Genomic DNA, 72,089 nt, shown 5'->3' on the forward strand with positions numbered 1-72,089 from the left:
CCCCTTGATTGTTTTTCTGTCATTCAACTGTTGCAAAAAAATCTTGGACGCTCGGTTTTCTGCAGCTGGGTGACCGAGTGGATTAACCCAGGGAGGTAAGCTCAGCGTCCATTGCCAAGTGCTGCTATTGGTCTTGGGTAATAGCATGAGCCAAGAGCAGATTGAAACGTGCTGCCCATTGGCCATTCTACGCTGGACAATTCATTTGAGGCCTCCTCGGAGTTTTATGATAAGTTAATCTCCCATTTCCGTATCCCCCCCCTTCCTCCTTCCCTGCTTTAAGGGTCCTTGTGTCAGCTACTTCGTCCAAGGGGCTGTGGGGGAGGCAGGGAGGTGGGGGTGGCGAGTTTAGACCACAAGAAAGTGGCCAGCTATTGAACTGTGGGAGCATCACCACTGAAAGGGCAGAAACTGCTGCACTGTAAGTGACCTCTGTGCTTCTGGGCCACAGGGAAGGGCAGATAACTGGAATCAGGATCCCTGACCACAGCCAGTTTACACAAACACTATGCTCTCACTCTCATGCCCACATATCCGTCCCTGGCCTATTTCAATATTCCGGAGAAGCCCATCACTGTCAGCACTTCCAGGATAATGGAAAGAATCCTAAACTGGAGGAACAGCGTCTCATCTTCAGAGGAGGTACTTTGCTGCCTTGTGGACTCAACACTCAGTTCAACCACTCTACACTGTGACCTTTCTCCTCCATACTAACCCTTTTCTCCAAATCTCAAAAAAATTTTTTATCCCAATGCAAAATGCCCCCCTTCCGCCACTGGGCCATCTATCACTTGTTCCTTAGTTTTACTTTCACTGAGCACCGATCTCTGTTCTCCCATCAGCACATCCTGATTTTTAAAAATAATTTTCGCAAAGTTACAAAAGCCAGTGTTCAGAATGGACCTCGGGGTCCTTGTGCATGATTCGCAAAAACCCAGCCTGCAGGTGCAGCAGGTGGTCAGGAAGGCGAATGGGATGCTGGCCTTCATAGCGAGGGGGATTGAATATAAAAGTAGGGAGGTCTTGCTGCAGCTGTATAGGGCACTGGTGAGGCCGCAGCTGGAGTACTGTGTGCAGTTTTGGGCGCCGCACCTGCGCAAGGATATTTTGGCCTTGGAGGGAGTGCAGAGGAGGTTTACTAGGCTGATACCGGAGTTGAGGGGGTTGAGCTATGAGGAGAGGCTGAATAAACTAGGCTTGTACTCGTTAGAGTTTAGAAGAATGAGGGGAGATCTCATTGAGACGTATAAGATGATGAATGGGATGGATAGGATAGAGGTGGAAAGACTCTTCCCGCTCAAAAAAGACAGTAGGACTAGGGGGCACAGCCTCAAGATAAAGGGGGGGCGGTTCAGAACGGAGTTGAGGAGGAACTTCTTCACTCAAAGGGTGGTGAATCTCTGGAATTCTCTGCCCGTTGAAGTGGTGGAGGCTGCCTCGCTAAATATTTTTAAGAAGCGGGTTGATGGGTTTTTGATAAGAGAGGGGATTAAGGGTTATGGGGAGAGGGCGGGAAAGTGGAACTGAGCCACGACAGATCAGCCATGATCTTATTGAATGGCGGGGCAGGCTCGAAGGGCCAGATGGCCTACTCCTGCTCCTATTTCTTATGTTCTTATGTTCTTATGAAACGGGCAAATCCATTCCTTACTTCCTCCAAAAATCAAACTCAAATTCCGATTCAATCTAATCCATGGTCCCCACAGGACAGACAGACAAGATCCAAGCTGACAGGATCCCATATATATATCCCATATTTGATTTAATCCGACGCTTGGCCTTAGCGCAAAGGATGAGAAGGGGTCTTGTCTTTATGCCACTCCTTCTCCAGCCTCTCACACTCCCATGATCACTTCCTCTGTGTTGTGACCTACACATCTTTATTACAATCTCCCACCAGTCACTGACCTACTTGGCTCCAGTTGCTCCACCCTCTTTTACACAGTATAAAATCCATCACATTTCTCCCTCTCTTTAACTCCCATGAAGAGTCATCCAGACTCAAAACATTAACTCTGTTTCTCTCTCCACAGTTGCTGCCAGAACTGCTGAGTTTTCCCAGCACTTTCTCCTTGTGTTCCACCTATGGTTTGGCCAGGCTCTGGCCAGGAGCCCAGACCCCAATGTGTGGATGAGGTACACAACCCTCCATCTCCCCCAAACAATTGACCCGCTTTTGACCACACATAAAGACAGGGGCAGGAGGAGGCCATTTGGCCCTTCGAGCTTACTCCACCATTCATTATGATCATGGCTGATCATCACATTCGAACCCTAATCCCGCCTCCCCCTTGCCCCCATATCCCTCGATCCCTTTAGCCTCAAGAGCTCTATCCAATTTCTTCTTGAAATCACACAACATTTTGGCCTCAACTACTTTCTGTGGGAGTGAATTCCACACATTGGCCACCCTCTGGGTGAAGAAATTTCTCCTCACCTCAGTTCTAAAAGGTTGCCCCTTATCCTCAAACGATGACCCCTAGTTCTGGGCTTCCCCCACCATTGGGAATATTCTTTCTGAATCTACCCAGTCTAACCCTGTTAGAATTTTATAAGTTCCTATGAGATCCCCTCTCACTCTTCCAAACTCCAGTGAATATAATCCTAACCGACTTAATCTCTCCTCATATGACAGACCTGCCACCCCAGGAATCAGCCTGGTAAACCTTCGCTGTGCTCCCTCTATAGCAAGGACATCCTTCCTCAGATAAGGACACCAAAACTGCACACAATACTCCAGGTGTGGTCTCACCAATGCCCTGTACAATTGCAGTAAAACATCCCTATTCCGATACTCAAATCCTCTCGCTATGAAGGCCAACATACCATTTGCCTTCTTTACTGCCTGCTGTATCTGTGCGCTTATTTTCAATGACTATTGCACGAGGGCCCCAAGGTCTTGTTTTGTATCCACCTCTCTCAATTTATACCCATTCAATTAATAGTCTGCCTTCCTATTATTGTTACTGAAGTGGATAACCTCATATTTATCCACATTATGCAGCATCTGCCATGCATATGCCCACTCATAGAATCATAGAATCCCTACAGTGCAGAAGGAGGCCACTCAGCTCATCGAGTCTGCACCGACCACAATCCCATCCAGACCCCATTCCCAAAACCCCACTGATTTACCCTGTTAACCCCCTGACACTAGAGTCAATTTAGCATGGCCAATCTACATAACCTGCATATCTTTGGAGCGTGGGAGGAAACTGGAGCGCCTGGAGAAAACCCACGCAGACATGAGAGAATGCATAAACTCCACATAGACTCTTCACTCAGCCTGTCCAAATCATGCTGAAGCATCTCTACAATCTCCTCACAGCTCATCCTCCCACCCAACTTGGTATCATCTGCAAATTTGGAGATTTAGTTCCCTTGTCCAAATCATTAATATAATGTGAACAGTGGGGTCCGAGCACAGATCACTGCAGAATCCCACTAGTCACTGACAGCCAATCAGAAAAAGACCCATTTATGCCAACTCTTAGCTTCCGATTTACTAACTAGTTTTCTACCTATCTCAAGACATTACCCACAATCCCATGCACTTTAACTTTACATAGGTACGTGAGACCTTGTTGAAAGCCTTCTGAAAGTCTAGATAAACCACATCCATATATCAGAACCAAATTGATTGGCCGCAATGGGTCTCATAAACAATGATAGAGAATAAACTAGATCATCTGGTTTTGTGATGCTGGTCAGGAGGTACAAATTGGCAGGACACCAGGGATAACTCAAGATAATGGCAAGATACTGCAGATGCTGGAATCTGAAACAGAAACAGAAAATGCTGGAAAATCTCAGCAGGTCTGACAGCCAGTGTGGAGAAAGAATAGAGCCTATGTTTCAAGCTAAAGTGACCCTTTGTCAGAGTCCCCGAGAGCTCTCATAATGGGTCATCCTGACTTGAAATGTTGGCTCTATTCTTTCATCAGGGATAGAATCGTAGAATCCTACAGTGCAGAAAGAGGCCCTTCGGCCCATCGAGTCTGCACCGAACACAATCCCACCCAGGCCCTACCCCCATATCCCTACATATTTTACCCACTAATCCCTCTAACCTACGCAACCCAGGACACTAAGGGGCAAATTTAGCACAGCCAATCAATTTAACCCACACATCTTTGGACTGTGGGAGGAAACCAGAGCGCCCGGAGGAAACCCAAGCAGACATGAGGAGAATGTGCAAACTCCACACAGACAGTGACCCGAGCCGGGAATCAAACCCAGGTCCCTGGAGCTGTGAAGCAGCAGTGCTAACCCACCGTGCTACCGTGATAAATGCCCTGTTTTCCTTTGAGATACAGTGGTGGCCGTGGGATTTTGTACATCCACCTGAATGGGCAGACGGGGCCTTGCTTTAATCTGTCATTGAAAAGACAACACCTCTGACAGGGCAGCACTTCCTCCCCACGGAACTGAGAACATCAGCCTGGATTTTGTGCTCAAGCCTTTGGGGTAGAAACCTAAGCCCCCACACAACTTTCAACTGAGTCTGAGAAAGCAAACAGAGCGAGAGAGAGAGAAGAGGAGAGGGGGGAGAGAGAGAGAGAGATGGGGAGAGAGAAAGAGCAAGAGAAAAAGAGAGAGAAAGAGGGAAAAAAGAGAAAGAAAGGAGAGAGAGAGAGAATAATGGGGAGAGACAGGGAAAGAGCAAGAGAAAAAGACAGAGAGAGAAAGAGGGAAAAAAGAGAAAGAAAGGAAGAGAGAGAATAAGACAAAGGGGGGAAAGAGGGGTAGAGAAAGATAGAGAGAGAAAAAAAGAAAAAGAGAAAGAGGGAAAGAGAGAGAAAAAGAGAGGGAGAGATCTAAAGATAGACAGAGAGACAGACAGACAGAGAGTACCAATCACTGGGATACAGCTGAATCACCAAGAATCAGCACTCTCACAGGAACTCAGCTTCCAACAAAAACTCAAAGGTTTTGTTAACAAGTGAAGTCACCTATCAGCTTGATTTTGCTGTTTTCAATCTGTTAAAAGGTCAGTCTGCAGGCTGGAAATAAAAACACTGGGCCTTTCTAAGGATCTGGCAGGAAGCTGTGATATGTCCTGGCTCAGTCCAATACACACTACAAGTCTTTCACCTTTGTCCCCTTCGTTGTGTCCCATTGCTTCCTGCTGTTTCAGCCAGGCTTCCTGGGCCATTTCCTTCTCTTATACAGCACGGATCAAAAGAAATCGGATTTATTTGGTTTCTCCTGCGACACCACCTCCTCCCCACAGTTGGTTCAGTTGTGAACTGTAAAGCAAGGCAGTTGGCACAGACCAAAGCAAGCTGAACAGAGGCTGTCGTACCTGCTCATGGCCAAGGGGCACAGAGTCTTCAAGCACAGAAATAAGCCATTTGGCCCATCATGTCTGTGCTAGCTCTTCAAAGAGCGATCCAACTAAATCCAAATCCACCCCTGCAGTTTCTCTGTAAATGCTCCCTTCCAAGTATTTATCCAATTCCTTTTTAAAAAATACCAGTGAATCATTGTCAGAGTTCCAGATCACAACAACTGGCTCCATGGAAACATCTCAAATTACCTCTGACTGTTTTGTCAACTCTGTATCCCATCATTATCGACCCTCTGAAATTGGAAGCAATTTGTCCCTGTTGAATCGATCCAAACCCCACACAATTTAGAACACCTCTATCAAAGCTCCCCTTAAAGGCTTCCTCCTGCTGTCCAGAAGTCCTTTAGGGACAAGGCTTTGGCCATTTAGGACTGAGATGAGGAGAGATCTCTTCACTCAGAGCGAGGTGAACCCCTGTGTCATCCTCGACCCCAGAGGGCAGTGGCGACTCAGTCACTGGGTGTATTGGAGGCTGGAATCGATAGATTTTTGGGGAATTGGGGCTATGGAAAGTGAGAGGGAGAGTGGGTTTGAGGAATAAGATCTTATTGAATTTGGAGCGGATTGCAAGGGACTGAATTGTTTAACCCTGTTAATTATTTCTTGAGTTCTTCACCCTTTCTGCACTGTGGATCTCTTGATTCTCTGTTATCCCCCCCAATCCTTTTAGGGGTGTTTCCAAAACTTCCCTCATTCCCAAATGCTTTTTAATGATACTGGGGGGGGGGGGTGGCATGGTGGCACAGTGGTCAGCACTGCTGCCTCACAGCACCTGGGACCTGGGGTTCGATTCCCACCTTGGGTTACTATCTGCGGAGTTTGCACATTCTCCCCGTGTCTGCGTTGGTTTCCTCCAGGTGCTCCAGTTTCCTCCCACAGTCTGAAAGACGTATGGGTTAGGTGTATTGGCCGTGCTAAATTGCCCCTTAGTGTCCCAGGATGTGTAGGTTAGAAGGATTAGCGGGGTGGGTGTGTGGGGTTGTGGGGGTGGGTCCCAGGATGTGTAGGTTAGAAGTATTAGCAGGGTGGGTGTGTGGGGTTGTGGGGGTGGGTTCCAGGATGTGTAGGTTAGAAGGATTAGTGGGGTGGGTGTGTGGGGTTTTGGGCTGGGTTCCAGGATGTGTAGGTTGGAAGGATTAGGGGGGTGGGTCCCAGGATGTGTAGGTTAGAAGGATTAGGAGGGTGGGTGTGTGGGGTTGTGGGGGTGGGTTGGAAGGATTAGTGGGGTGGATGTGTGGGGTTGTGGGGGTGGGTCCTGGGTGGGATTGTTGTCAGTGTGGGGTCAGTGAGCTGGGTGGCCTCCCTCTGCACTGTGGGGATTCTTTGGTTGAGGGGTGAACATTGATGAGGACGCCAGGGAGAGAGAGCTCCCTAATCTTTTTCCAAGCAGGGGCTCAGGAGCTTTTATATCCACATGACAGAGCCTTAGTTCAACGTCTGCTCCAGGAAGTGGCACCTCTGACAGTGCAGCACTCCCTCAGTACAGCCCAGATTTGAACATTCTGATATGACTCAACCACTCATCAGATGCAGTGGTGGATTAACCATTAGGCTGAGTAGGCTTAAGCCTAAGGGCCCAGAAGGGAGGGGGGCCCGAGAGCAAAAAAAAAATTGGTTTAACCCTTTTAAAGGTGAATAAATTATCATAACTATACCCCGTGGGTGAATTAATATAACAAATACCTATAAATAGAGAAACTTCCCCGCCAGACTCGTACCACATGCAAATAAATACAAAATAAATGCAACAAAGACTTTATTGTCATGGTATAACATTTATACATACTTATTTTAGTGCAGGCTTAGGGATGTGTGGAGCTCTGGCGAGAGATTGACTGCACGAGGTGTATCCAAATACATACATTTGCTTTAGAATTTATCCGTCCTTAATAATCACTAACTGTTCAGGTGGGCATTCATTTTCAGCACTGAAGAGGATCAAAATCTATTTGTGCTCAGCAATGAGAAATTCAGTCTGCCTTGTTGTCCAACAAGGGGGCATACACGCAATGGATCGTACGAGGGCTGCTCTTGGATGTTTCGAGAGTAGCCTAGTGCTTCACGTCATTAGTGTGCGCTTAAACTGGACCAGACGCTGGGCAACACAACAGCTCAGTGACTATCACTGATTGCTGTGCAGACACATGGATTTGGGCTGGTGTCTGTGGGAGTTTGCGCATTCTCCCCGTGTCTGCGTGGGTTTTCTCCAGGTGCTCCGGTTTCCTCCCACACCCCAAAGATGTGCTCTTAGGCTGATTGGTGTAACAAATTGTCTCTAAATTAGTCTCCCCTCAATCTGGTTTCCAATGTGGAGTGCCATAAGCATAGACATGGAACATGGGTGCAGAGAGGACTCACAATGTTGAAATGGCGACGTGGGCTCGTTGGGCCAAAGGGCCTGTTTCCTGGGCTGTGTTGTTCTTTGTTCTTTGTTTTTTTGCTCTTAGTCATCTGGCACTCACACACATTGAATCAGACACGCTTCCATCTATTGAGTTACATGCTGTTATTGACACATTTGTAAACCAAAAAACGGACATTTTTAAAAGTACGAATGTAAAGAAAATGAAAAATGAATGAATAGAAGGGCTGTAATTGATTCATATAACTTTATGATATTATACATGTAGTACATTATACATAGTACAACCATATAAGTTATCTAACGTCACTTTATTCTGTTCAGTGAAGGGTGGGGCAGGGGACAGGGTCAGGGGGTCTTACTAAAGCTCAGCCTCGAGGTCTGGGTGATAAGGTGCCGGTCAAAGTCGCCACATTTAGCCGCAGCCTCCAATCTCCCAGCCATAATATCCACACCAGTAAAACTCTGGATGTTTACCTGCTGGATATTTACCTGGAAACCTTCGGCCCTTCCACCTCTGGACTGTTGCAGCAATGGGGGGGGGGGGGGAAAGGAGCGCGCCCTCTGCCGGGTATTTTATTTCTTCTCGAATTAGCTGGAATTTCCTGGGATTTATCCAGCCAAAAGAATAAACTGGTGTCCAAAAAAAAACTCAGCGGGATCATGCATTGTGCCAAATGCAGAAATCCTGACAGCAAACACAGGGGGAAACGCTAAACATCTGGATGGCTACAAAGAACAACAGTTTTATCATTTGGAAATATTTGCAGAAAATTCCACTCGGATCTCGGCTGCCCCCCCCCCCGACCCCCAGAAAGCAAGAGAATTACTGAAACCTCCTTCGTAAAATATCCTGCAGTTGTTCAAAGCTTTAATAAAACTCCTGCATTCAATATTGGAGAATGTTTATTGATCAACTGTTCATTGTTATATTATTGTATCAGTCAAACTGAACCCTGGATCCGCACTGCCAATCAGCCCATTGAACAGATTCCCGATCTGCTGGGATCTGTTTGATATCAGGGTCGGATCAGCAGGTGAAAGGATCGACCTCCCCGTTAAAAATAAACCCGCTTTGCCCCATCGCATCATCAGGTCTAGGTGCACCCAGTTAGAATTGTTTCCAAGCTGCGTTCTTGCCATTTTGCAATGTTTTATAAATCCCGTCCCTTTGGACAATGATTTCAGATCGGAGATTTGTCTCTGAAAATAACCTGAACCTAATCTTCCCTTTCCGGTTAAAAGAGGACAACAGGGACTGGGAAGGTGGGAGGTTAAAGATTTGAGAAGTTAACCCTTGTCTCTCTCCCTACAGAAGCGGTCAGAGCTGCTGAGAACTGCCAGCACTTTTAAAAAATAATATTTGGGAAAGGAGAGTCTTGTTCCTTCCTCGGCAGCCCTTCGTCAGTCGCTCAACTCCCTCTCTACCTGTCACACCGGATCCCAGAATCCGAGTGGAATCTGGAGTGAAATCCACTCTCACACCAACAGCCAGTCCGGAAAATACCCTCACACCAACAGCCAGTCCGGAAAATACCCTCACACCCACAGCCAGAATCGAAAATTGCAAAATAAATAACGGCAGAAATTCATAACCGAAAGGATGTTAAACACTGCGATTTATGTATAAAAATATCTCAATGTATCTCAATCATCCGGCCCCGTATCCATTTAGTTATGTAATTAAAAGAGAAAATGCTGGAAAATCTCAGCGGGTCTGTAAGGAGAGGAAAGCACTGACGTTTCGAGTCCAGGTGACCCTTTTCAGCTTTGACAAACATCAGCTCTTTTCTCTCCTAACAGATGCTTCCAGATCCGCTGAGATTTTCCAGCATTTTCTCTTTTGGCTTCGGATTCCAGCATCCGCAGTAATTTGCTTTTATCCAGTTATTTAACTACCCCTATTTTCTATTATAATTTCTGCGTCATTTATCCATTATTGTATAGGCTTGTACCAATATCCCTATCGCTTTATTTATATGGGATCCTTTGATTTGATTTATTATTGTCACGGGTACTGGTGTAGGGTGAAAAGTATTGTTCTTTGCGCATTCTGCAGGCAAAACATACCGTTCATGGAGTACACAGGAAAGGAGAGGGTGCAGAATGGCGTGTTACTGTCACAGCTAGGGTGTAGAGAAAGATCATGGAGAAAGCAACGCTCCGAAAGCTTGTGCTACCAAATAACCCCTGTTGGACTTCAACCTGGTGTTGTGAGACTTCTTACTGTGTTTACCCTAGCCCGAAGCTGGCATCTCCACATCACAGTTTGAAAAGCACAGAACAAGAGGAAAAGCTAGAACTAGAGGGTATGCTGGGGATACTTTTTTGCCACCTTCCCTGCATTGCCATACAAAAGTAGTGGTTCTTGCGCGCTATACAGAGGGTGTAGAATGTAGTGTTACAGTCATAGTTAGGGTGAGGAGAAAGAGATTGTGCATACATTTCGATCTATTTAAAATATTGATTCATCCACAAGTGAAATAAATTGCATTTCGTTAACTAAAACTGGTGGTTACTCATTGGGGAAATGTGAATTTCACTCCCAGCTGTGTATCTGGTTTGGAATAAGTAGCGTTGCTCTGCTCCGTGTTCCTCTACAAACCTGCAGTCCACTTTGTAACCCAGTGCTGTGCCACACCGCTCACTGACTGTTACATAGAGAAACGTAATTAAAATATATTCTGAATGTCTGCCCAAATTTTATAACGACAGGTTGTTGCTAACACAATGTGAAAAGGTTTAAATCTCCCCTGCCTTTGAGTGTCTTTACAATGATCAGGGAGGGGGGAATTCCCAGGTCAATTGGCAGCAGGTCCCTGGGTGGCCACTATTGGAAAGTTTCGCCATAAATGTAGCACGAATTATAAAATGAAAAAAATAAATATATTGTTCCTTTGTTCTATGACACACAGCCGGCCTGTTATCTGTCAGTGCTTGCACCGAGTTGGCGCCACCTCCCGACTCAGAGACTCTCTCCATCACTGAACAACAATAAGATCAACTAAACGATTTCTCTACGCACGGTTTGAACACACAACAGGGCCTGAAATGAACTAATTACCATTCGCCACACACAAAAATAAATCCTCCCCCTCCCAGCGATGTGGAAAATAAAGCGGCGAGGGCAGGGCCCGCTAGATGGCGCCCGCTGTCCGCAAATGAGAGCCAGACCCAGCGAGTAACCTGGGGAATGAAAGCCCAAGGATTGGAACAAGCTGCACACACACAGTCACATCTCCCCTTCTAACAATGTGCACGATTGCACATTATTTTAGATATCATTTTAAATCAATGAGTCCTGCTGCCTTCTCCCCATTTTACCAGATCATTAAACCACACGTGCACTGGAATATGTATCTTCATATTTTTTATGTCCCTCGGGATGGCTTTCTTTGATTATTATTTATTAATTTGGGCCCTGGATATTTAAATTTGGAACCGCCAACCTTGTTGGAGGAATTTGCCACCCCCCTTGCCTGCAGCGCCTTCACCGGCCAGAGGGTGCCATTGCAGCGTGACATGTTTACATGGGCAGCCCCAGTTATCAATGCGGAATGGCTTTGAGAGCAGGAGTCAGACCCCCACACCCGGTCTGGTTCACCCCAGAACCTCACTCTGCGGCTTGTCTCCACCTCGCCTCGCCCAGGCGGGGCTGTGGGTGGGTGGGGGGGATACATTTCTAGAACTTTGTCAGGGCAATTTAAATGAGAATGGGTATTATGTCCTGTGTTTATATGACATTGCACTGACCTTTACAAAGAGGCGAATTAATCCTTTGGGATAATGGACTTTAACATAAAATGTGGGGGATTGTAAGTTGCCTATCGTAGTTACCACGGATACAATCTGAATCACAAGCAGTGCTTATTAAACGTGTTTTAGCGTGTGTTGCTGAATTGAGCGCGGGCGAAGGATATTTTAATATATATATGTATAACTATCGATTCACGGCTTTCACTCGACCGTAGATTTTAATTATTTGAACAAAAAAAATGCGTCAAAAACACGAAATCCAAGGGGTAAAAATTCTGGGACGGACTCCCCAGGGGCAGTGGGTAAACCCCCCACCCCCCCCGTCACCCCCGGATAGCGAAATGTCCCAGTTTAGTTTTGGAGTTGGTTAAAGGGCCGTCTAAATAAAACTGGGGCTTGGGGGGGGTGGAGGGGGTCCCGAGTGTCTGCATTTCCTGCCCCCTGGGCTTTGGGGCGGCGAGGAATATTTGTGTGTGGATGAAGTGTGTGTGGACGCTCCCTCACACAGGTAGCTGGCCTTTTTCCTGAGGGCATTTCTGTATTTGAATTTCACCTGGGTTTGGATTAAATCATTAACTAGTTATACCCGGGCCGTACCTGAGCATCTGATCGTGAGTAAGCGAAATGCCTGTCGCCTTTTTCCAATTGATTAATAAAAACATCTTCGAATCTCTCAACCGACACAGTTACCTGTCTGTAATCGAAGAAATGTGTAGATACATATTGTTATTAATCCGTTCAATAAATTGTGGGGCGAATCAGAGAGAGAGAGAGAGAATTGGGACTGAGGTGTGTGTTTGTGTGTGTGTGTGGGGTGGGGGGGGAGGAAGGTGTTAAGAGTTTAATTCAATCAACAAGCGTCTTGGAAAAGATCTTTCAAAATTCAGGCCGTTTCTCGTGGGTTCAGAGAAAGGTCTAAAAATATAACTATATCTCCCAGTAAGATTGCCAAGTGACGATGGAGCTCCGTGGAGCTGGCCCCCTCTCCCCCGCCCCCCATCCCCCACTCCCCATCAGCCCAAACACACGGCGACTCCAGAACTGGATTCAGAAAGGGGACGCGTGCTGGGGATTAAATGTTCGGGACACGGCGGAGTTAGAGACAGAGAAAAAAAAAGTAATCACTTTAGTGAGAGATTAAGGAAGGCGGGAGTCTTGTGGGAGAGTTTACATTTCAACCCAATTCCACATCTTAATTCCCCGGGACAGAAGAGAGAGAATGTGTATAAACCGATCCGGTTATTTTCTTAATATCAAATCTAAGATAAATATTGCACGGGCGCCCTGGGATTATATTCACATTGGGGGGGTTTGGAATCAGAGGACGGATCTCAGTGTCTCTGCTGGGTTTTATTACCTGCTGGGGTTGATTTTCGAACAGGAGAAATGGTCCCATTTACCTGTCTGTCGCTGGCGGGGGGAGGGGGGGGGCAGTTTAGTTGATGTATTGGGATATTTAAATGGTCGGGTAGCGAAACGGGGGGGGGGGGGGTAAAAGGCACGCTGGCAAATTGAAAGGTTGATAATCTGCGAGTGCGAGATAAGGAGACATTTATTCTCTCATCAGATTGCAGCCAATCTAGTTTGGACTTCCCCGTTTAATCAGTCCTTCTCATCCCAGTGCAGTGAATTGTCGAGATAAGGGACCGGCTATTTATTACCCGCCTGTTCCCTTCCCAGGGAAACAAATAGGAAAATAACAAAAAAAAATGATGAGTTTTCTGGGAGTGAAAGATTGCTCCGTATTTAATAAGGCGAGAGTTTGCCTGTAAATATATTAAAATATATCTCAGGGTTTTGATAAATGTGTACGCCTCTGTTTTATTAAAGCGAATGGGTCAGGTCTGAACGGGATATGACTGCTGCTGTGGACGTGTATTTTGGGGTTATTTTTTTTAAAGGCATAATCCCCCTCCCCCGGTCAGCCCGGGAGAGCAGTGGAAACAGAATAGAAATTACACAGTCTGATTAAATAGCTGGAGATAGATCAAGGAATAGAAAGATCCCAGGGAGATGGGGAGAGGTGGGAGGGCGGGGTGGGGGGGGGGGAATTCATTATCGATCGAAATCAAATCGAGTTGTCGACTTTTCATTTATATATAACTAATCTGATATTTAAAAATAGATTCCTGCCGATTAAATAGCAAAATAATATTTCATTCAAAAATCCTCTAATATTTGAAGGTAAATTAAATATTTTTCAGCAAGAATATTCTTCATTACTCATCTACCTTTTTAAAAAATATCTGGTTTCCTTTTAATGAAAATGCCTCCAGAGTAACATTTTTTTATGTATAAAACGCGGTTACTTCTTGAACAGAGAAATATTACTTTATTTAAAACAGCGCATTTGAAAATTATTAATTGTAATCTACTTTGAATTCTTGTGCAGTTCAATATAAATGTATTTAAGGTTTGATACCAGTATTCTTTCTTAAAAGCATTTCATCTGGTTTAAATGCTCAAGTTTATAAATTCTAATCCTAAAAATTGTGAGATTTAAACTCCAGATTTACAGGGGTCTCGGCCGCTTTTGGGTTATTTTATTTGTGTTGAAGATTGCTACCGTTCCATATTAATCACACGCAACTCGCTGCTCTGAGATTTGAGATTAATTAAAGTCTTGTTGTACGGACTGTTGGCGTGTGACTGCGAGTTAGTGATAACACCTATCTCAGCAGCATCAAGGAGCTTTTTCCAGTCCCCTGGTCTAAAGACAGGCAGGAATTATAACATTACAAAGGCCACTTTTATTATCAATCCCACTCCCTGATCTGTGATTAATATTTATTTTCTGACTCTGGTCTATTCTGATGTTAATAGCGTTAATATATTTTTAAATCCCATTTTGTACCTCAGTTTTCTTACACACACACACCTCCCTGAGCTTTGAGACCGCCCACTGCTATGCAATTTTTAATTTCCATAAATTCGCAGGGAATGTGAGGAATATCCACTTAAACTTAACTCAGATATTAGATGAATGGGATGTGGAGCCCTGCATGGCTGGCTCCCTTTCCTCGCTGTTTAGTCTGGCTGTATTTATTTAGATTTGGAGTGAAGTCGCTGGTTTTGTTTTGCCTTCAGCAGGTACAGTGTTGACAATTCTCGATGCATATTTAAACTAACGGGATGACGGCCGCATGCTCTTCAATTAACAGAACGTGACGTATAGAAGATGTGATACATTTAGACATAAGATTCAGTGAGTGTACATTCAACATACAATGTTTATGTACGGTTTATTGGTTATAATCCGCACTCTTGTATCTGCATTATTGAGTGTGAAGCAACTGAGATTAGTGATGTTCTGATATAAGACACCCATGTATTTTATGGATGCATATACCGGACATATAGTATATGTTTCAGAATAATGTGTAGGCAATAAATGTACCCAGGACGTGTGTACCGGATTGTGTACCCAGCTGTGTGCACAGGGCTGCGCACTGGGCTATCTACCGGCCTGTATGAATTGGGTTGTGTGCACTGGGGCTGTGTGTACCAATCTGCATGTACTAGGCTGTATGCGGGCCTGTCTGTGTACTTGGAGCTACGTGTTAAAAGGTATATGTATAGCATATGGAGATCCTACATCTTCGTATCAACACAGTATACACACGGTTGTTTGTATACTGTGCGTGCCAATGTATCCTGCTCTGTGTACCGCAGCCTGGTGTGTACATAACCTGCGATGTATACCAGGCTGCGGGTACGGGGTATGTACCAAGCTGTGCAATGGGCTGTGTACCAAATTCTGTACATGCCTACCTGCTGGGCTATATGTGACAGGCTGTGTGTGACAGGCTGTGTATACCTGGCTGTGTACTTGTGTACTTTACGTTTTTGTGGTTTATTTGCAACACTTTAGCCAGAGTTTCGGCGGTGAATTGGGGGTGGGAGGGGAACAACCAGAGGCACACTCAGACGGGACGGTTTCGCCACATTCTCTCCGCCGCGTTCATCCTGAGATATAAAAAAAGTCAAATGGCGCAGAGAGTGACAGAAGATTGACAAAAGCTGCAAAGGGAGCCACAATGGGCAGAGCTCGTACACATTGTACTGTCATAATGTAAATGACTGCATGGGCGGATTGTGCTCAATTCGCTCGCTCTCTGTGTCTCTGTTCCTTTTAATAAAATAACATCTTTGAATTGGAAACAGAGAAGGGGAGGGGGGGGGGTGTAGAGGGAAAAGCCTGCAAACAGGAGTGTGGAATTATTGCCAGGGTCTACACTGGTCCCTTGGCAACTCGCTGAGCCCAGTGTGTGTTCAGGCGGCCCCCACATTCTTGCCGACTGAGCAGCAGTTGGAGATGCTGGGTCGGGGCTGGCTTTACCGGACCCTGACCCTCAGCACCGGACAGCTGAGAGACCGCATCGGTCTCCAAAGACCGGGGGCCCCTGTCGGATCAGTCGCTGTTAGCCTGAGCGGAGATCTCAATTTTAATCCTGGCCAATAATTACTGACAATAAATGGGTGCGATTGGAAATCGGGGCGGTTAGAGAATCCCGTTGAGGGCATTTAATTTGATTTGAAAATGACAAGAACCCTACACATAAACACCACATTTTTACATAGTATTATTACTATCTCTTTATATGAGAAATATCAGAAAAAACAGATAAAAACCTCGATATAAAAACATGGTAAATAAACAGCATGTTTCTCTCTGATTATAAAACACACAATAGAAACGATTTATTAAATAAATGGATACAGATAATTATCCATAAATATATTCATAAAAACATTCATACAATATAGACAGATATAGACAGACTGAACATAATGTTTCATACATATAACCAAACTCATAGCGAGCAGATATATTTACACAAAACTTGGGAAATAAACTGAATATATGTATAAAAATGATTATTTTCTGCAAGTTTCGCTAAATAGCGCGAGAGAAAGGGACAAAAAAATGAAGATAGATAGAAAAATAGATGGATAGATAGATAGATAGAAAAATAAATAGATAGATAGATAATTGCTTCAACTTGGGCGACGAAATTCTATCTCATTATTTAAAAATACACCTGTGCAAAAACAGTTCAGATTTCAGATGATTTGAACTTGTCAGAACCAGTTTGTGTTTTCCATCTCACAGCGTGTTAAATATCTGTCCTTTAACGCTTCGCAGTTCAAAGCGAAAGGGAATGGGGAGTTTTTGCCGAGGACACGGGGCGACCTGTGAATTCTAACAAATCCCTCCAAAGTGTTTGGTTCTGCACCGCTGGAAGCGACGGTTATATATTTATATTAAAAAAATTCAATGACCGGATCCAGTCCACTACTGGGGGAGGGGGGAGAAACCCGGCGTGACCCCAAAATTAAAAAGAATCCCAACTCACACCAAACACTTTTATTTTCAAACCGAAATCTCAGGTTATATTTTTTATATGTAAAAGAAAGATACTGTGTCTCTGTCAACCCCTTCGTCTGTTGGGAGGGGGGTTGTAGAGTGGGTAAAGCGCAGCTTTCTATATATAGATAGCCCCCCCCCTCTCTCCCCCCAGCAGCAAACGATATAGAAGTGTAATTTATTCTCTGGCTGGTGTAGGGTTTGTGCCGTTTTGCACCTGCCTGCCTGCGAACCCTCACCGCCCAGTCCCGTGCCTCAGATTTACACAGCTTTGCATTTCCAACTAACATTTTTTTCTTTCAAGCTCATGAAAATGAGAATTCTTTTGTTGCAAACTGACTCCAGGTTTTTTTCCTCCCCCTTGTCCACAATGTAAGCTTACTGCCCACTGCCAACCCTAAAACAAAAGGGACGCGCACACAAAATAATAGAGGGAGGGAAAAAAAAACAGATTCGGTTTATTTTAAATAAGGGGATGTGTTTCACTGCTACTGTCTGCCCGGTGTCAGAATGAAGATCTTTGTAATGGCAACCAGCCCCGAACCTCTTGATCCAAACAAGGCGAAAGATTTAAACAGCTTAATGTAACACCAGGGAGAGGAGGCGGCTTTTAGAATTGCCCCCCAGACATCATAATCGCTAAAACGGCGAGCAGATCTCACACTGCAAACGGAACTCTAATTCTGGCTTGTGATGTTTAATCTTTATATTTTTCCCTGTCTCTTTGATGTAAATCTGTCTAACTGGGGCTCTGTGACAGTGCAGTGAATGGGGAAGAGAGAGCAGCTACACACACACACACTTTCCTTTCCCTTAACAATATTCATCCCTCTCTCTCTACGCAGGTAAGTTATAGAAATAATTAATAAATGACTTCGATTAATAAACCCAGGGGCCTGAGGTGAACTATCCCGCAGAAAGGGAAAGGAGGGAGGTTTGGAAAGGGGCAGTGTTTAATTGAAGCCGGCACCAGGCTCTTCTCTCTGAATGCAGCCATCTCCTGCCTAGTTCTGTTCCACACAGCTTGCATCTCACTCCCCGTCCTCCCCGCCTCTCTCCTGTCCCCGTTTCTGTTCTGGCGATGGAACGAAAATTCAAATCAAATCTCACCTGCCCGCGTTTAAAATCTCCAAGCTACCCCGTCCCAGCTCAGAGTCCTGTGAGAGAATTAAAGTGGGTTCAAATCTGGGTCCCCGGGAACTGCCGGACCAGCTGAGTTTCTGCAGCTTTTTGGGTTTTAATTTTAATTCGGATTTGGGGAGGGGAGGGGGGAATGTTAGTCTGAAAACCGGGGGAAGTAAGCGATCGAAAAATGGGTGATTATTTGAGAGGAGAGTGTATAAAATGCCAGACAATAAATTACAGGAAAAAATTAAGATGTGAATGTTTGGATGGTTAAAGTCAGAGAGATCGGCGCCGGGACACGCCGAATTTCTCTATCTTTCTAAGAAAAAGACATGAAATGTAATTATTCTATACACCACAAACCGTCACCAGGGGACAATAATTTTGGATCATTTTTGTTAAAAATTGTAAGTAGATCCATCCATCTCCCCTCTCCCTGGAGTGATTCCCCGGGACTGATAAGAACTCCAGAAGCTGTTTCAGGCAGTCTGGGATCGGCTGCTGTTGAATCTGACAACCCCCTTTACCTTCCCCTTCAGCCAAATTAGACATTTTGCAGAGTTTTATTTAATTAACGAGCGTGACAAGGTCATAAAGGACTCACCCTAACCGGTACTCTGTGAAAGGATTGCTATAATTACCCCACCATTCTCCCCGTCTGCATTAGAAATAAATCTTCACTTACAGAAAACGGGGACATGAGCGGGGGAAGGGGGAAAGGGGGGTAGTTTAATTGTCAGGTATCTGTATCCCAGTTACCTTCCATTGCTTTTTAACATATCAATAATAATGAATATTCTTTCATAGAAATAGCTCATGTATCTCGCGTGTGTTTTACATCTGTTTAAAAATACAGATCCACAGAGAACTGTATTGCCTCAAAGTTTTATAATAATGTCTTTAGTGTGTTTGACATCGTGTGATATTGGGTGTATGAGTGTGTATGAATTTATTTTTGAATCTATGCGTGTCAGTGTGTACTTCCTTTGTAAGAGCCTGTGTGAGAGAGAAAGACTGTTTATCTGCCTATATATGACTGAGGCCATGTGTGACTGTGTGTGAGTAAGTCTTAGTGCATGTGTGTGAGTGTCTATGTGAGGATCTGTGTGTACGTGTGACTGTATATGTATGTGTGTGTGTATGTGGCTGCGTATATGTGTGTGAGTGCATGTATGTATGAATGTATGTGTACGTGGCTGTGTATATGTGTGTGCGTTCGTGTATGTATGAGTATGTCACACACACGTGTATCTGTGTCTGTGTATGTATGTGGCTGTGTGTATGTGTGTGAGTGCATGTATGTATGAATGTGTGTGTGTATGTGACTGTGTATATGTGTGTGCGTTCGTGTATGTATGAATGTGTCACACACATGTGTATGTGTCTGTATGTATGTCGTTGTGTCTATGTGTATGAGTGCATGTATATATGAATGTGTGTGTGACTGTGTCTGTGTATGTGTGTGTATGTGACTATGTGTCTGTACGTATGTGTGTGTATGTGTGTGAGTATGTGTATGTGTGTGAGTATGTGTATGTGTGTGTGTATGTGTGTGAGTATGTGTATGTGTGTGTGTGTATGTGTGTGAGTATGTGTATGTGTGTGAGTATGTGTAGATCATAAAAATACGCACATAGAAGGCATTCTGAAAGTTTGTACTTGTTGAGTTTTGAATGACACATAATTAACTTTCCCGGTAAATGTCCGATTTAATAACGGCCCCAACACTCTCTCGTACTGTGCTTTAACGAATTCAGTGTTGTCTGCAGCCTGTGTCTCTGTACTCACTGTGTATTATACAGACTGCCTGTACGGTTTTGAGTTGTGTGGGGTAGTATATACATTAGATTGGTGTTGTATTGAACGCAGTAAATGTGTGTGTTATATTGTAAAGGTGCACAGTCTGTATTACAGGGTAATTGCCCGCTGTGGAGTATGCATACAATAGTGACATGTTGCTTTGCCTGGGTGTTGTAAGGTATTATACAATACTGTATGAATGTTTGAGCCTTTTTTGTTGGAACCTATTGCAGAAGTGCTTGTACTGCACGCGTTACAGGACGTATTTCACCTGAAGGTTTTGTGTGTGTACTGCAGTCTAACCCGGAAGAGCTGCCTGTGAGCAGAGTGGTACGTGTCTGAATTTTGGTTACCTGAATCTCCAGCTCATTGGTCAGAGTGACGGGAGTTGAGGCAGCGCTGGGGCCGGCGGCGGGCGTTAATCCCTCAAACTCCCCCCAGGCCGGGAGGAGCAGTGTGCGTTATACAACTCCACCATCAGACTCACACAGGCTGCACAACTAACCGCGACTCCCTCTAGCCGCCTCTCCTCGGCTCCAAGACGGGAAAAAAGGTCAGTCACTCATTTCAGAATGTGTTGGGAACGGTGTCTTCTCACAAGTTAAAACTCTGCTGATGGGAGGGGGAGATTTTAACTCATTTTACTTTCGGCGCCCGGGAGGAAGCATTGCTTTGGGGATGATGGGGGTGTATCTTGCACACGGGTTAAAATCGGGACGAATCAGGATTAACAAATGACATCTTCACTGGCAATGTGAACACACGGAATTCTACTCCTCGTGTGATTCCTTCCATAGTTTAAACTCTCAATATCCCCTTTGGTTGCGATTGCCCCCAACCAGCCGCTTGACTTTGTCGCTCATTTACTGTTCGTTTATCATTAATAGAAAAAATATAAACTATCAGACAATGGCGATAACTATTGATCATCACCAGAGGGGAATCTCCAACTTAACCTGGTGAAAATTGACAGCGTTTTCCACAATTTAAAACCGTTTAAATTGGAATGGATACAAACCTTTTTTTTCTAAATTAATCTCGTTATTAATAAAACAATCCATCTTTCTAACACTGGGGTTAGTTTTCAATTTAAGGAATAAATCTGGATTCCGAACCATCAGCCTCGGGTTCCTTTTTAAGTCTTTTTTTTTATATAAAGTCGAACTTGATAATATTTGTTACTCGAAAGAGATCGTCAGTCCTCGTATAAACTGGATATGAATGTGCAGCTGCCGTTCAGACTCTCTCTCTCTCTCTCTCCCGCACCCCCTCCTGCAACCGAATCTTTCTGTTCTCCTTTCATCCCCCCACCCCACCTCCCACCCCGGAGCAGGAACAGCGAATTTAATCCCGGTTTAATTGCTGTAGATTAAAGTTATGTGAACATTACCTGTTACATGTTTTCTACTTTTACTGAATGAAATTGACCTGCAGTTGACATGAATTTAGCGGAGACGATGCGGGTCCTGTGTTGTGGCAGCGATCCCGTTTCCCTGTCTTCCAGTTCTCCCGGTGTCAAGAGGAGGAGGTGGGTTGGGGTGGGATATCGAAACGGGTCACGGTTTAAGGAGCCGGTTGATGGGGTGGTAATGGATGGGAGATCAATTAAAATCCCTCCTCCTCTGAAATCGCAGTGCTGTTTTTGGGATTTAAGGGAAATGTGTGTGGGGGTGGTGGTGTGGTGGGGGGGTTAATCTATGTTCTTTTTCCCACAAATCCTGAAGGTCAAGGCGAGGTCATTTGGGATAAGATTGTACCACAGCAACTCCCCCCCACCCCAACTCTGAAACCTCACCCCCAGCCTCCCTGTTCCACGGCTCCCCGTTCTGTAACAGCTCACCAACCTTTTATTCCAGACATATCCCAGTCCCTATCAGTCTGCACCTTTAGACATTCCTTCAAATAAAAATGTTACAAATCGCTACAGGATGGGCCAGAATTATATTGGGTGATCCGCCGTGCGCCCGGCCGCCAAGGATTTCCAGCTTTTCATTTTGCAAAAGGAACCTATTCGTTCATAAAATGCTTAGAAATTGATTTAAGGGGCAACTGAGCAAGGTGTGAGCTGCAGGGGCAGAGGGAGGGAAATGTCTACACTGAGTTGAAGTATTGTGGGGGTGAGAGGTGCACTGTGCCTTTAGGAGGTTGGGGGTTTTATTTTGCTGTTTTGACACTGGGGGGTTAGTCTCAGTTCAAGAGCGGGGGCTCAGGGTGGGCGGAATGCTGCCTTCTCCCCCCTGACCTGACAGGTAGATTATTTTGACCAGATCTGTAGCTTTGTCTTGTCTCCACTGCTCAAGCCTGTAGCCCGCATCCAGCAAATGAGGAATGTGCCACAAACATTAGTAAATAAATATGACCTTTTTTTAGCCAGATGTGCTGACATTTATTGATCAGCATTTAAGAGGGGGAGTGATGTTTTGTGTGCGCGGAATTGGATGAAGTATCAGTTTAATTAGAATGTCTTCTCCAGTTACCCATTTCACTCTGTTATAACTATCCATGGAGTTCAGAGTTGGACTTTCCCCGGAGAGAAGGAAAATACTCAACATTTGGGAAGGTTTTAACTGCGGGTGAACTGCCTCTTTTGGATTACAAGAGTCTGGATTTTGCTGGGCGCGGTATCTTCTGGAGTTAAAAAGCGGGGAGAGGGGGGGATAGAATCAGCAAATGGAGGAGACCATTCGGCCCATCGTGTCTGTGCAGGTTCCGTGAAAGGGTTGTCCCAAATAGCCCCACTCTTCTCTCCTTTCTCCATAACCCTGTAAATTCTCGCCCCGTTTCGAAAGTTCTTGTTGAATCTGTCTCCAGCTCTCTGTCAGACACATCTTCCCAGATCACTACAACTCGCTGAGTAAAAACAAGAATGTCCTTCGCCTCTCTCTCCCTCTGAGTCTTTCCTCAACCACATTCTAACCTGTGTCCCTCCTGCCATCCCTCCTGTTTAGTCTTTGCAGATTTGGAATGGTTTTAGTCCCAGAGAGTTGGAGAAGGAGGATTGAATCCGCAGTGGGATCACGGTGCAGTTTTGTTTTTAAGCTCTCCCGCTTTAGAAAACTTCAGGAAAATGGTTTCAAAGTTAAAAACTTGCGATCTGACTTGTGAACTGAAGCCTATTTCTTATCCTTTCGTTCTCCAGCCCATACGGGGGGGGGGGGAACTCTTTTAAAATCCTCATTTTCCTCTTTAAAATAACACAATAATGATCACACATCCGAGGAGATCTGGGGTGGTGGGGGAATTAAGAGATGGTCGCACATGCTGATCAGAAAGCAAACTGTCCCAGGTGTGAGCAGGCTTTTTAACCTGAATTAGAGCAATGTGTCGGGATCTACTGGATTCCCGGCACTGACAAGGTGCAGTTCAGCCAGGTGTGGAGGGAGATGGGGTAAGATTTAACTTGCAGCATCTCCAGAGAGAGAGAGGGAGACAGCAGCGATTCCCTCCATTTAACACTCCGGCTGCAACTCCCGTCTCTCTCCCTCGGAAAAAATGCTGCTGAAATTAACTTTGACCGGGTTACTGAAATCGAGAGGATGGAACTGAAATCGACGGTAATCATTTCTTTATTCTGCGATTTAATTCCCAACATTTGGAGCTGAGTTTGGAAAAAGGCACAACTCGCAACTCCCAATATAAATTTATTGGAAAACATTAAGCCCCGCGTACATCTGTATGTGTAAAATATTCAGTGAAACGGCTGGGGTTATTCAGCGAGGGGGTTATTTCCCGGGATCTATGTGCTTTCCTAAGGCTGTACCGTTGTGTTAAGATGCAAACACAGGTTTTGCAGTATGTCCCTATTACAGTTCCACAGAAAACTGTCTATAAAAAAACCCACACAATATATCTGCACAAAGTCCCACAAGTTCACTCCCGCCGAGTTTGGTAAGCGAAATTTAAAAGAGAAACGAGTTTGCCTTTATTGTGCTCCCGAATTCCCGCCGCTCGGTTTTTATTTATCCCTTTCTGTCGAGTGGAACTGGCGAATTCTTTCTGTGCAGGAGGAGGGCAGGGAAAACTTCATTTCCTGGTTACATTTTTGCAAGATTGGTGACGTCAGGTCCCCGGCGTCAGAGTGGCTGAGTATGTGACTGTGCCGAGTTGTGTATCAAACTTTACCCAATTACACACCGCCTTGTCCCCCCCCCCCCCCCCCACTCTCTCCTAGTCCTTAACAAACCTCACAGAGAGAAAAAAAAACCCCAGCAGCTCCAGAGAGAGAGAGAGGCACAACCCCGGGGGGCATTCGGGACCAACTCTGCTCTCAAAAGTGTGCATTTTCTGCGTCTTGTTGACGAGTTAATTCAACCCAAACCTGGGAGACAACAAAAAAAATACACAATTTAAAAAAAACCCTCAAAAAGTCCTGTAAGAACTCTCATCAAATCCAATTTCCAACTCCTGCTAAATGCACATTTAGTGAATTCCTGAGAGTATAAAATTTACAAACCCTTATTGCCCCCTATTCTGACGGCCATCACATTAAAGAATATTTAAACAGGAGAGAGAGAGAAACATTTGAGAAGGAGAATGGTGGACTTGTCAGGTTGTGGGACTGGGGTTACAGTTGGTTTGAGATTTTTTTCCGTCAAGGTCTGTGGAAGATGTCTTAAATTAAGAAGTTGTAAATATATATATATATTGTATTTGTGTGTGTCTCTTTCAAAAACAGCCAATGAGGTGGTGAGCTGGCGGCCCGTCAGCCCTCGCCCTCTGATTGGCTGAATGTCATTATTAGTGCATGCGTCGCTCAGTTCATGTCTACTGAATAGAGAGTGGGCAGCCTGGCGCCAGCAGAGAGATGGGATGGTTCCACTAACACAAAACCACTGATGCTTTGCATTTTATACCAACCTTCCGTCCAGTGCCCTTTCACGCATTTCTCTCTCTCTGTATCCCGCCCGTGCGCTGGATTGCATTAAAACAACCGCATGGAAGCGTGAACTAGAATATAATTATAGATGATGTTTTAATCTCTTCGGGAATTGTGCTGAACTTTTTTTTTGGCAAAAAAAAACAGACTTGTGAGTATTATTTTTTTTGGAGCTGTATTGTGAGTTGGAGGGCAGCGCGGTCTCTCTTTTGTTTCTTTTAAAAAAGTTTGTAATGTTTGTGGCAAGTCACTTATTGTTTTGAAATAAATGATCTCTGTCTGTCTCTGGGTGCAGGTGTGAGGGGCACGGTGGAGCAGTCCGGGACGCCAGCACAAACTCCCGAATCCATTCGCCAGACGGGACAAGGCTTTGAATTCCAAATATTCCACCAACCACCCCCCCCTCCCTCTCTGAAACACCACCCCCACCTCCCCCCCCCTTGCCCACTGGGAAAGATCATGGAGGTTACAGCAGAACAGCCTCGCTGGATGACTCACCATGCCGTTCTGAACAGCCAGCACCCAGACTCCCATCACCCGAGTCTGCCTCACAACTACATGGAACCCACTCAGCTCCTGCCCCCCGACGAGGTCGATGTCTTTTTTAACCACTTGGACGGCCAGGGCAACCCGGTCTCCCCGTATTACAGTAACTCTCCCCACGCCCGTGCCACCGTGTCGTACCGGCAAGCTCACGGTGAGTTCCACTCTCTTTCTCCCCCCCCACCACCCCACACCCTACTCCCACACACACCCACACCCCCCCTGAAATAACCCCATGCGCAATTTCTCTCTTGAAACTAACATGAGCAATTTGCACAAAAACAAGGCGCTACACTTCCTCTAGGAGTTTCACTTCAGTTCTGAACCCCTCATTGATAAATAAAGGGGAAGGGAAGCGTGCGAGAGGTTAAAAAAAAAATGTGTAAGTCTCCCCACAATTGGTGAAATTGGTTTAGAAATGCAGAGAGAGAGAGAGAGAGAGGGGGAGAGACAGCAAACAAACCCGTCTACTTCCCGGATATGAAATCAAAACTTATAGAAATCGCAATTTTTTTGTAGATAGCGAGTAATTGAGAGGGTATTTCAGTGTGGGGTAAGGCAGAGCAGGCAAATCTCACTCTCTCTCAGCTCCCGGGCTCACAGTTTGGAAATTGGGTAACTTTTAAAACTGTTTGATGTGGCATTGACAGCAAAGGAAGGGGAAGTGTATATATAAATACACTCCAGTTGATTGCGAGTTATTAAACAAAAGGCAATGTCTCACAAATTGTTCACAGCCCGCCTGACTGGCAGCCAAGTGTGCCGACCCCATCTCCTGCACAGCCCCACCATCTCGTGGTTGGACAGCGGCAAGGCGCTCTCGGCTCATCACCATCACCACAACGCCACGGCGTGGACCGTCAACCCGTTCAGCAAAGGGGCCCTGCACCCGGGCGGAGCCAGCGGCATCACCGTGTACCCCGGCAGCAGCCCGGCCTCCTCCCTGTCACAGGCGGCGGCGGCCGCGGCGGCGGCGGCGGCGGCTCACTCCAGCTCCCACCACCTCTTCAGCTTCCCGCCTACTCCGCCCAAGGACGTGTCTCCGGACCTGGGGGGCCACAGCTCGGTGTCCCCCTCCAACTCGGCGGCGGCAGCAGCAGCAGCAGCAGGTCGGCAGGATGATAAGGAATCCATTAAGTATCATGTATCTTTGGCTGAGAGTATGAAATTGGAATGTTCTAGGACCTCTGTACCATCGCTTGGAACAAGTGCACCATCCACCCACCACCCTATACCTACCTATCCTTATGTGCACGGTGCCCACGAATACAGCAGCGGCCTGTTCCACCCCAGCGGCTTGTTGCCTGGCGCTTCTAATTTCACTAAACCCAGGACCAAAGCACGTTCATGTGCCGGTAAGCAACTAAACTTTTAAATAAATTAAAAAAAATAATTAAAAACAATTATATCTTAACATAAAACTTCGTTTAAATTACTTTTACCCATTGTCACGGTTTAATTTTTCGATATATATTTACGTCAAAATATAAATATTGCCCTCCCCACTTGTCTCCTTAAACATTACACCCGATTAACTCGCTTCATTTATTTAGAAAACTAAGCTTGCACCGCGAACAAAAAACAAAAATACCATAGCTTTATTTTTATAGATAAATTTATAAATAAAAATGTGTTTATACTTATAAAAAAATCCATTTCTATAAAGTAGTTTTACGGAAATGAATTTTCAGAGGAAAGTTTGCAACGGAATATATTAATTATTATTTAAAGTTTTTCATCGGAGCAGTAAATAATCTTTTAAACTAATCAAATTGTTACGGATGGGTTGTGAGAACCGCTCACTTTTTGTTCCACCATCACAGGCCCCAATCTTGATAAAAAGTCCCTCTGTCTGTGAGCACCAACATTAGATTTTAAATTTACAAGGGGTTGGGGTGGGGGGGGTAATAATTAAGAACAGGGCTGGATATTTGAGAGACACCCATCCAACCCCCACCATCGCAGCTGTGTGTGTGTCAAATCGGTTCACCACTCCCTGCCTCAGAACAACCCCCCCCTCACGCCCCACCAAACATCCCGTGTGTACACAATGTGTAAACCCAGCTAGCGTGTCCGCCCTCTCTCTCTCTCCCCCACCCACCCTCATCGTTGTGAGTGACCATTCTTAATGGGGCAAAAATCAGGCCAGTGGGTGGGTGATTCTCACTGCATCCCCTACACGACACCACCCCCCCCACCCCCGCCTCATTAACGCACAAGGGGCCGCACTTCATTTCTCACAGGGTGGTTTGCAAATGTGCACACGAGCCAACCTCTTTTGCCAACTGGTATATTCTGAGAACGTGGATACCTTGAAATACAGAAGTTTGGGGGGGAGGGGGCTGCTGGTGTGGGGAAGGGGTTTAGCTGTGGACTAGAATGTAACAACCATCACCCGAAAATAAAATGTTCATTCTTTTGCAAAGCTTGCTTTGCTTCGCCACCTGTTCGGAAAGATTTATTTTAAGACAGTATCTGTGGTGAGGTCTGCTTTGCACTGTTCTGGAGATTAGAATTAATGGGAGTTTTAATCAGACGGAACTTTCACCTAGCACTTAAATCAGACACTTTAATGAGCTGCTGAGTTGATTTCATGTTGCGCTTTCTCTGATGGCCTTTTCAGGCGTTTACAAAATAAATCACCAACTCGCTTCTCGCAGCAAAGGCCAGCCTGGAATTACACACAAGCACAAAATCCGCAAATATTAATGGAGAATAATTTGGTATAAGAAAATGGATCGGTCCAAGTAGCATCCCACTGCTTTAACCAGTTTTATTTCTGGCTAATTAACCTCAAACAAAAATTCAGCACATAACAAAACGCATTAGCAAAAAAAAAAATAAGCCGCCTTCGATTTTGGGAATGGAATGTTAGTTTATCTGATTGTTTCTCTCGTTAGCAGGAGAATTCATTTATTCTGAAATTGAAATCATTTAAAATTTGGGTCAGTGATTTCGCAGGGGCGGTTCTAGTCACAGTAAATGCTAACTCAGGCTTGTTCCGGCCTGGAACCATTATGGGATGGCGTTGTTGGAAATTGCCGAAGTCTTTTCTCGCCAGGTCCCCAGGATCTGTTGTTTTCTCCGCTGTCTCGGCCAGTCAGCATGTTGGTTATGTAAATAACGCATGATATTTCTAGGGTTTGAGCCTGTGAATAGCGCCTCGCGTTCTGTGTCTTAACTACTGTATCAAATTGCCTTTGGGTAAACAGATCTTGGGATTTGGTATTTTTTTTTCGGAGGCTGACCCGAGTTTCGCTCTGTCCGTGTGTGAGTTGTTTGGTGTTGTTTTGGCAGGAACACAGCGAGTCACCAAATTGTTGGAGGACAAGAAGCGTTGCAAGCTGGAGAAGGGGGGGGGGGGGGTTGTGGAGGAGGGAGGGAAGAAACTCAACCTGCTTCTTTGGCGAGCGAATTAACTCTAAAAGAAAATATTGTAACTGTTCGCCTCGATCCACATGGCGTTGTTTTTATTCCTGTCAGAATCGCAATAATAAATAAATACAGGTGATAATAAATACACATTTCACTGTGAAACCTCCCAGTCTAACTCTGGGGATTTGCTGAACACGAAAGTGCGATTCCTTATCCAGCCTCCTCACTCTCCCACCCTTACGAATCGCTCAATAATATGCATCGTTTCTAAAATAAAGATTCCTGTAAACTTTTCCATTGAAATCTGCTTATTTATTCCCGCTACAGGCCTCCCCCCCCGCCCCAATCCAATATCTGGCTTGGAATTTATGGGAAGATTGGAGGGAATGGGGGTAGATTGAGATGGGGGGGGGAATGTGGAATAACAAAGAAGGGAATTTTATCACCGGGACAAGGGGGATTGTTCTCTGGGAACAGCTCCAGTCCTCACGCTGTGTTTTGAGTGTTTAGTCGCTGTATGATGTACCTGGTGTTTGGGTCCGTTGCAGAGAAAACGGCTCAGCAAGGTTGGATAACTGGAAACAAAATTATTCCGAAATAAATGAGCAATCCTTTCTTTCATCCGTCGTTACTGGGTGGTTTTAGCGGAGGGGTTTAGCCCCGCTGATGTGATGTACATACGGTGTCCAAGCCCCCCCCCCCCCCCAAGTGATGTTAATCCCTTTATTTCTTTCTGATTGCAGAGGGTCGGGAGTGCGTGAATTGTGGAGCTACCTCTACCCCGCTGTGGAGGAGAGACGGAACAGGGCATTACCTGTGCAACGCCTGTGGCCTTTACCACAAGATGAATGGGCAGAACAGACCCCTCATCAAACCTAAAAGGAGATTGGTAAGTGTCTCAAATGTGTGGCGGGTGGGGACTGAGGGTGACCGTGCTTCTAAACTACTGCTGACCTATTCAGTTGGAGCATTGTCAAGGTGCATGGTGGGGAACTGTTTATGTGTGTGTGTATACTTGTGTGCGAATATACTTGTGTGTGAATATACTTGTGTATGTATATTTGTGTGTGGGTACATTTGTGTGTGAGTATATTTGTATGTATGTATATTTGTGTGTGAGTATACTTGTGTATATTTGTGTGTGAGTATATTTGTGTGTGAATGCACTTTCTTGGGTGTAACTTTAATTAAAAATCTTCACTGAGAGACCATGTCAATTAGGAAAGCAGATTGCTAATTATTCTAGCACATTTCAACAAGCTCCCACAGTCAGCGCAAGCTCCAACCTCGACACCATAAAATAATACGTGCAAAAATAGACCGTTTATTATAAAAATATCAATTGCATTGACGGATGTACGGAAACCTTTTGGAAAGGCCACCTGTCTAATGTCCATATTTTACACCAATCCACTTCGCAACACAAGTGGTTAAAAAAAAGGAATTCGTTGTGAGCGCAGGGATAGCCCAATTCCAATTGCTGTTTCTGCACCATTTTTCAAAATGGAATTCGCTGCTAATTAATTTTAATATTGAAAACAAAGAGGTTAAATGTGAGGTCCCAGAGGAGATGAGAGTAAAGTGGGTTGGTGGAATCAGTGTGGCAATCGGAAGGGGCTGTGTGTGATAGCGGAGATCCAAAACAACCGGGTGAAAAATACCACTCTGTTCATTTAATAATATTTTTATTCCCTGTTTATTTTCTTTTTAATACCAGACTCATAATGAGACATTCTGGCTTTATCCACACACACTGTTCCCAATGTGAGGGTATATTTATTTTTTTTAAAAAAAAACAATTTTCTTTGTGGCAATGGCCAGTAATTTGCACTTTCGTTTGAGTGGGTTTTTAAATAGCTTTTATAAATACTGACAGCGGGTTCCAAACCGGATGTCTGTTTGTTCAAGATAAGGAACTAGGCTGTTGTGTTCCGTGACCAGCGAGAGAGAGAGAGATTTTCAAGTTTCTATCGAGCAGGCACGTTTGCCACTCGGATCAGTAAGTGGGGGCTGGGTGAAATAATACAAACCTTGAAAGAGCTTTGCAAACGCCAGTCGGGTCCTCAAATCTTTCCCCTGGAATCGGAAGGTCGGGGGGGGGGGAAGTGAGATTTAAAATAAAAAAGATCGAGACAAACTTAGCGTTTTCGTTCGCCACTGCAATAATTCAGAACCTCAGGCGAAGGTTTCTGAACTCCCAGGGAGGGGAACTGACGGTGAATTCTTGCCCCGTGGACTCGGTGTTCCGTTCACCCCATTAGATGGGAGTTCCTACAAGAATTGCCTGAAATTCTGGAATAGTTGCAGGAACTTTAATCCAATTCAACCCAGCCCAGGATTAGAGAATAAACACACACACACACACATACTCACAACGCCAGTTTGGAATAGCCCTCCCTCTAACACACCGAGTGAGCGCGTTGTTTTTATTTTAAATACAATTATTTCAGGGATCTGACTGAAGGAAGGGCCAGGGGAAGGTTGTTGTTTTGAGATGGGAAGGTTTCTGCGGGAAAATATTGGCTGGCACAGTGAAAGCGGGAACGGGGGGGGGGGCAGGTTAACGCTACAATGCACTGATACCTTGCTGCAGAATATACCATCTGTGTCCCTGTGGGAAACGGAATGTTTTTGGTTAAATCGGTCAGAAATGAACGACACATTACTGGCGGCATCTGCGGCTGTCCCCCCCCCCCCCCAACTCCAGGGCTGTTCCTCACACAAGGTGTTCTGTCCAATGTGATGCTATTTACTGCCATTCCAACTCTGTGAGCCGAGTGCTTCGGTGAATGGATACAGTTTGCTTTTCTGAACGCGGTCTATTATAAAACGAATTACTCCCACCACCCTCCCCACACACACACACACACCAGGCGAAATTGCATTATAATCTCCACGTTTTATTTGCTTGCAGTCGGCGGCCAGGAGAGCAGGGACATCTTGTGCTAATTGTCAGACCAGCACCACCACCCTCTGGAGACGGAATGCTAACGGGGACCCTGTGTGTAACGCCTGTGGCCTGTACTTCAAACTACACAATGTGAGTGATCATTCTGAACAGATTACTAACAACAGGCGCAGAGTGTCATTCTGAATTATTCGGGGAGGATAATGGATACCAAAAGCAGTTTCGTGCCTCTGAGAAGTTGCCCTTTATTTTTAGATGCGGGGACAGCGATTCAGCCTGAATAAATATTGTCTTGGTCGTTTGGAAGAGATTTCTGCGCTCGATCTGCCTTTCCTAGGTTTCAAAATGCGTCTTAAATTAAGAAAGGGGCTGATTTTGTTTTTAAAAAGGAGGGTTTGTTTAAGGGTGCCCCGTAATAAATTGTACGTTTATGAATTTAAACTTCTCCCAAACTTTTGTGCATCCACCTTGCATTGTTTTCTGAGCAGGATAGAAGGTGTGGTTTAGTTTAACCTCAGCACGTTTAAAAAGCTCCCCCCTTCCCTCAAGCAAGCAGCTCATTATTATAAACCCGGTTAAATCGATGGGAATAGACTCAAGATTAACAAAGCAAACTCCTGGGTTTAACCAACAAGAGCCAAAAGACAAAAAAAAAAATAAAATTAACCTTTCAAAAGATGATAAATTATAATGTAAATAAAAGCTGACATTTGCCAGCGCCGTTTCTTCCATCCTTATCATGAATGAGCAATATTTTGGTTAAACATCTCAATATTTGGATATCAGAGACTGGAATCAAAGTCAATTCTCCTACTTCCAGTAGATTTAAAGGTCGATTTTTATTCCCTCCCACTGTTACAAATGCCAAACTGAAAGCCCGTTTGTTGATTTCTCTGGGCTCATGTTAAAGATAACTCTGTTTGAGATGGGAGAAATTGGGCCAGTTATCTAACAGCTGGGCATCGCAAGAAGGCTGTAAATTGTTTAAATGTTCCATCTGTAAGGTAGTTTGCCAAAACCAATTAGAACATAGAACATTCCAGCGCAGTACAGGCCCTTCGGCCCTCGATGTTGCGCCGACCAGTGGAACCAATCTAATGACCCTCTAACCTAAACTATTCCAATGTTATCCATATGCCTATCCACTGACCATTTGAACGCCCTTAAAGTTGGCGAGTCCACAACTGCTGCAGGCAGGGCATTCCACATCCTTACTACCCTCTGACTAAAGAACCTACCTCTGACATCCGTCCTATAATTACCACCCTTCAATTTATGTCCCCTCTTTTCCCAATTTGTAACCTTGGGCGATGAGATGATTTTCTCTCTGCTCTGCACTCTCTTTTCCCACTTGACAAAAGTTATTTATTCTCATCCAGCTTTTAAGGAAGATAATACCATGCTGACTGACCTTATTTAAAACTGGTGGCAGCACTATTTGTTTGTTTACCGTGCCCTCCTGTCTTCCCATCGTATGGCACACCGCTTCCCGCTGAATCCTGGGTCGCAGTTGGCCACGCGCTGATGCCATTGTTGAGGTGATGCTGGGAAGTGACGTAGTGCTGCTGTCTCAGAAGGGATGATGGATACCCAGCCTGTGAACATTAAAACTGCAGCCTTTCCCTTGTTTCTGATCAGTTTGAGATGCATGGGAGCGTGGCTTCTGGACGGGCACACATATCTTTGCCTCATCATAGATACTGCTGGAAGTGTCAATTACTAGGGGGGCACAGGTTCAAGGTGCAAAGGGCAAGGTTTAAAGGAGATGTACGAGGCAGATTTTTTACACAGAGAGTGATGGTTGCCTGGAACTGGGAGGTAATGGAAGCGGATACGGTAGTGACATTTAAGGAGCGTCTTGACAAATATATGAGTAGGATGGGAATAGAGGGATACGGTCTCTGGAAGGGTAGGAGGTTATAGTTAAGTTGGGCAGCGTGGTCGGTGCAGGCTTGGAGGGCCGAAGGGCCTGTTCCTGTGCTGTAATTTTCTTTGTTCTTTCTTCTTACTTGTCGATTCATCTGAAGGGGCAGTTGAACCATAAAATCCCTGTAGTGCAGAAGGAGGCCATTCGGTCCACTGAGTCTGTACTGATTTTCCGACAGACCCAGGCCCATCCCTGACCCCATTCCCTTCACCCCATATATTCACCCTGCTGATCCTCCTAACCTACATGGCTTGGGAGACTAAGGGGCAATTTATCGTGGTCAATCCACCTAACCCGCACATCTTTGGACTGTAGGAGGAAGTCGGAGCACCCGGAAGAAACCCATGCAGGCACGGGGAGAATGTGCAAACTCCACACAGTCACCCGAGGCTGGAATCAAACCTGGGTCCCCGATGCTGTGAGGCAGCAGTGCTAACCACTGTGCTACCCCTCTTTGGGGTAACATTCTGGCTGAGTTGTTAACAATGTAGCTGCCACAATAGCGCTTTGACAAATATTTTAGGGAGCTTGGGAGGCAAGGATGGGGGAAGAGAGGGCTGAGGGATTATAATCCAGGAAGTTGACACACCCTTGTATAGTTTGATGTTAGAATTTCACCAGAACTGTGTGAATTTAGACTTGAACATTTGATTTAACAGCAACAAAAGACGCATTGTGTGCTTTTCATGTTCTTGTTCAATGAAACAAGACAAGTTTTCCCTCCCCCTGCGTCCCTCTCTGATACAACAGAATAACATCGGAGGATAAAAGCATAAACCCAGCCTGCACTCTACCAAGTCAATATACAAAATTATCCTTATCCCAGCACAGAAATGGGAGTCATTTTCAGGCATTCTGTCAAACCTTCAAGCCTATCTCTTTGATGAGGTGTTTGGTCAGCAGTCCTTTAGCTTGGGGTCAATTTCTATCTGGTGAAACATATTGCATTGTTTTATTATTTTAAAGGCAATAACCTGTTTCTGTTAACGCACTGCATTGATATTTTGCATCAATTAATATTGAGATATTACCTCATCCTTAATGTGTCATCACACTTGGATATGACTGGTGCCCTGTGGATAATGCCCTTCCTTTGAGTCAGAAGGTTTTGGGGTTTAAGCCCCATCTCTAGACAGTTGAGCATAAAGTCCTGACTGAGAGAGTCCAGTGCCGTACTGAGGGAGTGCTGTACTGTTGGAGGTGCTGTTGTTTAGTTGAGATGACCAAGGCCCTGTCCCACATAGATGTTGAAGATCCCAGGCACTATTGCAATGCAGAACAGTGGATTTCCTTCCAATGTCCGGACTTACGTTCATAGCAAAGTGCTTATGTTACTCGATCAGTAATCCTGAGGCCTAGATAAATGATTTGGAGACATCCCTTTTTCTGGGGAGTTTAATTTTCATTCAATAAAATCTTGAATTAAAAAGTTAGCATCAGTAATGGGGGGGCAAAAAGTTTCCAGATTTTTGTAAAGACCGATCCGGTTTACCAATATCCTTTAGGGAAGGAAATCTGCCGTCCTTACCCAGTCTGGCCCACATGTGACTCCAGAACCACAGCAAGGTGGTGAGTCTGAACTGCCCTCTGAAATGGCCAAGTGAGACACTCAGTTATAGTCAAGCAGACAGCTCACCATCACCCTCACAAGGGCAATGAGAGATGGGGGCAGTCCTGCCAGTGGGACGCACATCCAGTGAATGGGTTAATAAAATAAAAACAGTTACAGTTTAACACTGATAATTCCCCTGAATGATGTAAACCTGGTCCAAAAACAGAAAATGCTGGAAAATCTCAGCAGGTCTGAAAGCATCTGTGGGGAGAGAATGGAGCCAGTGTTTCTGACCCTTCGTCAGAACCTCTGAACCTCGAAACATTGGCCCTATTCTCTCTCCCCATAGACGCTGTCAGACCTCCTGAGATTTTCCAGCACTTTTTGTTTTTGTTTCAGATTCCAGCATCCGCTGTGTTTTGCTTTTATAAACCTGGTCCAACATTGTCCATCGGTGTACAATGTACAGCTTCACTGTTACTCACCTCAGTGGGATTCTTTCTCAGAGGACTTTGTGGGACCATCTCAGCAGCTTGTCTCTCTCTCCCACTGAAATGGGACGGGTGCGGGGCTGTCTTTTCCAAAGGGGGCAGTCACAGGGAAAGGAGCTGCACTGATTAAATAACTCTTGCAAAGAGTTGTGTGATGGGCTAACTGGCCTTGTATCTGCATTGTATAATTTAATGATAACCTTGCATCAACCTGGCTTAAAGATAACAAAAGGGCAGCTGGAGGTTAACAGACATTGCAGGTTTGGCAATCATTCTGGCAGCAAAATCTACTATTTTAGACAAGAATCCAACAGCCCCCCAAAAGCCCCTCTCCAACAGCCCCCTCCAACACCCCTTCTCCAGCAACTCCCTCTCCAACAGCTGGCTCTCCACCAACCTCTCCCCCCAGCACCACCCTCTCCAACATCCCCCCCAAACACCCCCTCTCCAACTGCCCCTTCTCCACCAACCCCCCCCCCCAACACTCCCTCTCTAACAGCCCCCCCTCCAATAGCTCCCTCTTCACCAACCCCCTTTCTAACAACCCTGTCTCGAGGCGAATAGGGCACAAGATGGCACCTTCCTTATGGATATCATGATATTTCTACCTTTGGGAATAGAAAAAGGAGAGGGAACAAACACTCCCAGGAGCTGCTGCTTTGAGGCTAAGCATTGACGTTTCTGAGGCTGTAGTGTAAGTTAGGAGCTGTGCTTACCCAAGTAAGCTGCTGTTACAAGCTGGAACAAGTGGGTATTCTATAAGTCTCTAGGAATGAACGGGCTGAATCCTAACACATTCCTGTGCCCGCCCATTTACTGCAGAGTCAATTCTTTAAATAGCTTCCCAATTCTATTATTGTAAAATCTTGCATTTATTGAGCTCCTTTAACCCAGTGAAAATCCCGTGGGGCTTCACAGCATCTTGATAAGGGACACGGAGAATGGATGATTGATTGATACATCTGGGGTCTGTTCGTTGCCCTTTGGCTGTTGGCGCAGTGGAACTCAGGCAGTGCCATTATACAAAGAACAACACAGCACGGGAAACAGGCCCTTCGGCCCAACGAGCCCGCGCCGCCGTCCATTATCTCAAACACTGGCAGTGCCCTGCGGTGAAAACAATTTGCCAGAATTCCCGTGGTTAATTCATTCACCGTTTGGGCGTGGGGCAGGCACAAGATCGAGTGCCGGAATTCTACCGCCTCGCCCACCACGGAATCGGAGTGGGCGAGGGTTCGACAACAGGAATGTTCGCTGTCCTCGGGCGGGAATTTCCGTTCTCGCTCGAGCGAGGCTGTAAAATCCCACCCATGAGCTGGAAAGGGAAAAGAGAGGAAAAGGTGACAGGATAAGCTGAAGAATGGGGGGATGATCTTAATGAGACTGCAATAAGAAATCGGAGCAGGAGTAGGCCATTCAGCCCCTTGAGCCTGCTCCATCGTTCAATACGATCGGGGCTGATCTGATTGTGATCTCAACTCCACCCTCCCTGTCTGTCCCCCAGTAAATAACCCTTGACTTCCTTGTCAATCAAAAATCTATCTACAACTTCGCCTTGATTTTATAGAATGACCCAGCCTCCACCGCTCTGTGGGGAGAATTCCACAGAGAGGAGGGTGATGTGGAGCATGACCACCAGGGTTGGGCTGAATGGCCTGTTTTGGTGCTATAAATTTGATGTAATTCCATGCCATTCTTTTCAATGGCCTCACAGCACATAGACACTTATTGTCTGGGCTTTTAGTTAGAGAATTAGCCACTTGGAGTGTGCTACCACATTGCAGCTGGTGGCAATGTACCCCTTACACGGAGTGAGTCAGTGCTATGTGGATAGAATCAGAGTACCAAAAAAGGAGCAGTAGGACTGGGCAGACCCGTTGACCAAACTCAGTTGGCTTGTTGTTAGTTGTCTACACTGCCAGCTCACTCTGAAAATCTGCCACAGAGAGGGCTGGAGGTCTTTGAGCTAATCTGTATCGACCTCTCGGGCTCTGTTATCCGTGTTCACAAATTCTTATCAATCTCAGTTTTGAAACTTTCGATTGACCTCCCAGCCACGCCAGCTTTTTATGGGAGAGAGTTCTAGATTTCCACCCCACCTTTGTGTGAGGAAATGCTCCCTGACCTCACCCCTGAATGACCTGACTCCCACCAGAGCAAATTGTTTCTCCCCATTGAGCTTTACCAAAGCCTTTAAACAACTTCATCACCTCAATTCAGATTCCACCCAGAAAAGCCCCAAAGTCATGAGGGGTCTGGACACAGTAAATCAGGACAGACTGTTCCTATTGGCCTAAGGGTTGAGAAGGAGAGGACACTGACATGAGGCGTCCACCCTCCCTAACAGCACTCTGGGTGTACCTATACCATGTGGCCTGCAACAGTTCAAGAACGCCACCTTCTCATGGGCAATTAAGGATGGACAATAAGTACTGACCTACCCAGGAATGTCCGGGCCCTGCAAAAGAATAAAAAGAAAGGATGTTTGACAAAAAGAGGCAATGGTGACAGGAAGAGCATTTTTATGCAGCGAGTGGTTAGGATCTGGAATGTACTGTCTGAGAGTGTGGTGGAGACAGACTCACACAGCGAGTGGTTAGGATCTGGAATGCACTGTCTGAGAGTGTGGTGGAGACAGATTCACACAGTAAGTGGTCAGGATCTGGAATGTATTGTCTGAGAGTGTGGTGGAGACAGATTCACACAGTGAGTGGTTAGGATCTGGAATGTAGTGTCTGAGAGTGTGGTGGAGACAGATTCACACAGCGAGTGGTTAGGATCTGGAATGTACTGTCTGAGAGTGTAGTGGAGACAGACTCACACAGTGAGTGGTTAGGATCTGGAATGTATTGTCTGAGAGTGTGGTGGAGACAGATTCACACAGTGAGTGGTTAGGATCTGGAATGCACTGTCTGAGAGTGTGGTGGAGACAGATTCACACAGTAAGTGGTCAGGATCTGGAATGTATTGTCTGAGAGTGTGGTGGAGACAGATTCACACAGTGAGTGGTTAGGATCTGGAATGTAGTGTCTGAGAGTGTGGTGGAGACAGATTCACACAGCGAGTGGTTAGGATCTGGAATGTACTGTCTGAGAGTGTGGTGGAGACAGATTCACACAGTGAGTGGTTAGGATCTGGAATGCACTGTCTGAGAGTGTGGTGGAGACAGATTCACACAGTGAGTGGTTAGGATCTGGAATGCACTGTCTGAGAGTGTGGTGGAGACAGGAACAATCATGGTTTTCAAAAGTGGGATTGAATAATAACCTGAAGAGAAAAAAAATCCAGGTGGGACTAGGTGAATTTACAGAGAGCCAGCAGTGATCTGATGGACTGAATGGCCTCCTTGGAACAGTGTCATTCTTGAATTCTATGCACACCAGTGATTACAAGTCTAGCATGTGAATAGTGGCCTTATAACTTAACCCTTTCAATCCACGTATCATTGTGTGAAATAAAAACAGAAGGTAGTGGAAAAACCCAGCCACCCTGACAGCATCTATAGAGGGAGAATGCAGCCCTCAGAAAGGTCATCCTGACTCGAAACATCGGCTCGATTCTCCCTCCACAGATGCTGTCAGACCAGCTGAGATTTCCCGGTGGTATCTGTTTTTGTTTCAGATTCCAGCGTCTGCAGTATTTTGCTTGTATCATTCAGTGAAATTTTGCGTTTTGCCCCGTTTAGGTGAACCGTCCCCTGACGATGAAGAAGGAAGGGATTCAGACCCGGAACCGGAAGATGTCCAGCAAGTCAAAGAAGAGCAAGAGGATGTCGGATGGTTTTGAGGAGCTGTCTAAGTGCATGCAAGACAAGGCATCGTCCTTCAGCCTGGCAGGTCACATGCAGCACATGGCCCACCTTCCCCAGTTCAGCCACGCGGGTCACGTGCTGCCCACGCCCACCCCCATTCACCCATCGTCCAGCCTCTCATTCGCCCATCCCCACCCTTCCAGCATGGTGACTGCCATGGGCTAGAAGGAGCGGGAGACTCCCTCGGAGGAAGAGAGAGAGAAAGAGACAAGAGAGATACAAACAGTACACAAGGTTTTTGCCTTTATCTTTTTTTCTAACACAAAAAAGGAAAAGAAAAATCACAGACAATGTGTTGTTTGGAAACATTGCAGAGTTTGAGGGGCAGCGATACCCCAGTGCTTGACCGGTTGTCTTTGCAAGACTTTTGGTTGGGAGAGTTGCAGTTAAATTAAATAAGCATTTTACTGTAGCCTCTTCCACGGACACACTGGAGGGACTGTGGGACTGGCGTTGCTCTGGTCAAGACTGATTTGAAAGACACAGAGGGAGGATCACGTCAGAAAAGTATAGAGGACCGTCGTCCTTGTTATCCATGTGAATATTGTAAATCTGAGAATTCGGGATAAATTGATTGCTAAGATCTAATAGCTGATGCTGGATTCTTTTTTCATTGTTTAAAAAAAAACACAAAAAAAACACACAAAAAATAAGCAAAGCCACTTACTTTTGAAGTATATTTCTTTCTGTTCGTCTTGCTTTACTTATTTCATGTTGTGCAGATATTTGATTTTTTTTTGTTGCGAGGAAGGTTTTGTGCTGATTCTGTGACGTGGCAGTTTACAGGGCAGGGGAGGGGGCAGACACTGCGTTAATAGGAGTGGCGTTGAGGTAGGTATACTGTCTGGTGGGGGGGTGGGGGGGGGGGGCGGGGATGGTTCCAATACGGCCATTGGTGATCCCTGGGTTCAGTCACATGTCTATGTCCGGTGTAAGGTGGGTCAGGTAACTGCTTAGAGGCACTAGGCTTAATTCTGGCACTTCCCAAACTCCAGTTACAGTGTTGGCGAGGGTGGGACTGTAGGGTGTTGGGGTAGCCATGGTTTCTGTTGCCTGCTGGCAGTTCTGAATGGAGTAAGGATACGATAGGGCCTGGTGTGATGAGTTCCATGGCCAAATAGCTATTTATTTGTGGGCTTGGGTGAAAAAAAGGTTGGTTAGCAGACGTGCCCAAGGAGGATGGGGGGAGCCGGAACCTGCTGGGAATAATTCTAACAAAAACAAGGGGATGGACAGGCTGTGTAGTGGGAACAGTCGGAACCTGCACCTATTAACCAATCAGCCTCTATCTTCGAAGTCAGTTCTCAGTGTCAGACACACACCAACTTTATAAGTGAAGAGATTTCAGCGTAGATAATTAATTGTTGTACATTATTAACACTTCACAAGCTAACAGATACACATGAATTCTTCAGAAGGTTTGCCATCTTCATCTTATTTTTAATTTAATGTATCATACAGCTGCTTCCACTTTAGACTCACAAAAAAAAAGGGAGATTGTGCCTTTGACTATTCGGCAAATAAAAAGGCCCAATATCCAGGAACATTGCTGAGAGGCCGTGAGCCAGTTGCAACACTATTTACTGTATTCCGGAAACACTTTAACCCAGCAGCCTGGACCTAGGAACATGCCACCAAATTAAACAACAGCAACAATTTGCATTCAATACAGAGAAACATCTCACAACGTGTCAAGAGAGCATAAATCACACAGTTTGACATGGAGTCACATCAGGAGACTTGAGGGCAGATGACCAAACGTGTCTTAAAGGAGGGAAGGAATTTGAGAGGAAGGAGTTTATTACGTGGATTTTACTGTCATTTGCTTTGCCAACCATGCTTGTCTTATGATGGTCATTTGCTTTGAGTTTCTGCACCATCACCTTTCAAAGGCAGTGTGCGGGTTTAAATTAACCTTTCCTTGCTACACTGTAACCCTTGAGCTAGAAATGGACATGATCTCATGGAAGAGGGTTCATCACTAGTTTAAATGTCCAGTTGTAATTCTTTGAAAATATGTTTTTGCAAACAATTCCATTCTCCTCCCTTCACACCAGCCCAATTCACTTTGATTATTTGCCAAATTAAATCAAGGAAGTCTGCATTGTGCAGTGTTGAACTGGACACAGGAGGAAGGAAAGGGAAAAAATATCCCATTAAATATATTATCCTCTACTCCGACACTTGTGTTTGAACAGTGTTGAGTTTCTACATGGTTTCTACATATTTCTGCCCATGCTCTTAAGGTCTGTTGGTTTATACAGTGGGTTGTTTTCTCTGGAGAGAGAAGACTGAGGGGCGACCTGATTGAGGTGTTCAAGATTATGAGGGGCATGGACAGGGTGGAGAGGGATTCGAGGAGACACTAGTCAAAAGTGAGGGGTGGGCGGTTTACGGGGGGTATCTGAGGAAAAACTTTTTTTACCCAGAGGGTGGTGAGGGTCTGGAATGCGTTGCCTGGGAGGGGGGGTGGAGGCAGGATGCCTCACATCCTTTAAAAAGTACCTGGGTAAGTATTTGACACGTCATAACTTTCAAAGCTATGGGCCAAGTGCTGACAAGTATGATTAGGGGGCATGTCAGGACCTTTGGTGTAGACTCGATGGGCCTCTTTTGCACTGTAATACTCAGTGATTCTTTGCGGGGGGGGGGGAATAGGAGGACAGTGGGGAAATGGGATGGCGATCTGAGCCGCTGTCACAGGGGGTTGCAATCGATGAGCACCTTTTCCTCCCCTGAATCCTGAAATATTTTCTGCTCTGGGCATCCCATCGAAAATAGCAACTGGAAATTAAATGCACGGTCCAATATTCCAGCATTTGATTCCACAGCGACCGAGCTGTAGCTCTCTTGTGAGGTTTTGCTTCAGGACTTGGCAAAGGCAAGAGATATTTGCAAGTTTGAAAAAAACAGCGATACACAAATTCAATGCTTGGGCGGTGTGGGGCTTTCCATGGGACGGTATAAAGTGGACGTAGAGGGCGACAGCAAATTTTAATTTCAAGTGGTAATCACATCATTGTTCTCTTGGGCTTCATAAATAATAAATCGGGTTGATAAAAATATTTCATGGATATTTTTCAAGGACTGAACAGCCATATTAAAAACCCGCTTTAAATGTTTATAGGATGGTTTTGCTAGTGGGACTCAGTATACTTAGCTGCACTTTGTACAGGTTATAAATAATATTGGAGGGGGTGGGAGAGAGGGAGGGCAATCATCGTCACGTGTGAGATACAATTTAAAAACAAAACAATTCTTTTCTCTCTTGTGGAGTGAGTTGAGGCCTGGTGTGTGTTATTTTAAATATGGTACAGGGGATATTAATTTGAAAGGAAACTGATTTCTTTTTTTTCGTCTGGGAATGATGTGGCAGGTGAGAGTTACTGACAAAAATATTTTTTAAAAGAAAAAAAACTAAAAATAAAATCAGATTAAGAGGACAAGGTGCAATATATTGTCACTCACTGCAGTGTAGTCTTTTCGGCAGTGAAGATTTTTAAATTATTTTGTATCTATCACCATAAACATACTTTGTTTTCTTGCAGTATTTACATCCTTTTCCTTGTTTTAGTTTTGTTGGTAGATTAAGTTATTGGTTAAATATGTACAACATGTTTATATAATTATCTGTATAAATGTGTATGTTATCATCATTACTCCTCATGAACATTGCTAAAAGTAATAATAAAAAAATGATTAAAACACTTTTTTTGGCAACCAATATTTGTTCTTAGCAGCGATTTTTTAAACTTATTTGGTGTTTGTCAGTTTTTTCACTGAGTGAGAGGTACAGCTAAAGGGTAAATCTCCCTTTACACTGTCCCCATCAAACACTCCCAGGACAGGTACAGCACGGGGTTAGATACAGAGTAAAACTCCCTCTACACTGTCCCCCATCAAACACTCCCAGGACAGGTACAGCACGGGGTTAGATACAGAGTAAAGCTCCCTCTACACTGTCCCCCATCAAACACTCCCAGGACAGGTACAGCATGGTGTTAGATACAGAGTAAAGCTCCCTCTACACTGTCCCCATCAAACGCTCCCACTCTAAGTTATGCACTGTGATACAGAGTAAAACAAAGGTACATGACTTCATCTGACCTTGCAAGATTTCTTTTTGGGTGTATGTCGGGAAATTGCCAAATTTGAGCCTGTTGTTTGGCAGCCAAGGTGGTGACTGGGAGTGTGGAATCGATGAAATGTGTGAGGAACGTGTACAAGGAGCAATAATTGTAGAGATGTGCCCAAGGCATCAGTTAGCAGCAGACTGGAGGGAGTTTCAGAGTTTGAGAATAAGGGGACGGCATTTAAAACTGAGATGATGGAAAATGTCTTCACTCAGAAATTGGTTAGTGTTTGGAATTTACTATCTCGTAACAATGAGTTGGCATAAATAGATCTTTTTCTGATTGGCAGTCGGTGACTAATGGGGTTACCACAGGGATCTGTGCTGGGACCCAAATGTTCACATGATACATGAATGATTTGGAAGATTAGGTGGGAGGGTGAGCTGTGAGGAGGATGCAGAAATGCTTCAGGGTGATTGGACAGGCTGAGTGTGTGGGTATCTGCATGGCAGATACAGATAAATGTAAGGTTATCCACTTTGGTAGCAATAATAGGAAGACAGATTATTACTTGATTGTTACTTGAATGGGTGTAAATTGAGAGAGGTGGATTCTCAGTGAGATCTTGGTATCCTTGTTCATCAGTTGCTGAAAATAAGCGCACAGGTACAGCAGGTGTAAAGAAGGCAAATGGTATGTTGGCCTTCATAGCGAGAGGATTTGAATACAGGGAAAGGGATGTTTTCCTACAATTGTATCGGGCATTGGTGAGGTCAGACCTGGAGTAGTGTGTGCAGTTTGGTGTCCTTTTCTGAGGAGGGATGTCCTTGCTATAGAGGGAGCACAGTGAAGGTTTACCAGGCTGATTCCTGGGATGGCAGGTCTGTCATATGAGGAGAGACTAAGTCAATTAGGATTATATTCACTGGAGTTTAGAAGATGAGAGGGGTTCTCATAGAAACTTACAAAATTCTAACAGGGTTAGACAGGGTAGATTCAGAAAGAATATTCCCGATGCTGGGGGAGTCCAGAACTAGGAATCATAGTTTGAGGGTAAGGATAAACCTTTTAGAACTGAGGTGAGGAGAAATTTCTTCACCCAGAGGGTGGGGAACATGTGGAATTCACTCCCACAGAAATTGTTGAGGCCAAAATGTTGTGTGATTTCAAGGAGAAATTAGATATAGCTCTTGGGACTAAAGGGGTCAAGGGAAATGGGAGGAAGAGGGGATCAGGATATTGAGTTTGATGATCAGCCATGATCAATGTGAATGGCGGAGCAGGCTCGAAGGGCTGAATGGCCTCCTCCTGATTCTAGTTTCTGTGCTTTCATATTTTGGATGCTCACTTACTAAGTGTTTTCAAGACCGCGATGGGTAAGGAGATTTGGACACCGAAGGAATGATGGGGTATAGCGATTGTGCAGGAAGGTGACAGTTGATGTAGAAGATCAGCATGATTTCACTGAATGCTGGGCCAGACCTGAGGGGCTGAATGGCCTACTCCTGCTCCCATTTTGTTATCTTCGTAGGTGCATTTTGTGAGGAGAGGTGGCTAAGCTCTGTTTGATGTAGAGTTTGTGGAGAATAGAGCATAACTGTTGAATCTCAGCTTGCTGTGGAGTTAATTTAGATTTCCCAATTGAGAAAAATTTTACAATCAAATCATTTCTCTTCAATAAAATATTAAAATACGGAAATGATACAGCAGAGTGAAATAACACCATGGTCATTGGATTAGGTCTTTCTACAGAGTTCAAAGTTTAACAGCTGTCTATTCACTGCACGCCGCCATTGTCCTATTCTTAAATCTCGTCACTTTACATTTTAATTCCGTTGTTTGAAGTTCCGCAGCTGACAGATACTGTGAAATCTCCGCGGATAATTGGGAGTTCAGTAGAAATCTCGTGAAAGAATGACCAAGTTGATTGTCTCCAGATTGTAAGTGTGTAACTGAGAATTAGGGCCCAGAGTAACTCTGCATCCCCCTTTTCTGAACACATTTAATAGCTTCATATTGTTGCTTTGTGACTCCTCCCGAATAACAAAGGAAGTCGGGGATGGAGGTCGGAGTCAGCAGGTGTTATAGAGATGGGGAGGTGGTTGCACAATGGTATTAGAGACTAACAGTCTAGAGAGCCAGGGTAATTCTGTAGGGACCCAGGTTCGAACCCCGTCATGGCAGAAGAAACCCATTGTCAATTGTTCTAAAAACCCATCTGGTTCACTAATGTCTTTTAGGGAAGGAAATCTGCCGTCCTTACCTGGTCTGACCTACATGTGACTCCAGAGCCACAGCAGTGTGGTTAACTCTGAAATGCCCTCTGAAATGGCTGAGTGAGACACTTGGTTGTAACGAATGAAACTGGATACACCACCCAACACTGACCTAGACACCGGAAACAGCAACTGCCCTGTTGATCCTGGGGCTTGTGTCAAAACTGGGAGAGGCGTCTCACAGACTAATCAAGCAGCAGCCTGAGATAGTCGTACTGACGGAATCGTATTTTACAGATAATGTCCCAGACACCACCATCACCATCCCTGGCTATGTCCTGTCCCACCAATGGAAGTGGTGGCACAGTGGTATATTGTCAGGAAGGAGTTGCCCTCGGAATCCTTCATGTGAACTCTGGACCTCTTGAAATCTCATGGCATCAAGTCAACCATGAACAAGGAAACCTCTTGCTGATTATCACATACCGTTCCCCCTCAGCTGATGAACCAGTACTCCTCCATGTTGAACACTACTTAGAGGAAGCACTGAGGGTGGCAAGGGCAGAGAATGTACTCTGGGTGGGGACTTCAGGTCCATCAGCAAGAGTGGCTCAGTAGCACCATCACAGATTGAGATGATCAGGTCCTAAGGGACTTTGCTGCAACACTGAGACTGTGACAGGTGGTGAAGTAACCAGTAAGAGGGGAAAACATACTTGTCCTTATCTTCACCAATCTACCTACCACAGATGCAGCTGTTCATGGTAGGATTGACCACCGCACAGCCCTCGTGGAGACAAAGTCCTGCCTTGACACTGAGGATACCCTCCCTCGTTCCACTAAATGAGAAGGTGGTGGCGAGCTGCTTCTTGAATCATTGCAGTTACTGAGGTGTAGGTACATCTCCCGTGCTGTTAGGAAGGGAGTTCCAGAATTTTGGCCCAGTGACACTGAAGGAATGACGATATATTTCCAAGTCAGGATGGTGAAGGGAACCTCCTGGTGGTGGTGTTCCCATGTGACTGCTGCCCTCGTCCTTCTAGATGATGGGGGTTGTGAGCTTGGTGCTGTTGACGGACCTTTGGTGAGTTGACGCAGTGCATCTCGTAAATGGTACACACTGCTGCTACTGAGTGTTGGTGGTGGAGGGAGTGGATGTTTGTGGGTGGGGTGCCAATTAAATGGGCTGCTTTGTCCTGGATGGTGTTGAGCTTCTTGAGTGTTTTTGGAGCTGCACCCACCCAGACAAGTGGGGAGAGCTCATTACACTCTGCACTCGTGCCTTGTAGATGGTGGACAGGCTTTGGGGAGTCAGGAAAATGTGGGAATCCTTCCCTCAAATGTCTGTGAATGCTGAGAACCTCTGGGGCTGAGACTTACATCTTTATTGGGTAAATTTATCGCGGGATAGGGAGAGTAGATGGGTAAATGGAGTTGAGGTGCAAAATGGCAGAACTGGGCTGAATGGCCTCTCTCTGCTGCTCCCTTCACGCGGCTAAGCCTTGTTTTGGCTTGTGATAGCTTTCTGCCACTCACTGCCTGGGTTCACAGGGGTGTACAGGTCACTGGGTAGAGACTGTGCTCAGGGCTCCCTCAGCAAGGCTTTGACGCTTAGCGATGGAGAGGAAAGTGAGTAGAGGTAGGGCGGAGGGGGGAGGGGGTGGTGTTTAAAGGGTGGTGCCAGATGACCAAACACCTTCTAAAGGGATTGTCATTCCAAGGAATTTTGGAACTTGCCGACAGGTCCGAACCCTATGTGACCCTGTCCCATCCGTCCTGCTACCACCCTCTGTCACAACTGGGAAATCTGTGATTTCTGCTGAGTTATTTAATATTTATATCGAAAGGTAAAGCACAAAACCTAACACCCCACCTTGATCTGTGTCCTCCCAGTGTCAATTTGGGGACCAGTTTTAATCTTCTCTCTCCCTCTCTTTCAGGCTGAGATAGGAATATAAATTTAAAAATGTTTAAAAGTTTCTCATTGGGCAGAGTGATTTGAGAAACTTACAGGTTTTTGAGAAAGGAGGAACTGGCTGTCCAGTAAGAGAAAGTTACAACAAGCGGAACATCTGTTTCAGAGACATTCCAGGAAAAGTGACTAAAATATTTGACAGGGAGAACATTAAAACTTCAACTTAAAGCTTGCATTTCTATAGCGCCTATTAGCACCTCAGCATGTCCCAAAGCACCTCACAGCCAATGAAAGTGCTTTTGAAATGTAAAGCAGGATTAGTCAAATAGTTTTGTTATTTATTTTTCATTTTATTTATTAGTCACGAGCAGGCTTACATTAACACTGCAATGAAGTCACTGTGAAAGTCCCCTAGTCACCACAGACCGGTGCCTGTTTGGGTACTCTGAGGGAGAATTTAACATGGTCAATGCACGTCTTTTGGACTGTGGGAGGAAACTGGAGCACCCGGAGGAAACCCACGCAGACATGGGGAGAATGTGCAGACTCTGCGCAGACAGTGACCCGAGGCCAGGAACCGAGCCCTGGCGCTGTGAACGGCGGTGTTAACCCATGTCACTCTGAGGATTGCTGAGAAACTGCGGGCAACTCCACACAATCGGAGATGCTGTCTTTTGAATGAGCTGTGAAACTGAGTCAAAGATTATACGGCCAGTAATTCAAAGAAGCTCAGGAGAGAATTCTCTCCGGTGTCACGGGCTAATATTTATCCATCTAACAATATCACTAAAAACACACTATCTGGTCATTTATCACATTGCTGTCTGTGGGAGCTTGCTGTGCACAAATTAGCTGCTGCACTTCCTGCTTTGCAAAAGTACTTCGTTGTCCGTATCATGTGTTGAGATGGTCTGAAGTCACGAAGGGCGCTACAGAAATGCACGTCTTCTCTTTTCCAGCAGCGCTTGGAACAAATAACATTTGGAAACTTTTCAAAGGTCCCGGAGGCCACACCCCCAACAGTGTGAAGCCTCTGATGTGGCCTCCTCGCCTCTCAGACGGTCAGGGCTGTTTATAGAATCGAAACTAAGTTCCCCTCTGCGCCCCACCACCTGCGTTTTCACAACCGAATCCCCGTCAGGGCTGTGATTTCAGACAGTCGGAACCGGAAGTGAATGGCTTTCTGCAGGAAATACTTCATGTGCCGAGCAGCCCCACCCAGTACCAAGAGAAGATGACACGATCGCATCTCCAGTGAAGTAAGAATGCGTACAAAATGAGTCACGAAAACCCTTTTAACTGCCCCATCTAGCACCAAAAGCCTGGTCATTTCCATCGAATGTGGAGTCGCTGTGGTTTGCAGTGTGGTAAAACTGATTATGAAAGAGTGGCAGTTATCTACTCTGAGCGTGTAGCATCAACAAACCAATCAAGCTGAAACTCTACATATGAGCACATTGCAGTACGATTGTTTCCTATGCAAGTGTTATAAATAGCAGCGGATCAGAAGCACAAATAATATTTCCTGAATATGGCCTGTAATGGTTTTACAATAAGCACAATTGATGCTCACAGATAAAGTTTTATTTCCTCTGTTTGAGTCTGTTTGTGCAGACTCTTTGCTACACATTAGCAGACGGAGCTGAATGTTTTTGTCAATTCGACATAGAATCAGACCACGAGGAAGGAGGCCATTCGGCCCATTGGACCTGTACCAGCTCTTCGTTCAATGGGATCCCCCTTCCCTCTTGCCACAGACGTGCAAATATTTTTCCCTTCCAGTATTTATCCTTTTCCGAATTAAACATGAAGCTGCTTCCATCTGCCTTTTGGACCGTGCCTTCCAGATCACAACAGCGCACTGTGCAAAAATATCTTCCCTTCTGTCGCCTCCAATCCTTTTTTTCCTCTGATTACCGACCTTCCTGCCACTGGGAACAGTTTCTCCTTATTTACTCTCTACCAAAACCCTCCCTGATTTCGAACATCTTTATCGGATCTCCCCTAAACCCCTGTGTTTGAAGGGAAACAACCTCAAATTCTGCAGTCTCCGCATGTTCAATAACATCCCTTATCACTGGTACAATTGCAATTCTTGGCACCGTCTCCAACACCTAGGGGCGGGATTTTCCTGTCCCACCCGCCACGGGAATTGTAACGATCAGGACAGGATCATCTGAAGGTCCGCTGGCCTCGGGCAGGATTTTCTGGTTTTGGGGTGAGCACGGCCGAGAAATCCCACCCTTTGTCTTTCCGAAAGGCTGATGGATAAAATTGGACCCAGGGCACTATCTGAATGTAGAATCTACTCACTGTCACTCAGGGTAAATTCTCCCATCCAGTCTACAGCAGGCTGGGTGGCACGTGGGCACGATTAATCCAGTGGGAGCCAAAATATCAGAAACACGCCAGTGTAAGATAATTTTTTTTTATTCATTCGTGGGACATGGGTGTCGCTGGCTGGCCAGCATGTATTGCCCATCCCTAGTTGTCCTCGTTCAGAGTTACATGTAGGCCAGACCAGGTAAGGATGGCAGATTTCCTTCCCTAAAGGACATTAGTGAACCAGATGGGTTTTCCCAACAATTGACAATGGTTTCATGGTCATTCAGTAGATTCTTAATTCCAGATACTTTTTATAAATTCAATGTCTACGAAATAAAGGAGATAGTCATCGACTTCAGGAAGCATAGTGGGTAATATCAATGGGGGTGAAGTGGAAATGGTCGAGAGCTTCAAGTTTCTGGGTGTCCAGCTGACCAACAACATGTCCTGGTCCCCCCCCCCATGTCGACACTATAGTTAAGAAACCCACCAATGCCTCTACTTTCTCAGAAGACTAAGGAAATTTGGCATGTCAGCCACGACTCTCACCAACTTTTACAGATGCCCCATAGAAAGCATTCTTTCTGGTTGTATCACAGCTCGGTCTGGGCTCCTGCTCTGCCCAAGACCGCAAAGAACTACAAAGGGTCGTGGATGAAGCCCAGTCCATCACACAAACCAGCCTCCCATCCATTGACTCTGTCTACACTTCCTGCTGCCTTGGCAAAGCAGCCAGCATAATTAAGGACCCCACACACCCCGGACATTCTCTCTTCCACCTTCTTCCTTTGGGAAAATGATACAAAAGTCATGTACCACCCAACTCAAGGACAGCTTCTTTCCTGCTGCCATCAGACTTTTGAATGGATCTACCTCGCACTAAGTTGATCTTTCTCTAGCTATGTCTGTAACACTACATTCTGTGCTCTCTCTTTTCCTCCTCTATGAATGGTATGCTTTGTCTGTATAACAAGCAAGAAAAAATACTTTTCACTGTAAACTACTACTATACAATAATAAATCAAATCAAATAGGAATAGGAAATTGGGTCGAGGTGGAATTATGGTCAGTGCAGACTTGATGGGCTGAGTGGCCTCATTCTGCACTGTAGGGATTCTGTGGAAATCAAAAAATGGTATCAGTACCTCTTTATTCTTCTGACTAAAATGTTCCACTTCACACTTCTCTGCAACGAATGTCACCTGCCACATGTTTACCCATTTCACCATTCCATGTTCTCCTTAACGTTGTGACTTACCTCCTCATTGTTTACATTTCATCATCTGCACTTCTTGAAACCCTCCCCTGTACATCCATCTCCATCTCCCTTTCAATTGCAACAATTTACATTTATATAGCACCTTTAACACAGCAAAGTGCCCCCGGGAGTTTCGGGTTTTCTCAAACACGGAGCGACTTGTGGAGGTGCTGGGACAGCTGACCAGAAGCTTGGTTCAAGGTTTAGGTCTATCGGTGTCCAAAAACTAATCAATCTTAAATATATTCATCAACTGAGAAACCACATCTCTCCGAGGGAGAAAATCCCAAAGATTCACAATCACTCGAGAGAAGGAATCTCTCTTTGTCTCAGTTTGAAATAATAGAAGCCCTACCGTGCAGAAGGAGGCCATTCAGCCCATCGAGTCTGCACCTACTCTCTGATAGAGCATCTCAATCAGACTTCAACCCCGTAACCCCGAGTATTTATCCTTTTAATCTCCCTAACTGGCCAGCTCCTCACTCCAGCGCATGTCAAGTGAAATAACTAGTTGTGTGAATATGGCCTTGCACTGGACACTGGGGCAGATTAAAATGATCAGTGCAAAATATTTCCCTGGACTCGTTTCGATTGACCAAAGGGTACGGTGGGGAATCTCACAAAACATTTTATTTTTCTAGATTTTCATGTGTTTTATTTCTTCTCCCTTGGGTTCCATTAGTGGCTTTAGAGCAAGAAACTCCAAAGGGTTGTGAGCGAATCCCAGTCCATCACACAAACCAGCCTCCCATCCATTGACTCTGTCTACACTTCCCGCTGCCTCGGGAAAAGCAGCCAGCATAATTAAGGACCCCCCTCACGCACCCCGGACATTCTCTCTTCCACCTTCTTCCATTGGGAAAAAGATACAAAAGCCTGAGGTCATGTACTGACTGACTCAAGAACAGCTTCTTCCCTGCTGATGTCAGGCTTTTGGATGGACCTACCTGATAATAACTTGGCCTCATAAAATCATAGAAACGTACAGTGCAGAAAGAGGCCCTTCGGCCCATCGATCTGCACCGAACACAATCCCACCCAGGCCCTACCCCCATATCCCTACATATTATACCCACTAATCCCTCTAACCTACGCATCCCTAGACACTAACGGGCAATTTCTCAGCATGGCCAATCAACTTAACCCCAACATCTTTGGACTGTGGGAGGAAACCGGAGTACCTGGAGGAAACCCACTCAGACACGAGGAGAATGTGCAAACTCCACACAGACAGTGACCCGAGCCGGGAATCGAACCCAGGACCCTGGAGCTGTGAAGCAGCAAGTGCTAACCCACTGTGCTGCCGTGCCGCCCTCAGGTCACTATCTGTGCGGAGTCTGCATGTTCTCCCCGTGTCTGCGTGGGTTTCCTCTGGGTGCTCCGGTTTCCTCTCAAGCTCTAATGATGTGTGGGTTGGGTTGATTGGCCAGGCTAAATTGGCCCTTAGCGTGTCAGGGGGTTCAGCTGGAGTAAATACGTGGGGTTACAGGGATAGAGCCTGGGTGGGATTGTTGTCGGTATTGGTTTGATGGGCTGAATTGCCTCCTTCTGCACTGTTGGGGTTCTATGTGACGATAATAAATCAAATTGAATCAAATCAAGCATGTAGCTGTGGCAGTAACTATCAGAGTATTGTGGGAGAGGCTGGATGGACTGGAGAGTGTTTCTCCAGCGGTGTTCACACAACTGCTCTCTTCAGCAATGTTATTTTCTTGAGATCAGATGAGTGATTGGCGGAGAAGTGAATGAGGAGTGTTCCCCTGGGGACAGTGCAGTGTCTGTGTCTAGATCTTTAAACTGATCTCATTACTTGCAGCCTTCAATGTAACAAATGGCTGTCATTTCTCTAATTATCATCCATCCACCTCCACAGAGGGATTCGGCCCTGTACTGGCCACAGGTAAATCTCGGCCTGATTTCACTCCTAAACGGACAAGTTCTCATTTTAAAATTGCTCCCCTTTGGTTGTAGGTTTTTCCACAACAGGAAGAAGATTTATCTGGTCAATGTTGCATTGCTGTTTGTGGGATCTTGCTTTATCTTAGCTGGCTAGATTTCATAGAATCATAGAACCCTGCAGTGCAGAAAGAGGCCCTTCGGCCCATCGAGTCTGCACCGACCACAATCCCATCCAGGCCCTACCCCTACATGAGTATGAGTATATGGGATCTAATGGGATTGGGAGTTACAGATAGTTCTATGGCTTGGTAGGTATAGATGTGATCAGCACAACTTGTGGGCCGAAGGGCCTGTTTGTGCTGTAGTGTTCTATGTTCTACATTCACATCCCTACACATTTTTCCCACTTATGCCCCTAACCTAAACATCTCACTAAGGGGCAATTTTAGCATGGCCAATCAGCCTAACCCGCACATCTTTGGACTGTGGGAGGAAACTGGAGCACCCGGAGGAAACCCATGCAGACAAGAGGGGAATGTGCAAACTCCACATAGACAGTGACCCGAGAGGTCCCTGGAACTGTGAAGCAGCAGTGCTAACCTCTGTGCTACCGTGGGCGGTTAGAAGATAACAATTTTCTATTTGATAACAGTGAAATTAAGTCACCGATAGATAGATTTCTGATCGATAAGGGGATTAAGGGTTATGGGGAGAGAGCGGGAAAGTGGAACTGATCCACTTCAGATCAGCTATGATCTTATTGAATGGCGGGGCAGGCTCGAGGAGCTAGATGGCCTACTCCTGCTCCTATTTCTTATGTTCTTACGAAATTATGGCGAAGGGAACTCGCCAGTTGTGTAACTCTTTGGGTCCTCCTGAGGTCATCTCTCTGAAGGAATACAGAATCTTCTTGTCCATTTGGCCTTATCAAATCATTTTCAACACCTCAGTTAGATAGACCCTTCAGTATTCAGGAAAATAGGACAAAGGCAGCTCATTGGAGTTAAGAAACGGATCACTCATTCTGTTATTGAATAGCAGAACAGGATCAAGGATGTTCATATGACTCCTCTTGAAAGGCACTATTTACACAGAGACTAAAACTCCCTCAGCATTATCCTCGTCAAACACTCCCAGGGCAGGTACAGCACGAGGTTAGATACAGAGTAAAGCTCCCTCTACACTGTCCCCCACCAAACGCTCCCAGGACAGGTACAGCACAGGGTTAGATACAGAGTAAAGCTCCCTCTACACTGTCCCCATCAAACACTCCCAGGACAGGTACAGCACAGGGTTAGATACAGAGTAAAGCTCCCTCTACACTGTCCCCCCATCAAACACTCCCAGGACAGGTACAGCACAGGGTTAGATACAGAGTAAAGCTCCCTCTACACTGTCCCCCATCAAACACTCCCAGGACAGGTACAGCACGGGGTTAGATACAGAGTAAAGCTCCCTCTACACTATCCCCCATCAAACACTCCCAGGACAGGTACAGCACGGGGTTAGATACAGAGTAAAGCTCCCCCTACACTGTCCCCCATCAAACACTCCCAGGACAGGTACAGCACGGGGTTAGATACAGAGTAAAGCTCCCCCTACACTGTCCCCCATCAAACACTCCCAGGACAGGTACAGCACGGGGTTAGATACAGAGTAAAGCTCCCTCTACACTGTCCCCCGTCGAACACTCCCAGGACAAGTACAGCACGGGGTTAGATACAGAGTAAAGCTCCCTCTACACTGTCCCCCCATCAAACACTCCCAGGACAGGGTACAGCACGGGGTTAGATACAGAGTAAAGCTCCCTCTACACTGTCCCCATCAAACACTCCCAGGACAGGTACAGCACGGGGTTAGATACAGAGTAAAACTCCCTCTACACTGTCCCCCCATCAAACACTCCCAGGACAGGTACAGCACGGGGTTAGATACAGAGTAAAGCTCCCTCTACACTGTCCCCCGTCGAACACTCCCAGGACAGGTACAGCACAGGATTAGGTACAGAGTAACGCTCCCTCTACACTGTCCCTATTGAACTGTTGACACATCTCTTGAGTATTTCCACCATTTCCTGTTTCTATTCCTTTAGAGTTTGAAACAATTGTAAAGTTGGAGAACAAATTGACTCATTGTTTTAAAAAAGTACAGTTATGCTCTGTTTCATTACTCATTTGGTTACAAGGGACCTGGTTCCATTGTGCGATCTGTACACACTCATCTACAATTCTGGCGGCACGGTGGCACAGCGGTGAGCACTGCTGTCTCACATCATCAGGGACCTGGGTTCAATTCCCAGCCTGGGTCATTGTTTGTGTGGAGTTTGCATATTTTCCCCGTGTCTGTGTGGGTTTCCTCCGGGTGCTCTGGTTTCCTCCCACAGTCCGAAAGACATGCTGGTTAGTTGCATTGGCCATGCTAAATTCTCCCCCAGTGTACTTGAACAGGCGCTGGAGTGTGGTGACTAGGGGATTTTCACAGTAGCTTCATTGCAGAGTTAATGTAAATCTACTTGTGACTGACAAATAAACTTTAAATTTTTATAATGTGACTGAAAGCAAATTTCAGGACGAGGATGTGTGTCTCATTATCCTGGATCATGAGCAGAATAAACTTGGTGAGTTATTATTCGGACGTGCTGTAATTCTAGGGAGCTTCACTTGCTCATGTCACCCAAGGCCCAATAAACTCGAACAGCAGGATGCCAATGCAGGAAGTTTGTCCATCAACAACTCCCTTATCTTCCATTTAGGAATTTCTATTGCTGTAATATGGAAAGGAAAGGAGCTTTAATCAAAATATCTTCTGAAAAATTATCCCACATACCTGCAGATATGTGTGAGTGTGTGTATGAATGTGTGTGTGCATATATATATGTGAGTGTATGTATATGCATGTGCGTGTGTGTCTGAGTGTATGCGTATGAGTGTGTGTGTGTGTATGTGTGTGAGTGCGTGTATGCGTATGTGAATGTATGCGTATGTATGTCAGAGTGTGTGAGTGCATGTGCTTGTGTGCATGTGTATATGTGTGTATGCATACGAATGTATGCATATGTGTTTGCGAGTGTGTGTATGTGCGTACGTGTGTGTGTGTGTGTGTGTGTATGAGTGTGAGTATGTATGTGTGTGAAAGTATGAGAGTGTGTGTGAGTGACTGTGAGTGAGAGTATGTGTGTGTGTATGTGTGTGAGAGTATGAGAGTATGTGTGTGAGTGACTGTGTGAGTGTGAGTATGTGTGTGAGAGTATGAGAGTATGTGTGTGAATGTGTGGGTGAGAGTGTTTGTGTGACTGTGTGTGTGTGTTTTTATGAATGTGAGTGAGTGTGAGTATGAGTGTGAGTGTGTGTGTGTGACTGAATGACTGTGAGTGTGTGCGTAAGTGTGTGAGTGAGTGTGCATGTGATTGAAAGAATGTTCAAAACATTAAGTTTGAGAGAGTATGTGTGAGAATGTGAGAGAGGGGAGAGGGATTGGAAAACAGCAAATGTGACACTACTGTTTAAAAAGGTGGGTAACTATAGGCCGGTTAGCTTAACTTCTGTAGTAGGGAAAGTGCTTGAATCTATCATCAAGGAAGAAATAGTGAGATATCTGGGTATAAATTGTCCCACTGGTAAGATGCAGCATGGGTTCATGAAGGGCAGGTCATGTTTGACTAATTTGGTGGAATTCTTTGAGAACGTTACATGTGCAGTGGACAATGGGGAACCTGTGGATGTGGTGGATCTGCATTTCCAGAAGGCATTTGACAAGGTACCGCAGCAAAGACTGCTACATAAGGTAAAGGTGCACAGTGTTACTGGTAATGTATTAACACGGATAGAGGGTTGGTTAATTAACAGAAAGCAAAGAATGGGGGTGAATGGTTTGTTTTTCGAATTGGCGGTCAGTGACAAGTGGTGTGCCTTAGGGATCAGTGTTGGGACTGCAATTGTTTATAATTTACACAGATGATATGGAGTTGGGGACCAAGTGTAGTGTAAGAAAATTCGCAGATGACACTAAGATGAGTGGAAGAGCAAAGTGTGTAGAGGATGCTGAAAGTCTGCAAACGGGTATAAATAGTCTAAGAGAGTGAGCAAGGGTCTGGCAGACGGAGTACAATGTTGGTAAATGTGAGGTCATCCATTTTGGTAGGAATAACAGCAAAATGGACTATTATTTAAATGGTAAAAAATTGCAGCATGCTGCTGTGCAGAGGGACCTGGGTGTCCTTGTGCAGGAACCTCAAGGAGTTGGTTTGTCAGTCCAGCAGGTAATTAAGAAGGTAAATGGAATTTTGTCCTTCATTGCTAGAGGGATGGAATTTAAAAACAGTGAGATTATGTTGCAGCTGTATACGGTGCTGGTGAGGCCACACCTGGAGTACTGTGTACAGCTTTGATCTCCTTACTTGAGAAAGGAGTTACTGGCACTGGAGGGGGTGCAGAGGAGATTCACTGGGTTGATTCCAGACTTGAGAGGGTTGGCTTATGAGGAGAGACTGAGTAGACTGGGGCTATACTCATTGGAATTCAGAAGAATGAAGGACGATCTTATAGAAACATACAAGATTATGAAGGGAATAGATAAGATAGAAGCAGGGAAGTTGTTTCCACTGGCGGGTGAAACTAGAACTAGGGAGCATAGCCTCAAAATAAGGGGAAGCAGATTTAGGACTGAGTTGAGGAGGAACTTCTTCACACAAAGGGTTGTGAATCTGTGGAATTCCCTGCCCAGTGAAGCAGTTGAGGCTCCCTCATTGAATGTTTTTAAGGCAAAGATAGATAAATGTTTGAACAGTAAAGGAATTAAGGGTTATGGTGAGCGGCTGGGTAAGTGGAGCTGAGTCCACAAAAAGATCAGCCATGATCTTATTGAGTGACGGAGCAGGCTCGAGGGGCCAGATGGCCGACTCCTGCTCCTAGTTCTTATGTTCTTAAGTTATGTATCTGAATGTGTAAGAGAAGAGAATGTGTATGTGATTGAGAGACAAAGAGAGTGTGTGTGATAGAGAGAGAGAGTGTGTGTGACTGAGCGAGAAAGAGAGTGGGCTTCAGGTAAGAGCAAATTTGACTCTTGTTTGTTTAACAATTGAATCTTCCAAAAACTGAGGAACTGGTCACGATTCTCCTTGCTGTTTGTGGGATCTTGCTGTGCGCAATTTGGTTGTTTTGTTTGCCCATAAAACAAAATGAAGTAATTGCCCATAAAACACCATGGGGATAGTGTAAGGATGTGAAAAGATTTAATCTGATTTGATTTGATTTATTATTGTCACATGTATTAGTATCCATTGAAAAGTATTGTTTCTTACACGCTGTACAGACAAAGCATACCGTTTATAGAGAGGGAAATGAGACAGTGCAGAATGTAGTGTTACAGTCATAGCTAGGATGTAGAGAAAGATCAACTTAATGCAAGATAAGTCCATTCAAATTCTGACAGCAGCAGAGAAGAAGCTGTTCTTGAGTTGATTGGTGCTTGACCTCAAACTTCTGTATCTTTTTACCGAAAGAAGAAGGTGGAAGAATGTCTGGGGTGTGTGGGGTCCTTAATTATGCTGGCTGCTTTCCAGAGGCAGCGGGAAGTGTAGACGGAGTCAATGGATGGGAGGCTGGTTTGTGTGATGGATTGGGGCTACATTCATGACCTTTTGTAGTTCCTTGCGGTCTTGGGCAGAGCAGGAGCCCAGACCAAGCTGTGATACAACCAGAAAGAATGCTTTCTATGGGGCAGCTGTAAAAGTTGGTGAGAGTTGCAGCTGACATGACAAGTGTTAAATTGAAACAGCTTCTTTATTTATTTTGATTTTTGTTGATCAGATCTCAGATCTTCAGGAGCTGATAACAAATGGACAGGACTCCCAGCTCACATGGAAATTACACTTACCCAAACAGGCAGACCTGCCTCGGTTTGATATCTCACCTTTCAGGAGAAGGGTAGAGTCAAGAAGAAAGAAATAAAGGAAGGAACACCAGCAGATGCTCACATTGATGCTTTTCTCCTTCAGGTACCATGCTGTGTTGGCCACCATGGTTTTCCGTTCGATTGGTGCATGTTTAAGCTTGGCAAAGTGCTGCAGTGGGGTTTGCCATTACATTCTGCAGGGTGACCAACCGGGAAACTCTCCTGCTCTTGTCATGTGCCATCAGGCCAGTTGGAAAGATGTCATAGAGTCATCGAAAGTTCACGGCACAGAAAGAGGCCAGTTGGCCCATTGCACCTGTGCTGGTCGAAAAACAAGCCACCCAGCTTCATCCACTTTCCAGCCTTGGGTCTGTAGCCCTGCAGGTTACATACAAATCCAGACACCTCGTAACTGCATAGACACATACATAGAAAATAGAAGCAGCAGGAGGCCATTCAGCCCTTCCAGCCATTTATTTTGACTGATCATCAAATTCAATATCCTAACCCTCCCTTCCCCCATATCCCTTGACCCCAAAAGCTCCAAGAACTATATCTAATTTCTTGAAAGCACACGGTGTTTTAGCCTTAACTATATTCTGTGGTAGTGAATTCCACACATTTACCACCCTCTGGATGAAGAAATTTCTCCTCATCTCAGTTCTATAAGGTTTACCCCTTATCCTCAAAGCATGACCCCTCATTCTGGACTCCCCCACCATCGGGAACATTCTTTCTGAATCTACCCTGTCTAACCCTGTTAGAATTTTATCAGTTTCTATGAGATCCCCTCTCATTCTTCTAAACTCCAGTGAATATAATCCTAACCCACTTAGTCTCTCCTCATATGACAGACCTGCCATCCCAGGAATCATCCTGGTAAACCTTCGCTGTGCTCCCTCTATAGCAAGGACATCCTTCCTCAGATAAGGACACCAAAACTGCAGACAATACTTCAGGTGTGGCCTCACCAATGCCCTGTACAATTGTGGCAAAACATCCCTATTCCTATACTCAAATCCTCTCTCTATGAAGGCCAACAAACCATTTGCCTTCTTTACTGTTTGCTGTTCCTGCACGCTTACTTTCACCAACTGATGCACGAGGACTCATTGAGTATCCCACCTCTCTCAATTTTCACCCATTAAAGTAATAATCTGCCTATTATTGCTACCAAAGTGGATAACCTCACATTTATCCACATATTTCTGCATCTGCCGTGCAGATACCCACACATTCAGCCTGTCCAAATCATACTGAAGTATCTCTGCATCCTCCTCACAGCTCACCCTCCCACACAACTTTGTATTATCTGTAAATTTGGAGATAATACATTTAGTTCCAAAGAATTAATGTAAACAGTTGGGGTCCTAGCACAGATCCCTGTGGTACCCTACTAGTCACTGCCTGCCATTTGGAAAAAGACCCATTTTTCCAACTCTTTGCTTCTAGTTTGCTAACCAGCTTTCTGTCCATCTCAAGACACTACCCGCAATCCCATGTGCTTTAACGTTACACTAATATGCTATGAGGGACCTTGTTGAAAGCGTTCTGAAAGTCTAAATAAACCACATCCACTGGTTCTCCCTGGTGAATTCTACCAGTTATATCCTTAACGAATTCCAGTAGATTTGTCAAACAGGATTCCCCTTCTGTAAATCCGTGCTGACTTTGTCTGATTATACCACCGCCCTCCAAATGCCAAGTCATGAAGTCCTTGATAATGGACTCCAGCAACTTCCCCAGTCCCGCCATCAGGCTCACTGGTCTGTAGTTCCCTGTTTTCTCTCGACCTCCCTTTTTGAATAGCGGGCCTACATTAGATACCCTCTAATCTATAGGAAATATTTCAGAGTCCAAAGAATTTTGGAAGATGATCACCAGTGGATCTGCTGTTTCCAGGGCCACTTCCTTAAATATTCCAGGATGAAGATTTTCAAGACCTGAAGATTTATCCAACTTCAATCCCATTAATTGTCCCAAAACTATTTCCCTACTGATACTGATTTCCTTCAGCTCCTCACTAAAACGTACACTTCCCAGAACTTCTGGCACATTATTCATGTCTTAATTTGTGAAGACTGAAGAAAAGTATGAATTTAATTCCTCAGTTATTTCTTTATTCCCCGTTATGAATTCCCCTCTCTCTGATTGTTAAAGACCTACATTTGTTTTTGTCAATTTTTTTCTCTTTACGTGCCAATAGGAACTTTTACAGTCAGTTTTTACGTTCTGCTCTAATTCATTTGCATACTCTATCTTTCCCTTCTTAATCAATCTCTTGGTCCTTTGCTGAATTTGAAACTGCTTCCAATCCTCAGGCCTGTTGCTTTTTCTTGCTAATTTGTATGCTCCTTCTTTGAGCCTGATACTATCTCTAATTTCCCTTGTAAGCCATGGTTTGGCCACAGTTCCTTTACAATTCTTGTGCCAAACAGGAATAAGCAGCATCTGGAGTTCATCGATTCATTCCTTGAATACCTGCCATTTCTTGTCCACTGTCTTTCCTTTCAGTAACGTTTCCCAGTCCACTGTGGCCAATTTATGCCTCATACCATCATACTTGCCTTTATTCAAATTCAGAACCTTGGCCTCACTATCCACCTTGACAAAGAATTCTGTCATATCATTATCCCCAAGCGTTCTCTCACAACTTAATTGCCAATTAATCCTTTCTCATTGCCCACCACCCAGTCCAAGGCGGCCTGCTCCCTTCCTCAATGTATTGCTCCAGAAATCTATCCCGAACGCACTCTAGGAATTCCTCCTCTATTGTACTGTGACTAATTTGATTCACCCATTCTATACGCAGATTAAAGTCACCCATAATCATAGATGTTCCTTTAGCTCACGGCAAAATGAGTCGAAGATTTCTGCCTCCGTTACCCTTTCAGGCAATGTTCCAAATCACACAACCGGCTAGTGAAAAACCTCATCTCCCCTCTAATCTTTACACCAATCACTTTAATTCTGGCTCCCTTAGTCACTGACCTATCTATAAAAGCAAAAAAGCATTTCCCAACCTCTCTGTCCACGCTCCTCACAAACTTTCACATCCCAATCAAATCTCCGCTCAGTCTCCTTTGTTCCAGGAAGAACAATCCCAGTCTATCCCATCTTTCCTCAAAGCTGCAATTTTCCAGTTCTGGTCACATTCTTGTAAATCTCCTCTGTGCCCTAATGCAATGATGTTCTTTCTTTAATGAGGTGACCAGGATTGCACAGTCCTCAGGTTGTGATCTGATTAATGTTTTATATAATTCCAGCATAACCTCCCTGCTCTTATATTTTATACCTCAGCTAATGAAGGAATGGTCTTGCGAACCACTTTGTTGACCTCTCCTGCAACCTTCTGGAATCTGTGGACAGTCGCTCCCAAGTCTCTCATTTACTCTAGACCTCTCAGTATCCTTCCATTTTTTACATATTCCTGTGCCTTGTTTGACCTTCCCTCGTGCATCGCCTCACACTTCTCTGCCCTGCTGACCAGTGCATTGAGATCTGCTAATGAAACTGTTTGGCCGCGTGGTGACCCATCCCTCTGTGGCCTCCGTGTCCTGAGGCAGGTCATGAACCTCGAGCTTCTGGTCTGTAGAACATAGAGCACTACAGCGCAAACAGGCCCTTCGGCCCACAAGTTGCACCGATCACTTCTATACCTACCAAGCCATAGAACTATCTGTAACTCCCAATCCCATTAAATCCCATGTACTCATCCAGAAGTCTTTTAAAAGACCCCAGCGAGTTCGCCTCTACCACCACCGACGGCAGCCGATTCCACTCTCACCACCCTCTGAGTGAAAAACTTACCCCTAACATCTCCCCTGTACTTGCTCTCCAGCACCTTAAACCTGTGTCCTCTCGTAGCGACCATTTCATTCCTGGGAAATAGCCTCCGAGAATCCACCCTATCTATTCCTCTCAACATTTTGTAAGGTATTTACCACAGGTAAGGAGACTCCCCACTGCCTCACAAAACCTCTCTGCATGGAAGCAACGCATCTCATTTCATAAAACACCCCAAAGCACTCCAGCGGAACAAACATTACTGAAGGAAATTGGACACCTGAGGAGACATTTGGAGAACTGATCAAAAACTTGGCCAAGGAGGAGAGTTTGAAAGAAACAGAAAGTGGCGAGAGGTTTGGAGAGAGAATCCTCGAGACTGTGTCTCAGGCAAATGAGGACAAAGACAGCAGTGGTGAAATGATAATCATTGAATCCCTTCAGTGCAGGAGGAGGCCATTCGCCCCATCGAGCAACAATCCTACCCAGGCCCGATCCCCATAACCCCGTGCATTTACCCCAGCTAGTCTCTCTGACACTGAGGGGCGATTTAACATGGCCAACACACCTAACCTACACATCTTTGGAGTGTGGGAGGAAACCGGAGCACCCCGAGGAAACCCACACGGACACGGGGAGAACATTTAGACTCCGCACAGACAGTTCCGGAATTGAACCCGGGTCCCTGGAGCTCTGAGGCAGCAGTGCTAACCCACTGTGCCACAATGTTGGGGATACACAAGAGGTCAGAATTGGAGGAGTGCAGCGATCTCTTGGGTAATGTCAGGAAGATGTGCTGGGGGCAGTCAATGTACGCATAGCAAGATCCCACAAACAGCCACGTGATAGTGACCAGATAACCCATTGTTTTTCTGTTGTTGGATGAGGGGCAGATGTTGGTGAGTGAGTTTTATTCTGGACAGCACGTTGCCTCGAACAGAACCCTTGGGGTTTACAATCACATCAAAGAGCTGCGGCCTTGTAGCTCTCGACCAGTTCCCGGTTACCCGTTATAACACAGCATCGTCCAGTGCGGAAAGCAGAGGGGCTGGCCGGGGACTACATGTTTACCGAGACGAGTCAAAGAGCTTTTGTAATTGGGTGCAGAGTAATTCACATAAACACCTCCTTCCCATCGGTGTGTGATATTGAACAGGGAGTTATTCAGCACAAACACCCTCTGCATTATCATTAATAAGGACAACAGGGTGGGAATATTTTCAGCTTTCTTCAGAGGATTTGGGAGATTGACATTAGTTGCTTTGTAATTCATATTCAGTTCCCCTTTCCCCCTCCCTGAACCATTTTCCAGTACGGTGCTCAATTGTAATGTGTTTCACTTGTGAACCCTTGTCATGAGTGTTAACTTGCCCTTCCACCACAACAAGCATCTCAGAGAAGTGTGAACCTGTCCTCAGCCCACGTGGAAACCATCTCCTTCCCTGTCCCACACCCCCGAAATCTTCATGGGACCTGGGCAGCATGGTGGCACAGTGGTTAGCCCTGCTGCCTCACAGCGCCAGGTACCGGGCTTTGATTCCAGCCTTGGGTGTCTATGGGGAGTCTGCATGTTCTCCCTGTTTGTGCATGGGTTTCCTCCGGGTGCTCCGGTTTCCTCCCACAGTCCAAAGGTTAGCTGGACTGACCATGCTAAATTGCTCTTTCGTGTCCCAGGATGTGTAGGTTAGGGGGATTAGCCGGGTTTTGGGGTCGGTAGGGCCTGGGTAAGATGTTCTCTCGGACAGTGGGTGCAGACTCGATGGGCTGAATGGCCTCTTTCTGCATTGTATGGATTCTGTGAAAAGAACTTGCATCTCTACAGATCTTATCTGGGGTTCCAAGGCCAGCGGATCTTCCTTTTCCTGTATGGGATCGTCCACTAGCCTCACTTTCCTGACATCATGCTGGTGACCCCATGACTTCACTCACCCCCTCTCTAACTCTGTCCCTCAACCCAACAACCCTCTGAAATCTCAACACTGCCCCAATCTGACCTCTCCAACGTGTTGGATTTCAATCACTCCAACATTGCCGGCCATGCTTCCCACAGCCAGGGCTTAGTGTTCGAGAATCTCCTTCCAAAAGCTCCCCACTTTCTCTCTCCCTTTAAAAGTTGCCTCTTTGACCCAGCTTTTCAGCTGTTCTGTTATCTCCTTATGTGGCTCAGTGTCAGGTGGTGTCTGACACACCTTGGGATGTTCGATTCTGTTCAAGGCGCTACATAAATGCGAGTTGTTGTTGAGCTCCCGGGAGCAGGGTTTGTTTCGGTGGTATTTAATGCCAGTCCAGAAATCACTGGGCAGACCAGCCCCCGCCCCCCCCAGCCTCTGCCTGCATGCACGCCCCCTCCACTCACTGACTCGGGTGGGCTAAGGCAGCCAGGCGAGGGGCTGATACTCCGATGTGAGTTAGTGAGCCCCCTGAGATTGACCAAAGGGAAGGCTGAATGTCCCCAATTGAGTTTCGATGTCGCACCAATTCGCTAATGAGATTAGTCCATGTTCATAAACTGATCAAACAGGATGTAATGACTACATGGGAGTGAATACATGGCACTAATCTAACTGAGGGACTCAGATGATTTCAGAATGCGTCAGAGGGAGGACCAAGTGATTCACATCCATCACTGAACCCTGACTGTTTGATTAGTGCATTTCCATTCCTCTAATTCCCTTCTGATCACCCTGTCTCTGTGGCATCTTCAATATTCCAGCAGCATTCTTCTCTGCCCTTCCTCTACAAGCGAAAGCATCTTCACTCCACGTACCTGAACATTCACTGTTATAAAAACCTCTAACAGTTTACCCCACCCCCGTCATCCTGCCCTTTCCGAGGAACAAACATATTGCGCTCCAGCCTGTTCGGTCTTTTCCAGCTGTCCTGGGATCTTTCAGTCCTGGGATCATCCTCACGAATAGTTTTCTGTTTTCTCCAGTGTTTTAATAATCTTTCTTAGCAATGTGAAGAGTGGACGGTGCTCTGAGCCAGGTCTGAGTAACAATCCCAAACTTTTTTGGTTGAATCTTTTCAAATGAGTTAGTGATCGCAACCTGCCCCCCTCCCCGTTCTCAGTTATTCATAGAATCCCTACAGTGCAGAAGGAGGCCATTCAGCCCATCGAGTCTGCACCAACCACAATCCCACCCAGGCCCTAATCCCGTAACCCCCATACATTTATCCTGCTAATCCCCTGACACTAGGGTCAATTTAGCTTGGCCAATCAAACTAACCCACACATCTTCGGACTTTGGGAGAAAACCGGAGCACCTGGAGGAAACCCATGCAGACACAGGGAGAATGTGCAAACTCTGCACAGACAGTGACCCAAGCCGGGAATTGAACCTGGATGCCTGGTGCTGTGAGGTACCAGTGCCAACCCACTGTGCCATTGTGCCGCCCAGTAATATATATGGAAGTGCTGCATAGGAAAAGAGTTTTAATGATGCTTTGAAGACTAAGGAACCAGTATTACTTTGAGCAGACTGCTCTGAATACTGCCCTCCCAACTCTCTGCACATGGTAACATCATCTCTGTTTCAACTTCCTGGATACTACATTGAAAAGAGGGAACATCTTACATCTGAACTTTGACAAAGGGTCATCTAAACTCAAAACAACAGCTCTTTCCTATCCTTACAGATGCTGCTGGACCTGCTGAGATTTTTCAGCATTTTCTCTTTTAGTTTCAGATTCCAGCATCTGCCGTAATTTGCTTTTAACATTGGACATTGCAGCACTCCTTCAATCTGTACAGCACTGGCAGGTATCATGATAGAATTTCAGCTTGGACCTTGGCACGGTGGCACCAGTGGGTTAGCACTGCTGCCTCGCAGCACCAGGGACCAGGATTTGATTCCTGGCTTGGGGGTCACTGTCTGTGTGGACTCTGCACATTCTCCCCGTGTCTGTGTGGGCTTCCTCTGGGTGCTCCAGTTTCTTCCCTCAATCCAAAAGGAAGAACATAGAAAGACTACAGCACAAACAGGCCCTTCGGCCCACAAGTTGTGCTGAACATATCCCTACCTACTAGGCTTACCTATAACCCTCTATCTTACTAAGTCCCCTGTACTTATCCAAAAGTCTCTTAAAAGATGTGCTGGTTGGGGTGTATTGGCCGTGGTAAATTCTCCCTCAGTGTACCCGAACAGGGACCAGAGTGTGGCGACTAGGGGATTTCCACAGTAACTTCATTGCAGTGTTAATGTAAGCCCACCCATGACACTAATAAATAAACTGGGATGAGACAACATTCTAACTCAAGAGATATAAGTCGTAGCCACCAAGCAATGGCAGCCACCTAAACATGTCAACAACCCGAAGCGGTGGAACAATGGGACTTTTACAATCAGAATGTTTCTGATCCTGGCTGAAGAATCAGTAAAAACCAGAGGCAGAGGGGACCCTGTCACAGTCAGATGCTCTCTGTCTGTTTCTCCCTGTGGTGCTGACACACCCACGGGGAGTCCCCTGGGGGAACTATTCTGCTCTCATTCTCTGAAACAATATACAAGTGGGATTTAATAGGGACCAGGTGCCGTTAAGTCTGAACACGCTGACCCAGAGCAGCAGTGTGTGTGTGTGTCAAAAAATGCAAATTTAAAGGCTTGTCACAAACTGAAAGACAAGCTCTTGCCCCGGCTCTGTTTTTCTAACAAGACACTTGCTGCTTTTGTGAAGAGACCTCATTGGGTGCCCCCTGCACGGTTTGCCTTGGTGATCTGTGCTTTTCTTATCATTGAATCATAGAAACCTACAGTGCAGAAGGAGACTATTCGACCCTTAGAGTCTGCACCAATACTCCTGCCCAGGCCCTACCCAGTAACCCCATCCATTTACCCTGCTAATCCCCCTGAAACTAAGGGTCGATTTAGCATGGTCAATCCAACCATTATTTTGTAAATGGAGTTTGTGTCTCTATATGCCATGTTTGAGAATAGATCTCCCACTCACCTGATGAAGGAGCAGCACTCTGAAAGCTTGAGGCTTGCGCTACCAAATAAACCTGTTGGGCTTTATCCTGGTGTGGTGAGACTTTTTATTGTGCTTACTCAGTCCAACACCAGCCCCTTCACATCAACCCATTTAACCAGCCTTAGTGATTCCACTCTCCAATCATGAGCTCACCCAGAGCTCTGCTGGCCCAGATCCCAATTTTCACAAAGTTCTGTTCACCTGTCATTCCTGGTCTAGAATCATAGAATCCCTACAGGGCAGAACAAGGCCATTTGGCCCATCAAGTCTGCACAGATTACAATCTCACCCAGGGCGGCACGGTAGCACAGTGGGTTAGCACTGCTGCTTCACAGCTCCAGGGTCCTGGATTCGATTCCTGGCTTGGGTCACTGTCTGTGTGGAGTTTGCAGATTCTCCTCGTGCCAGCATGGGTTTCCTCCGGGTGCTCTGGTTTCCTCCCACAGTCCAAAGATGTACGGGTTAGGTTGATTGGCCATGCTAAAATTGCCCCTTAGTGTACTAGGATGCTTAGGTTAGAGGGATTAGTGGGGGTATGGGGGTAGGGCCTGGGTGGGATTGTGGTCGGTGCAGACTCGATGGGCCGAAGGGCCTCTTTCTGCACTGTAGGGTTCTATGATTTCTATGATATTTACCCTGCCAATCCCCCTGGCACTAGGGTCAATTTAGCATGGCTAATCCACCTATCCCACACATCTTTATATAAATGGTTACAGCCCGTGGTACATCACTACAGCAGCATGGTGCTTTAAGGGGGTGGGGGGGGGCATTTTCTGAGGGTCATGTGATAAGTGAGGCCCTGATGGATCATTCTGGCTGAGCCAATCGGCAGGAGGGAGTTTACCGCGAATCAAGGAGGGACTCGCAGTTGGAGCCGGGGACTCGAGTGGAGCAGTCACACTGTCACTCAGTCTGACCTTATTGTAATTATATTAATATTTATTTGGTAATAAAGGCCATTGTTGATTCAAGCCCCATCGAGTCACCCTTGATCTTTTACATTGGCAACGAGGCCAAAATATCAAAGTCACTGGGGATTGCAGTGTCCAGCGAGAGGGGGAGGGGGAGGAAGCTTGAGCATCAACAGTAAGAAGAATCCTCACTGTGTTACACTGATGATCAGAAAGAACCAGCCACAAATGGCCCTGAAATGGACAATTAGGGAGAATACACAGAGAGGCTGAAATAACCACTGAAGAAAAGCAAAAGGTTATTTTGTTTACAGCCTGCTAACATTAACTTCAGAAAGAAATCCCACAACACCAGTTTAAAGTCCAAACAGGTTTATGAACTTTAAGCCGGTGTTGTGGGATTTCTTTCTGTTTTACCCTTGTCCAACGCTGGCATCTCCACATCATAACATTAATCTTGGCAGAAATTCCGGACACATTTCTGCTCACCAGATCATGGGACTGGTCAAAAATTCATTGTAAACCCTGTTCCTCGAACACTGTGGCACGGTGACACAGTGGTTAGCATTGCTACCCCACAACACCAGGGACCAAGGTTCGATTTTTGGCTTGGGTCACCATCTGGGTGGAGTTTGCACGTTCTCTCCGTGTCTGCGTGGGTTTCCTCCCACAGTTCAAAGACATGTGGGTTAGGTGGATTGGCCATTGCTAAATTGACCCTAGTATCAGGGGGAATAGCAGAGTAAATATGGGGGGGGTTATGGAATAGGCTTGGATGGGATTGTGGTGGGTGCAGACTCGATGGGCCAAATGGCCTCCTTCTGCACTGTAGGGATTTTATGATTCTATGATAAAAATTTCATACACTAATCTGTAAGCCAGGGAGAAAGTCTCAGGCTTTGCAGCAAGATTCTGGGGACAGGCAGAACGCTGCGAATTCTGACCAGCATTAGCAGAAATGTTAAGGGACAGGATGATATAAACAACTTAATGGTACTATTAGGTAGAGAGTAAAATTACCTTAGGAAAAGCTGTGCAGCTGGCCTAGATGACGGAATGTGCAGAGTAGGGCATTTTGCAAGGTTTGCAAAGCAAGGTTAATCATTTGTGATAAGGACCGGCTGTGATGTAAACTGCCCAGGATCGGGCACACCAGCACCCGACGGAACATGGAACATAGAACAGTACAGCACAGTTCAGGCCCTTCGGCCCTCGATGTTGTGCCGAGCTATGTCCAATCCCGAGATCAGTCTATCCCACTCCCTATCATTCTGGTGTGCTCCGTGTGCCTATCCAATAACCGCTTGAAAGTTCCTAAAGTGTCCAACTCCGCTGTCACAGTGAGGGTCGAATTGTCAATGGCAACTGTGGCTGTTGTGAACTTCATCAACTGCACATCTAACCCCTCGGAGTGTGAGTCCACCAGTAATATTGCCAAATGAGATTCCCAAATTTGGCAGGGAGGGTGGGGGCCTGGCAAACCTCCACAAACATTGGTCCCACATTCTCCGCTGGAAGTCCAGACCTGGTATCCTCGATCTACTTGCAGGGGTTGCCTGGCAAACCTCCCAGAAGGAAAATCACGCTTCAGGAAGGAAAGGTGGAGGCTGTCATCGTGGTTCCAAATTTCAGGCCAGCCCGAAATGGGTGGCTGGTAAAATTGTGTAGAGAACAGAACGGGTCTCCTAATATCATGGAGGTACAAGGCTGCCAGCTTAGGAAACACGTGGAGTCCCTGAGGTGGAGAACAGTCATGGACACAGAGGATCCACAGGCAATCCCTGCAAATAGATTGAGGACACCAGGTCTGAACATGCAGTGGAGAATGTGGGACTGGAGCAACCAATGGTTGTAGAGGTGCTGAAGATTATAGAAGGCCTACAATGCAGAACGAGGCCATTCGGCCCATCGAGCCTGCATCAACAACAATCCCACCCTATTCCCTGTAACCCCATATATTTACCCTGCTAATCCCTCTGACACGAATGGACAATTTAGCATGTTCAATCCACCTAAGCCCCAAATATTTGGACTGTGGGAGGAAACCCACACAGACACGGGGAGAACGTGCAGACTCCAAACCGTGAGGCGGCAGTGCTAACCACTGTGCAACTGTGCTGCCGGGAATTGAACCCAAGTCCCTGGTGCTGTGAGGCGGCAGTGCTAACCACTGTGCCACTGTGTTGCCCTAGAAGAGAAACTGGATCCTGAATTGATGAGTCTATCTTTTCTTTCTGTCCCATCCAGCCCTTTAAATGTAGAAAAGCCCACCACCAAACTGAGGCGCTCACCAGAGAGCGGAAACTCCGGAACAATTAAACCTTTGATGAGTTTTCCAGTGATTCTGATGTAAGAGCCACTCTGTATCTTACTAAACTTCTCTTTGTTTCTCCTTTGGAGCAAGTCCGATTTCAGGGGGAAGGAGTGTAGTGGCATGGCCCTTTAAGGGATGTCCCTTTAAGGAGTGGCCCTTTAATAGGGACATTTCCTGAGGGCCATGTAATCGATGTCAGTGGATCATCTTGGCGAGAAGCTGAGCCAATAGCAGGAAGGTACATACAACCCGAGTGGAGCAGGGACTCACAGTTTGAGCCAGGAAGTTGAGTCGAGATTGTAAACTGGTCTGACTTTGTTTATATATTAATTTTTATTTGGCAAAATAGCCTAACGTTGACGCCAGCCGCATTACATTTCCCTCCATCTATTGCACTCATCCTTGTGTTCAAATCCTTCTGAGAGATTCCCCCCCTTATCTCTCTCCTCCAGCACTACAACCCATCAAGAAAAAAAGAGATCTCAGGGTACAGGTTCATCGCTCCTTGGAAGTGGAGTCACAGGTGGACAGAGTGATGAAGAAGGCATTCGGAATGCTTGGTTTCATCGGTCAGAACATTGAATACAGGAGTTGGGACGTCTTGTTGAAGTTGTACAAGACATTGGTAAGGCCGCACTTGGAATACTGTGTACAGTTCTGGTCACCCTATTATAGCAAGGATATTATTAAACTAGAAAGAGTGCAGAAAAGATTTACCAGGGTGCTACTGGGACTTGATGGTTTGAGTTATAAGGAAAGGCTGAATAGAACATAGAACAGTACAGCACAGTACAGGCCCTTCAGCCCTCAATGTTGTGCCGAGCTTTGTCCGAACCCAAGATCGAGCTATCCCACTCCCTATCATTCTGGTGTTCTCCATGTGCCTATCCCATAACCGGTTAAAAGTTCTTAAAGTGTCTGACTCCACTATCACAACAGGCAGTGCATTCCACACCCCAACCACTCCCTGAGTAAAGAATCTACCTCGGACATCCCTCCTATATCTCCCACCATGAACCTTATAGTTATGCCCCCTAGTAACAGCTACATCCACCTGAGGAAACAGTCTCTGAATGTCCACTTCTATCTATCCCCCTCATCATCTTATAAACCTCTATCAAATCACCTCTCATCCTCCTCCACTCTAAAGAGAAAAGCCCCAGCTCCCTCAATCTTTCCTTATAAGACCTACCCTCCAAACCAGGCAGCATCCTGGTACGTCTCCTCTGCACTCTCTCCAATACTTCCACATCTTTGTTATAGTGAGGTGACCAGAACTGAACAC

General features: G+C 45.6%; 1 protein-coding gene and 1 long non-coding RNA gene across 4 annotated transcripts; both read left to right on the forward strand.

Moving 5' to 3' along the window:
- The first annotated feature begins 14,489 nt into the window (after positions 1 to 14,489).
- Positions 14,490 to 25,033, forward strand: LOC145341302 (uncharacterized). Its single transcript, XR_013886348.1, has 3 exons — positions 14,490 to 14,673; positions 19,995 to 20,314; positions 24,933 to 25,033. It is a non-coding gene; the product is annotated as an uncharacterized LOC145341302 (long non-coding RNA).
- Positions 25,034 to 25,081: 48 nt separating this feature from the next.
- Positions 25,082 to 40,088, forward strand: gata2b (GATA binding protein 2b). Of its 3 annotated transcripts, none has more exons than XM_080218635.1 (5): positions 25,082 to 25,334; positions 25,918 to 26,535; positions 29,299 to 29,444; positions 31,470 to 31,595; positions 39,119 to 40,088. In XM_080218635.1, the coding sequence occupies exons 1-5, from the start codon at positions 25,097 to 25,099 to the stop codon at positions 39,407 to 39,409; spliced, it is 1,419 nt and encodes a 472-aa protein (XP_080074761.1). In that variant the 5' UTR covers positions 25,082 to 25,096; the 3' UTR covers positions 39,410 to 40,088. The 3 variants fall into 3 exon arrangements, with proteins under 3 accessions (XP_080074761.1, XP_080074762.1, XP_080074763.1); XM_080218636.1 differs by having other exon boundaries at positions 25,918 to 26,289; XM_080218637.1 differs by lacking the exons at positions 25,082 to 25,334; positions 25,918 to 26,535 and adding an exon at positions 29,061 to 29,121 and having other exon boundaries at positions 39,119 to 40,087.
- The last annotated feature ends 32,001 nt before the right edge of the window (positions 40,089 to 72,089 follow it).

Source organism: Carcharhinus amblyrhynchos, chromosome 3, assembly GCF_965287045.1.
Source record: "Carcharhinus amblyrhynchos chromosome 3, sCarAmb.v2.hapA, whole genome shotgun sequence".
NCBI lineage: Eukaryota > Metazoa > Chordata > Chondrichthyes > Carcharhiniformes > Carcharhinidae > Carcharhinus > Carcharhinus amblyrhynchos.

Bases quoted from the DNA above. Each gene is read 5' to 3' on its own strand.
- gata2b (XM_080218635.1), top strand. From the start codon at position 25,097: ATGGAGGTTACAGCAGAACAGCCTCGCTGGATGACTCACCATGCCGTT. The intron at 26,536-29,298 runs GTAAGCAACTAA...TTCTGATTGCAG, and splicing joins CAAAGCACGTTCATGTGCCG to AGGGTCGGGAGTGCGTGAAT. The intron at 31,596-39,118 runs GTGAGTGATCAT...TGCCCCGTTTAG, and splicing joins TGTACTTCAAACTACACAAT to GTGAACCGTCCCCTGACGAT.